Genomic DNA, 71,430 nt, shown 5'->3' with positions numbered 1-71,430 from the left:
AAAAGTTAAAAATAGAGCTACTCTATGACCCAGCAATTGCACCACTAGGTGTTTACCCAAAGGATAATTAACCCGAACAGTGATTCAAACGGGCACAAGCACCTCAATGTTTATAGCAACAATATCCACAACCAGGGAAAGAGCCCTGATGTCCATCAGCAGATGAGTGGATAAAGAAGATGTGGTATATACATCAAAGAAGAATGAAATCTTCTCATTTGCAAGCTAAGTGAAATAAATCAAAGAAAGACAAGTACCATATGATTCCACTCATATGTGGAATTTAAGAAACAAAACAGATGAACATAGGGGTAGGGAAGGAAAAATAAAATAAGATGAAAAGAGAGAGGGAGTCAAACCGTAAGAGACTCTTAACTACAGGAAACAAACTGAGGCTTATGGAGGGGAGGTGGGGAGGAAATGGGGTAACTGGGTAACAGGCATTAAAGATGGCACTTGATGGAATGAGCACTGAGTGTTCTATGCAACTGAAGCATCACTAAATTCTACGCCTGAAACTAATACTACACTTTTTGTGAACTAACTTGAATTTAAATTCAAAATTTTTTTAAAAAGAATGATCCTTTCATATTACTGTCCAAGCTCAGTCATTTTCATATGCATACATTCTACACTTTGAGCCCCAGGATGGATGACAAATGTGCCAAGTGCCCCCCAACACACACACACACACACACACACACACACACACACACACACACCCTACTTTGCCTCTTATGTCCTGTTAACTTGCTGGGATCTGGGACTTGGTCAACAGGTAAGGCTTCCATCTTCATGACTTGCACATGACCCTGGCCAGGCAAAGGCTTCCCTGGAAGCTCCCACCCTCTCTGTTCTTTTTTAAAGGCAGGCAGAGTAGCCAGCATTGCAGACAGGCTGAGACCAATCCAGAAACCCCTAGCTGGCACACAGAAGCTGGCATCCTCACTCTCCTATATGCAGCACTCCGGCACCGCCTTCAGCACCTCAGCCGCCTTCAGCACCCAGATGCTTGCCCAGCCAGGCAAGCCCCTCTCTCCCTTATGGAAAAGCTGACCACGCCCAGAACTATCAGATCAGCAAGAATCTGTAAAGACTTGCTGCAAGCCCTGCATTATAAAAGTGGGAAAAAAACAAGTCCCATGAGTGGACAAGATGTGCCCTGATCTCATGATCAGTGAAGAGCCAGAGCTAGAAATCCAGGCCACTGAGGCTAGTCCCCACATTCTTTCCTGACAGGAGTATTGCGAAAGGTGCTTTGTGCATCCATGATCCGACTGCTCTTGGAGTGCTCAGGGGTGGCGCCCCCAAAAGAATGACCCTCTCTTACTGTGGCAGAGAGCACATTTTTGTCAGTAGCGGAGGGAAAAAATTATTTTGATTGTAGACTCAAAATGTTTACTGAACCCTAAGACAGCTTTCACAAGCAATGGTTAGAAGAGGGGAAGGAGGGCAGCCTTGATGGCTCAGTGGTTTAGCGCCGCCTTCCACCCAGGGTGTGATCCTAGAGACCCGGGATCGCGTCCCAGGTCAGGCACCTGGCATGGAGCCTGCTTCTCCCTCTGCCTGTGTCTCTGCCTCTCTCTCTCTCTCTCTCTGTGTGTGTGTGTGTGTCTCTCATGAATAAATAAATAAAATCTTTGAAAAACAAAAGAGGGGAAGGAGGTCCTAGTGGAATCTCAGGGTGACATATTTTGACTCTGTTCAGGAAAATGGCCTAGGTGTTTGTATCACAAATCATTTTTCCATCCTGTGATGACTTAGATTTCTTGTACCTGTCAGTCCAAATAAGATAATGCATGCTACGGTAGCAAACTGTTATTGGTGGCTTAAAACAACAAAGGTTAGTGTCTCACTGTACTAAATAGCTATAGCATATTGGCTAGAGTGTTAGCCTCATATACTCGGGATTCTAGATTGAGAGCAGTTGCCCTAGGGAATATTGCTGCTTACTGTGATAAAGGAAAAAGAAAGTTCTCCTGAGTTTTTCATGGACAGTTACAAACTCTGGCTCAGAAATGACCCCTACCACTTTTTTTTTTCTCATTTATTAGCCAAAACTAGTTAATGGTTCCAACCAACAAAAAGTGACCAAGAAATGCAAGTCTGCCAAGTGTCCAGAAGGCAGAGAATGGAGAGTATTTGGTGAACAATACTATGACTATCACGTAGCCACATAGCTCCTCATAATGACAGAACTAGAGCTTATTGCCTTGACCAAGATTTTCCCATATCGTTGCTGGTGGGGATGGACCCCAGCTGGGGACAATGAATCAAAGGCAGAGACACAGGACCTCAGAGCAGATGAATTCCACCTGCATCCCTTACATTTTCTTACCTTCTCTGAAATATTCTTCTTCTCTTGCAAAGTCATGCTTTCAAATATCTACATGTCATCAGTGGCTCATTCTTTCTTTCTATTTCTCTGCACAACCTTCCCCCACAATTCAGCTTCTTTCCCAACCATCTGCTACTTTAGTGTGGCCAGTAGGAAGTTCTCCATTCAGTGACCATAGAACTACACAATAATCACCAGTAGCAGAGAGCTGTGATATAAAGTAGAAAACCCCACTCTCTCCCCGTTCCAAAATTCATTTCTCAGCCGCAAAAGTACAAAGATCGTGTCAAAGTTATTCGGACTCATGGACTCCGAGAATTCTATCTCTATAACCCAATCCATGAATTTTCACAACAGAAAATTTTCACTCCTAGTTCCCTGCCTGGAGGCTTGTTCAGTTTACACTAGTTTCTCTGAGTCATGAGCAAGGATGGCTTTACTGAGCCATCAAGAGGGCAAGCTAACCCCCAGATTCCTCTTCTTTCTCTGTCCCCTTCCTCCTCTCCCATGGCAACCCTGTCCCATGGCAGATGGTCCTGAAAGGTTTAGAGCTAGATGAACACAATTTTTGAAGAGGTTCTCTCTCATTGTTCTCCCTCTCTCTCACCAAACAGGCCAAGGAAGTGGTCCCAGGGAGAAATATGTCTAGGATGCCATGAAGTACTTGGCTCAAGACTCCAAACTTCAAAACCATAAATATTCACCTTTTTGAAGCCAAACCAGAGCCTGAGAAATGCTTGATTCATTTTCCCTGGTCCCCCTAAGATTCATTCCATGATAATCTAATCACCATTTCAAAGGGAATAGCTTTTGTTTAATCATTTTAATGAAACACATTGCATTTAAGCTACTGACATTTTAAAACTTCTCTGCCATAAATATCAGTCATTTTTAAAATATAAAGCTTTGGTCAGCTCCCTCCTCCTCTGTGAGCCCCAACTTAATCCTTACAAAGTATGAGTAATGTGACTTCTTTCCTCCCTACCTCCCTAAAATCTTGTATAAGTCCTGGCGAGGATCATCCATATGAAGATGTTTTGTATTTTTAAGAAAACACCACTCTTATAAACCAAGGATATGATTCATAAAATTAAATTAAAGTAAATGTTATTTTAGGAATACAAAAAGATAGGTATTTTTCATTACAGTCAGCAATTATAATATTTGTGGAGAATCTATATTGAGCTGAGAGGGAGAAAGGTGGAAGTAGGGGTGAGTAATATGGTTATGGGGTTGGGAGGACTGTCCCCCAAAAGGGACTGGCCTTTTGGATCAGCTGGTCTTCAATGAAATTCAGGGTAAAACTGATAGGGTAAGACACACCCTTTCCATCCCTCTGACTGTGGTCCCCAAGACTGATTTCCCAGACTCCAAGTACTTGAGCCACTTATTCAGCAGGACCCTCCTCACAATGCCTTCCTTAGCCAACCTCACACTTGTCCCGAGCCCCTCCAGTGGCCCATTGCTGCAACCTGTGACATTCTCTCTGTGCCTGAGCTTCCTCTCATCACCCCCCAGCCCCAAATACACAGATAAAACAAACATTGGGAAACCAGAGTAAGGCTAGATGGCTCTTGGCAAGAGGTTTATTGAGACTTAGGATTTACAGGCACTGAGAGAGGCTTTGTCCTGGGACTTAAGCCAGGTCTTGATGGATGGACAAGTGCAGGGATTTTTTTTAAATATTTATTTAAAGGGTATTTCAGGCTGTTAGGTGTTAGGGTCAGGGTATGTGTAGAGCACTGGGGGAATTTGGGAAGGAAGATTGAAGCCAGTATAGGAAGATGAAGGGTTTGAGCTCCATTCATATAGTAATAACATGAATATGTCATATAAACATGTAATTTGTATCACCCAAATTAGGACACTTTTGAGAGTAAAAGGAAGCACCATTAAAAATTATGCTGGGTCAACATATGTAAATTAACACTGTCCCAAAGCATCTGGTCACCCTAGCAGAAAAGGGCGATAGGTACCCTCCTGCTGTAACTTCACATGATCTGAGGCTGCCAATCTGGAGGGCCAATGGCCCACTCCATCGTGCTCCAGTAGAGTCACTGCATTGCGTAGCTCCGAAGGGCGCCATTCACACCAAAGTCAACCTTGGGCCACTATGTATCACTACTCTCTTTCAGACTGAGCCTTTCTCAGAAGCTTCTCTATGAGAGCCTCAGGCACAAGCATGTACCCCAGGAGCGAGTAGAAAGGTTCAAGGGACTACTGCATTCAACGTAATCACTGGACCTCACTTCAGGTACTACAAGCCTTCCTGCCTTTCTGGCAATCTAGCAGACTTCAGCCCCAAACTCCAACCAGGGAGGCACCTCCCAATGTCAGCATGTCCAGGAGGGAGGCTCCAGTGGACTGCCAGTGGCATGGCCATAGGACAGCTCACTAGAGTCAGCAGACCCACTGATGCCAGACAAATCTTAAAGAGGATATCAAGAAGGGAGAGCAGGTGGGAAGAAGTACCTTCCATTTGTGAAAGACTAAATAGAATTTGCTCACATCCTTGATGCCAAACCCTCTATCTATTCTTTCAAGGAATCCTAAACCCAACTCATTTCTAACTGGGCACAGCATCACCTACCACTTGAGTATGAAAGTGTGGGCACAAAGCATTGGGGATCTTTAATTCTTCTGATGGCACACAGATGCCCAACCCAGAACCAGAGATGTCAGCAAATGGTTTCTCTGGAGAACAAACTCTTTGATGACAGCTGTCACACAGACTGTACTAGAAGGTATAGCAAGCAGGACCCAACAGAGAGAATCTGTATTGTAGAGGTCATTATGCAGGTCTTGGCCAATCCCACAGGGATCTTTAGAACTGGGATATCCCAAATGGGCAAGAGGACCCAGGCTTTTATAGCCCATATTAATCTGTTATTGAGGCAGGCTGCTCTCAGAAAAGGGCATGAGTCCAGGGAATACAGCTCTCATCAGCCAAGGGCAGTTCCTACAAGGAAACAGCTTAGCGCATTTGGCTGCCAACATGCTCAGTAGTGGGGAAAGGAGCACACCAGTCCTGGGTGGGAGGATCTGGCAACCCACCAGGGAATCCACCACGCCCCAGCCTTTGTACTGTGCATCCATTCAGTCATACAATAGGTCCTAGAAAACTCCTCTGGGAATCTGATGAAACTCTTCTTCTCATGAAACTTGTAAGAGGGAGGCTAGTAAGGGCGAACTAGCACCCCTCCTCATTGCTGCAGCAGGTCTTGAGGCTGTAAATAATACTGTGATATTGTGATTTATAATAAAAAATATACATCTGATGCTCAACTCTATTTTTGGCACAGAGCTCCTAAAACCCTCAGAATTTCCTGTAATGAGAACTATAAAGGTGTCCTTTGCTTTGTTAATGAGCAGGCTTTTGGAAACCACCCAAGAATGGGTTGCTAGAGGAACCAACCATGTGATTAGAAGGTTAGAACTTTTAGTTCCAACCCAGAACCCTCCAAGAAAGGGAGAAGGGATGGAAATTGATTGAGGCATCACCAATGGCCAGTGACTTCATCAATTATGACTATGTAATGAAGCCTCCATAAAACCTCAGAAGGACAGGGTTCACAGAGCGTCTGGTTGTTGAACACGTTGAGATTTGGGGAGAATGGTGCCCTACAAGACATCATGAAGCCCCATGCCTTTTCCCCATACCCTGCCCTATGACTGTCTTCCATCTTGCTGTTCCTGAATGAAATCCTTTTATAATAAACCAGTAATCTCATAAGTAAAATGTTTATCTGACTTCTGTGAGGGGCTCTAGCAAGTTAATCAAATCTGAGGAGGGAGTGGTTGGAATCTCTGGTCTACAGCCAGTCAGTCAGAAGCATAGGTGACAAACCTGGACTTGAAATTGGTGTCTGAAGTGTTGGGTTGGGGAGGGTGGGTGGTGTGTGCAGTCTTGTAGGACTGAGCGCTTAACCTGTGAAATCTAATGCCAGAAGACATTGGTAGACAAAGTCAGAAGTGAGTTGAATTGTAGGACACCAAGGTAAGTGTTGGAGAACTGCGTGGAACATGCACACACACACACACACACACATTGAAATTAAGATCAGAATCTTAGATATTTATTACTCTTTCCTCAAACACTCATTCTAGGTTTCCTTCAACCTCAATCAATACCTCCACTGGTCTAGGTACCTTGACTCCAGGGTTGACTCAGACCCTCCTTCCTAAGGAGTTCAGTCCCTTGTCATCATGCCGTTTTCAGGCTGTGACACCAACAAAATTGGGTGAAGGTATACCAAGAGGTATCCAAGTGGATCACCTGATAGCCAAACATAGTTTTCTCTGCCCCCTTCAGGTAAAAGCAGCTCCACCTCCTCTTTTTTTTTAATATTCTATTTATTTATTCATAGAGAAGGGGGGTGGGGGGCAGAGACACAGGCAGAAGGAGAAGCAAGCTCCATGTAGGGACTCGATCCCGGAACTCCAGGATCAGGCCCTGGACAGAAGGCAGGCGCTAAACCACTGAGCCATCCAGGCTGCCCCTCACCTTCTCTTGATGGCCTGGGTTAATTGCGCCACCAAGATGGTGATGCCTCTCTCTCTTTGCTGTGGATCTCTCAACCAGCAAGTCTAAAGAGACAGAGGGTAGCCACAGCTTGACGTTTAACAAGACTCTTGCTATAAATCTTGGTTTTTCTTTTTTAGGAAACTGGGACTTCTGAACCCACAGAGCTCTCAGTTGCAGGAATGGGAAACACGAAGTCCCCCAAGTGGGTCATTGGAAATGATGGTAAGTAGGGTCATTCCTACTTCCACTACTTGATACCTGGATCTGTGACTTTTACCTATTGGGCATATTGCAGTATTTATTAGTTGATTTAGAGTATATATCTTCCCCAAAGACTCTAGTTCAATGTGTTAAGAGTCAGGGGCAGGTGGACCTGGGGCCCCTATTCTACTCCCTAGACTTGCTTCAGCTCTGGTTTGCCCTGGACTGGCTATGTATTCTCTGGCAAATTGCTTGATCTTGCTGCTAAAGTGGAGACTGACACACTTGCTACTGGGTAAAGAGCACCAAAGGCATGTGGGTGTGTGTTCAGCATAGTTCAAAGGAATGTCTGCACAGAGGCAGCTCTCACTTTCACAAGCTTTGCCCCACATGAGGAAAGCATTTAGCTTCTCTAAGCCTCCGTTCTTTTATCTATATAATGAGCATCGTAAGAGCACTTATCTCAGATGCTGATCAGGAGGATTAAATTAGAGAACACACACACACACACTCCACAGTCCCTGGCATGGAGCACAAATGCACCAGAAACAGCCATCATTGTTGACTGTTTGCCACACGGCAGTTGCAGTGCTGAACTCTGCAGGAAAATGAGTTTGTAGAATGTTTCTTCCAAGCAGTTTCAAGCAACTTTGGGAACGGCTGGGAGCAAACGTCAGCTGGTTCTCCTCTGTACAGCGAGAACAGAGGCCCTGGGATGGAGAGAGCACAATGCAGCAGAAGACGTGGGCTCTGGGATGCAGAGGCCTCTCATGCCCTGTGTGGCCTGAGGATTTCATTTCTATCTTTGGGCCTCGATTTTTCCATCTGAGAAAGGAGAGAGTGGAAGACATGTTCTCAGGACCTATTTAATTTTTCCTCTGTTTATGTGGTCTCAGAGGAAAGCTGGGAGTCTGGATTCCCAGGTAGCACATCCACCTAATCATTCTTGCTCCTTAGGGACCAGACAGGGAGCCAGGAGTTCTGTTTCCACAGAGGACGGGGGATTCATCTCCTGCCAGAGTCATTCCTGATCACAGACTTCCATCCAAGCAACCTGCAACAGTGGGAATTTTATCTGCCTTAGGTGAGTCCTGGCCAAGAGGTCGATGAGGGAGAACACAGAAGAAAGCTAGACAGCTCCTCCTCACGTCATAAGGCAGCTGAGCCAGATGGAACAGCTGCCAACCCCAGATGGTTGGACGGATGGGGTTAACATTTCACACAGAATCTCCCCAGAAAGCATAGAGCTGGTCTTGGGGGGGATGCCATGAAATGAAAATAACAGGTAGACCGACTGCCTGGCATCACTGAACACTGGCCCAGCTGTGACGCTGGCATCATTCCTTCATCCCCAGACCCTCTAGGACCCCCTCCCCCTCCCTGGCATTCCTCGTGGTTCCTTTTCCACAACACAGGCATTCCTGGAAAACCTTGCCCACAGCAACATGTCTCACTTTGCAACCATGAGTCAGTTGATAGGGAGGAATTATGAAAATTCCTTTATCTTACACTTTGAGTCCCTTCCCACAAACGCCTTCTGAAGTCTCTAAAAGTCATGACTGATAAACTTATCAAGAACCTACTTGGGGCACCTGAGTGGTTTGATGGGTTAATCACCTGACTCCTGGGTTTGGCTCAGGTCATGATCTCAGGGTTCTGGGATCCAGCCGCATGCCAGGGTCCATGCTCAGCGGGGAGTCTGCTTGAGATTCTCTCTCTCCTCTCTTGCTGCCCCTCTCCCCGCTCTCTCTCTCTCTCTCATAAATAAATAAATAAATAAATAAATAAATAAATAAATAAATAAATCTTAAAAAGGAAGGGGGCATCTGGATGGCTCAGTTGTTGAGTGTCTGCCTTGGGTTCAGGGTGTGATCCAGAGATCAAGTCCCACACCTGGCTCCTTGCAGTGAGCCTGCTTCTCCCTCTGCCTGTGTCTCTGTCTCTCTGTGTGTCTCTCATGAATAAACACATAAAATCTTAAAAAAAAAAAAAAACTTACTCTCCCTCCACACATACATGATGTGGTGGAGAAGCCTATACTCACAGCTGGGTGGCGAACACAGCCCAGCCTGGCTTTTAGGGTCTGAGGATTGGCCCCCTCTAGTGGATGGTCAGAGCAGACGCGGGAAACGGTGTATGATAGAAGTCTCTCTTTAAAACACTTTTCATGCATCAATCCATTTAACCCTCAGAATTTGTATTAGCCTCATCTCCAGAAGGGGAATCTGAGCTCCAGCTTCTTACTCCTCATCCTTTCCTACATCCCATGGTTGAGGAGCACAAGCTTTTATCTAGTAGACACAGTAGGCATTTCCCCTGGTCCCAGGACAGGAGTGCCCTGGGCCTTCACCTTGAGGAAGCTCCTAGAAGGAAGGGGCTGCATTATTTGAAGACCATAACCCTTGACCTATTGATGTGACATCCACAAGAGGTGTCCAGTCCCCTCTACGCAGAGCCCCTTTGCAGTTTCCACATCCATGTGGCATTCATAGATCTCTGATGAAGACTGTCCACTGGGGCAGAGGAACCCCTAGTCAAAAGCAGAAATGAGCACAGAATGCAGGGGCATCTGGACAAATGTCCCTACAATGCTCCGGAGCCAGTATTTGCAGTGGTGCTCTGGTACCTTGGAGCAATTTCCCGCGTCTGCACAACGGTCCACTAGAGGGAACCAAGCCTCAGCACCTGGAAAGCATGTGGGGCTGTCTTCACAGTTGGTCCATCACAGGGGCCTCCTAAACCGTGACTTGGTGTGCATGCCGGGGAAGAGGAGTTTAACTGGATCAGCTCATCTCACACGTGCAGCTCGCTGGAGCACTGGGTGTGAGGGACAGGGACCTCCAACTTCTGCATCCTACAGATGGCCCTACTTGCCCTGGCTGATGGATTGGGGCTCCCCCTACAGTCTCACCTGGGGAAAGACTTTGTCAGCTACACCCAGGTTGGAAAACCACAGTACTCCAAAATCTGTCTGCCACCCAGCTCCATGTCCTCTGATGCTAGGATCCAAGACCCGTATAACTGCAGGATTTCTGGAGTCCTTCATCCAGCCAAAGTTCTAACTGATATCGTCCCTGAGTTCTATGAGAGTCGTCAGCAGGGTTTAGGAACATACAGGTATCTTGCACCTCTGGTTGGGATCCTGCCTCAGCATTGAGCACCTGCCGGGATGCTGCCAGAAGGTGGAAACAGGAGTGGCTCCTCTCTCCTGTGACCATTTTCCCCTCTTCTTCTTTTCTGTAGCAGAGGCTTTCAGTGAAGAGGAAGTGGAACCCTGATGATGAGCCAACACCACACATCTCCTGTTCTTAGATTGGTCCTGACTACACCCTCCTTTCTATCACACCCCTGACACTGGGTGGAAAATGTGCTGCGTCCCAGCCCACTGCTTCCCTTTCTTGCATCCTGAAGCCATCCCAGGGCCCAGAGCCTACTCTGCAGATTTCAGATCTCATTTCATCATTCCATGACTGTGACTCGGCCAAGAGAAAGGCTTCCCCTTCTTCCCTCTAACTCTCCCCTTCTTATAAAATAATGGATTGCAACTCTATAAAAAATGGTCAGAGCAGCCAGAGGAGCGGAGAGGCTGAGATAAACCCAGACACCTTCACAGGCTTAGGAAGTGGGGGCCATGCTCTGATGAGTGGCCTTGTGACTTGGCTGGTCTCCACACAGGCTCAAGACAGGCAGGGCTGTTCTGGCACCAGGGTTCCAATGCCCAGCACCAGCTCATACCCATCCCTTCCTTTGGCTACTGGCCACTTCATCCTCCTGCCAGAGAAAGTGTCCCACTCAATCAACTGCAATAGTCTTCGGAATGTCCTCCTTACCTCGAGCCCTCCCACCCATCCATCCTCAGCCCTGAAGAAATGCTGATCTGCAAACTGAGACTCAGAGGATGACTAAAGGACAATAGACTTAATAATCAAGTGACACGGGGCACCTGGGTGGCTCAGTTGGTTAAGCGTCTGCCTTTGGCTCAGGTAATGATCTAGAGGTCCTGGGATGGAGCCCTGTATTGGGCTTCCTGCTCAGTGGGGAGTCTGTTTCTCCCTCTGCCCCTCCCCCAGCTCTCCTCTCTCTTGCTTCACTCTCTCTCTCTTTCAAATAAATAAATAAAATCTTTCAAAAAAAATCAAGTGACACTTTTCACTGAAAAAGAGGGGATAGCAGGATCTGCCTTAACGAAGGGATGAGGTGAGAGGAGAATGTTCTTCAGCATTGGCTCAGGATGGACAATGAGAAGAGGAGATGAGAAGCAGAATTTGGCTGGGATTTGGTCCAGGAGTAGGAGAAAGCTCTAGAAAGTTTAGGATGCAAGCTTGGAGTCCTGTTTTAGAGGATCTTGAAAGTCAAGATGGACAGTTTGGGCGCAATTCTGCAAGTGGGAGGAAAAGTGTTCCACCAGCAGGGAAGGGAAATGCTGTAATCAGAAGTGTATCTGATCAAGAGGAAGTGGCGGTGGCTGTGGGCAGGATAGAGTAGGGAAAGGAGGGCCCAATTCAGGCAAGAAGTACTGGGAGGGTGGGAGAGAGGAGGCAGTTTTAGGAAGGATTGGATACTTACTGAAGACATTTAGTAGGGAACGGACAGAGGGAAAGCTAGGGGCTCAGGTCCTAGAACCTGTTCCCCAATATCATAAAGTGCTCTTTAGGAGCATGCTCACCTAAGACCCAAATTTCTTCCATCACTATACCCTGGACCCCAACTACAGAAGTTTAGGGACATGCATTTTAAGAGACAGAGTCTGCCTTTCTGGGATGGCGCCCTAAGATTCCATTGTAGTACATGAGCTTTGCCAACTCTTATTTCCAGAATGGGACCTGCTTGTATGGACGCCTTCTCACCAAAGGTAAAGACCAACTAGTAGGACTCATGCCTGCCAGTCTCAGGGAGAGATGGTTGCTGTGGGTAACAGCACACTCAGAAGCCTGGGGCACTGGAAAAGTCCAGGCCTGAGAGGCAGGACACCTCGGTGCTGATTACGGAAGTAGCACTGACTCCCCCCCACTTAAGCATATCAGGTTCTCCTTCCAGGGCTCAGTTTCCCTCTCCATTAAATGGGAATGATATTGTGTCACAGGCAGGAAGTTAGGGAATCTGGCGGATGATTTTACAAGCTCTGAAAACCATGTCTCTTGGCAGAACATTATCACGTGCATTTGCTGGGGAAGAGATGGAAGAAAGAGTGTTTCAAATGTATTCTCAGGGCCTGGGTCACCCATTCCCAACTCAGCCATTGCCAGCCCAGACAGAGTTTTTATCAAAGCCCCCCAAAGACACCCAAAGTCCTGGGAGCATTTAGTAACTAGACAACTTCTTTCATCCTCACACCAGGTCCAGTAGTCCTGTGTGCCTTCTGCCACCAAGATTTCAACTTTGAATGCCAATCAAGAGGGACCTTGAAGCTGCAAATGTAGGAGCACACAGTGAGTTGAAATACAAATGACTAAGATGTCACCATGTGTACTGATACTCAGAAATCACTCTGGCCTTGGGCAGAAGGTAAGGCATGGTAAGGGTGGGGAGCTGTGAGCTGGGCTCCGTGTGCACAACTGCAAACAGAATTCACATGCATCCCCCCTTGTAAAGCCAGGCCTCTTCATTTGGAAATAGTCCTCAGCCCACTGTCCTCCTGCTCCTGTTCATGAACCTGTAAACTCAATGTATTGGGGATGTTGGGGCCTCTGATAGAGCAGAGCTCCTACCAGGTAGCAGGGACCAAACATGAATGCATGGCCCGTAATTGAACATTGAAACCTCGGCTTTTCCTATATATGGTGTCCCTGCACTTAACTGCCAGGTGAGCTTGTACAAATCATTTTCCTTCCACAAGACTCAACTTACCAAGACATTACTGAGCTTTTGCTCTAGATTGATGGCTTCCAAATTGGCTATAAATCAGAACGGCTGGGATTACTTCTAAAAACACAGATTTCCGGGCCTTACTCCAAGATCCTGAGTCAGGACACGGGCTTATGGAAAAGTGCTTCTTTCAGGCTTTTAATCAGTTTAACCTGCGGCACAGACTGGTCTGGGACAAGGCACTGGATGCTCTCTGAGGTTCCTCTGTCCTGTCACCTTTCAATCCTGCCTGCTGCGTGTTGAACTTGCACGGAAGTCTTTGTAATGAACTGCTTGACTCTCCCATATGTCACTGGTCATTGCTGCTCCTGACTCACCATGGGCCGGCTAGCTTTGTAATCTGCCAGAAGGTACTTCACCTTTTTCTTTTAACTCCCCTCCCCATTGTTTTTATGATGTGACCTCAGGATAAATCTGGGGTAAAGCTGTAAAACGGTAGCCAGGGCCTTAATTCCAGGATGCTCTTCCACCTGACCCTGTCCCTGACGTTCCTTGGGAGTCACGTAAGAAGATGGGGATGAGCTTCCAGTGTAGGAGACTCCTGTCTTTCCTACGCTCATCTGTCCCTGTCTGCTACTGCCCTACTGTCTGGACCGCAGTCTCCCCGTCCAACTTCTAGGGTACAAGCATGTGGCTGTGCATGCTTCTGCTAACTACAAAATAGGAGGACAGAGAGGAAGGACCTCCCTGGGAACAGGGCAGCTGCAGAACTTGGGAAATCCTGAGTTTCATTTTAGCTTTTCACACTAAGATTTCCCAAATCCAAATTAAAAACCAAACCCAAGGAGGAAAATTGCGAAGTCAAAGGGATTTACTGTTCGCAGTCTTTGATGTCTCAGTGGCTATGGTGACTCTCGGTGTCTGTGCTACCTGGGGATCCATCTCCCATTCCTTCTGTATCCAGAGCATTCTGTGCTTCTGGTTCATGTGAGGACCCAGGGCCCTCATTCTTCCCTGCAACTGGGAAACACGTTATTGCCTCATCAATAGCACAGGTCTTGCTGAGGGTCTGCTTCTGCCACCTGTCCTCATCAGAAAACATGAAAAGAGCAAAGGGAACACTCCTGTCTGGTAGTCCAGCCCGAGGCCCCTCCTCTGATCACTGCACCCACTTGTTATGAATATGCATAACAGCTAACTTATTGAATACCTACCATATGCTAACAAGTCACTATGCAATGCTCTTTTCCTGTGTCAACTTGCTTAACTCAAACTCATCTTACTGATGAGGAAACTGAGACACAGAGGTGGAAATAAGCATCCAACATCTGTCAGTCTGGCTGCAGAGTTCATTACCTTAACCACTATCCTGCTGGTCCTTGAGCAAAGCAGCAAAGAACTCTTTCCAGCCAATATCCAGGTCTCAGGCTGGAGTCAATTCAAGAAGATAATCATGGAAGAATAAAATAGAGGGGAGCATAGGTATCCCCTGGCCTAGAAATGGACCACATGTAATCAAGCTGGGGTCTTCCAGCCCAGGGAGGACTTGCAGTAAAGAAATCATGTCACTATTTCTCATAGAGCAGGGTGAGACCTCACTGTTTTTCCAACTGCCCTCTTGGGTTGACACTTGAAACTCTTTGCCATCCCTGATCTTGTGCATCCCCACATTTTATAGATGTGTCACAGTGGACCTACCATAATCTAGTTGGGTCACATAGCTACTTAGCAGGCAGGCCAGGATTATGCCTGCTTGACATCAACCCCTTGCATTTCTACAGACTCACTTGCCATCCTCATAATGGACTTTCACTCTCTCTGTTTCTATTTCTTGCTTCCAGATACACCTTTTGTATCAAACCACATCACTGGAGAATAAATACATCGGGACTTTTTCAGTGGAACAGTGACCTTGCGTGTTCAGTGTGGGCTAGTGCTGTGTGATGCAATCGGCAGGGACTGTCCCAGAAGCTTAAAAAAGCTGCCCTCTCAGAAGGACTCAAGTTCCGTCTTCTTCGAAAAGGAAATCCTGAGGTCAGGGATATATGTCCAGTTCTAGAACTTCTGTATCATTGAGAGGTGATACTGTGTTTACAACACATGGAGTACACAAAAGGTAGAAGTTTTCCTTTCTCGTATAAATAAATAAAATAATCGAACTAAACTAAGAAGACTATCAGGTAATTTACAAGGTAAGAACATAAGCCACTGAACATGCGCATAAACATACCAACTAATAATAAACATTTGAACAACCAGACACTGAAATGGTTCCTTTTCACTTCCTTCTTACCGAAATAATACTTTCCTACCATAAAACTCAATAAAGTTAAGTCAATTTTGCACATGCAGATACTCCACATATCCACCACCCAGATCAACATTTGTACAACTTTTCCAAACTCCAGTGTCTTCCCTGTGCCCTCCTGCCCCTGCCTGTTCATATCCACAGAAGGAAACCTCTAGGCTGAATCTTATCACTGTAGGTTAGTTTTGCCTATATCCACAATAATATTTTACTAACAAAATCTCATACATTTAAAAAAAATAAGGTATTAGTTTTCTATTACCGTCACTATACAGTAGCACAAAAGTAGCGGATTGCACAACATAAAATTATCTTATAGCACTAGAGGTCAGAGGTGGGCTGTGGGTCTCATCACACAAAACTCCAGATGTTGGCAGAGCTGTGCTGCTTTCCAGAAGCTCTAGAGAAGGATCAGTTTTTCTGATCATTTGCGTTATTGGCAGAATTCAGTTCCTTTGGGTCATTAGACTGAGATCCTTGTTTTCTTGATGGCTGTCAGGTAAGGGCTATTTCCAGCTTCTAGAAGCTGTTATAATCCTTCCTCCATCTTCGAAGCCAGCAACGTGGGCCAAGCTCCCCCCAATATGAATCTCTTCTTCCATTTTCCTATCACTGAAGCAGCAGGAAAGGGTGTCCACACTTTTTAAGGACTCGTGTGAGTAGACCAGGCCCAGGTGGAGAATGCAGGGTACTCTTTCACCTCCCAGGTCCATACTCTGATGCACATCTGCAAAGATTCTTTTGCTATGTAAGGTGACATATTCCCATGTTCCAAAGAATTGCAAGGGAGAGGAAGGCAGAGTCCCTTGTTCTGCTTACTTATAATACTTACTTACTTACAAATAATAAATGCTATCCAGGGTAAAACGTTCTAGAAAGTGATTTGACAATATGCAAATCTTTGGCATTTCATACCTTGTGATATATTAATTCCACAGCTATAGAAATAAATAAAGACATGGGTCAAGATTTTTACACTGACCTTTTCATCATAATGTTAATTAAAAATTTTTTAAAGATTTTATTCATTTATTCATGAAAGACAGAAGAGAGAGAGAGAGGCAGAGACACAGGCAGAGGGGGAAGCAGGCTCCATGCAGGAAGCCTGAAGTGGGACTCGATCCAGATTCCAGGATCACAACCTGAGTCAAAGGCAGACGCTCAACTGCTGAGCCACCCAGGTGTCCCTAAAATTATTTTAAGAGTGAAAACATATATAATATATATACCTAACTATAATGAAATGCTTTATTACATATACGTTGCACACACACACACACACACACACACACACACACACACACACATATGACCAGTATGAAGTCTTTAAAATTTTTTTTTGTATATTTTTTAATTGGAGTTCGATTTGCCAACATATAGTATAACACCCAGTGCTCATACCCATCAAGTGCCCCCCTCAGTGCCCATCACCCAGTCACCCCAGCCCCCAGCCCACCTCCCCTTCCACCACCCCCTCTTTTTTTCCCAGAGTTAGGAGTCTCTCCTGTTCTGTCACCCTCACTGGTATTTCCCACTCATTTTCTCTCCTTTCCCCTTTATATTCCCTTTCACTATTTTTTTATATTCCCCGAATGAATGAGACCATATAATATTTGTCTTTCTCCGATTGACTTACTTCACTACCCTCCAGTTCCATCCACGTTGAAGCAAATGGTGGGTATTTGTCATTTCTAATGGCTGAGTAATATTCCATTTGTATACATAAACCACATCTTTATCCATTTATTTTTTGATGGACACCGAGGCTCCTTCCACAGTTTGGCTATTGTGGACATTGCTGCTAGAAACATTGGGGTGCAGGTGTCCTGCCGTTTCACTGCATCTGTATCTTTGGGGTAAATCCCCAGCAGTGCAATTGCTGGGTCGTAGGGCAGCTCTATTTTTAACTCTTTGAGGAACCTCCACACGGTTTTCCAGAGTGGCTGTACCAGTTCACATTTCCACCAACAGTACAAGACGGTTCCCCCTTCTCCACATGCTCTCCAACATTTGTTGTTTCCTGTCTTGTTAATTTTCCCCATTCTCACTGGTATCTCATTGTGGTTTTGATTTGTATTTCCCTGATGGCAAAGGATGCAGAGCATTTCCTCATGTGCTTGTTGGCCATGTCTATGTCTTCTTTGGTGAAATTTCTGTTCATGTTTTTTGCCCATTTCATGATTGGATTGTTTGTTTCTTTGCTGTTGAGTTTAACAAGTTCTTTATAGATCTTGGATACTAGCCATTTGTCTGATGTGTCATTTGCAAATATCTTCTTCCATTCTGTATATTGTCTTTTAGTTTTGTTGACTGTTTCTTTTGCTGTGCAGAAGCTTCTTATCTTGATGAAGTCCCAATAGTTCAATTTTGCTTTTGTTTCTCTCGCCTTCATAGATGTATCTTGCAAGAAGTTGTTGTGGCCAAGTTCAAAAAGGGTGTTGCCTGTGTTCTCCTCTATGATTTTGATGGATTCTTGTCTCACATTTAGATCTTTCATCCATTTTGAGTTATCTTTGTGTATGGTGTAAGAGAATGGTCCAGTTTCATTCTTCTGCATGTGGCTGTCCAATTTTCCCAGCACCATTTATTGAAGAGACTGTCCTTTTTCCAATGGATAGTCTTTCCCGCTTTGTCAAATATTAGTTGACCATACAGTAGAGGGCCCATTTCTGGGTTCTCTATTCTGTTCCATTGATCTATGTGTCTGTTTTTATGCCAGTACCACACTGTCTTGATGACCACAGCTTTGTAGTACAACTTGAAATCTGGCATTGTGATGCCCCCAGCTCTGTTTTTCTTTTTTAATATTTCCCTGACTATTCAGGGTCTTTTCTGATTCCACACAAATCTTAAGATGATTTGTTCCATCTCTCTGAAGAAAGTCCATAGTATTTTGATAGGGATTGCATTCAATGTGTAAATTGCCCTGGGTAGCATAGACATTTTCACAGTATAAATTCTTCCAATCCATGAGCATGGAATATTTTTCCATCTCTTTGTGTCTTCCTCGATTTCTTTCAGAAGTGTTCTGTAGTTTTTAGGGTATAGATCCTTTACCTCTTTGGTTAGGTTTATTCCTAGGTATCTTATGCTTTTGGGTGCAACTGTAAATGGAATTGATTCCCTAATTTCTCTTTCTTCAGTTTCATTGTTAGTGTATAGAAATGCCACTGATTTCTGGACATTGATTTTGTATCCGGCCACACTACCGAATAGCTGTATGAGTTCTAGCAATCTTGGGGTGGAGTCTTTTGGGTTTTCTATGTAAAGTATCATGTCATCTGCAAAGTGGGAGAGTTTGACTTCTTCTTTGCCAATTTGAATGCCTTTTATTTCTTTTCATTCTGATTGCTGAGGCTAGGACTTCTAGTACTATGTTGAATAGCACTGGTGAGAGTGGACATCCCTGTTGTGTTCCTGATCTTAGGGGAAAGGCTCCCAGTGCTTCCCCATTGAGAATGATATTGGCTGTGGGCTTTTCATAGATGGCTTTTAAGATGTTGAGGAATGTTCCCTCTATCCCTATACTCTGAAGAGTTTTGATCAGGAATGGATGCTGTGTTTTGTCAAATGCTTTCTCCGCATCTATTGAGAGGATCCTATGGTTCTTGTTTTTTCTCTTGTTGATATGATCTATCACATTGATTGCTTTACGAATGTTGAACCAGCCTTGCATCCCAGGGATAAATCTCACTTGGTCATGGTGAATAATCTTCTTAATGTACTGTTGGATCCTATTGGCTAGTATCTTGTTGAGAATTTTTGCATCTGTGTTCATCAGGGATATTGGCCTATAATTCTCCTTTTTGGTAGGGTCTTTGTCTGGTTTTGGAATTAAGGTGATGCTGGCCTCATAAAATGAGTTTGGAAGTATTCCATCCCTTTCTATCTTTTGGAACAGCTTTAGTAGAATAGGTATTGTTTCTTCTTTAAACGTTTGATAGAATTCCCCTGGGAAGCCATCTGACTCTGGACTTTTGTGTCTACGAAGGTTTTTGATGACTGCTTCAATTTCCTCCCTGGTTACTGTCCTGTTTGGTTTTCTATTTCTTCCTGTTCCAGTTTTGGTAGTTTGTGGTTTTCCAGAAACGCGTCCATTTCTTCTAGACTGCCTAATTTATTGGCGTATAGCTGCTCAAAATATGTTTTTAAAATCATTTGTATTTCCTTGGTATTGGTTGTGATCTCTCTCCTTTTTCATTCGTAATTTTATTAATTTGAGTCTTTTCTCTTTTGTTTTTAATAAGTCTGGCTAATGGTTTATCTATCTTATTAATTCTTTCACAAAGAACCAACTCCTGGTTTTGTTGATCTGTTCTACAGTTCTTTTGGTCTCTATTTCATTGAGTTCTGGTCAAATCTTTGTTAACTCTCTTCTGCTTGGTGTAGGTTTTATTTGCTTTTCTTTCTCCAGTTCCTTTAGGTGCAAGGTTAGCTTGTGTATTTGAGTTTTTCCCAGTTTTTTGAGGGATGCTTGTATTGCAATGTATTTCACTCTTAGGACTGCTTTTGCTGGATCCCAAAGATTTTGAATGGTTGTATCTTCATTTTCATTAGTTTCCATGAATTTTTAAAATTCTTCTCTAATATCCTGGTTGACCCTTTCATCTTTTAGCAGGATACTCTTTAAGCTCCACGTGTTTGAGTTTCTTCCAAATTTCTTCTTGTGATTGAGTTCAACTTTCAAAATATTATGGTATTGGTTAAGACCTGATTTGTGGCGCAGTATGTGGTCTATTCTGGAGAAAGTTCCATGTGCGCTTGAGAATGTGTATTCAGTTGCATTTAGATGTAAAGTTCTGTAAATATCTGTGAAATCCATCTGGTCCAGTGTATCACTTAAAGCTCTTGTTTCTTTGGAGATTTTGTGCTTAGAATATCTGTCATTTGCAGAAAGTGCCATGTTGAAGTCTCCCAGGATTAGTGTATTATTATCTAAGTATGTCTTTACTTTGGTTATTAATTGATTGATATAATTGGCAGCTCCCACATTACGGGCATAAATATTCATGATTGTTAGGTCCTCTTGTTGGATAGACACTTTAAGTATGATATAGTGTCCCTCTTCATCTCTTACTACAGTCTTTGGGATAAACTTTAACTAATCTGATATGAGGATTGCTACCCTAGCTTTCTTTTGAGGACCATTTGAATGGTAAATGGTTCTCCAACCTTTCATTTTCAGGCTGTAGGTGTCGTTAGGTCTAAAATGAGTCTCTTGTAGACAGCAAATAGATGGGTCTTGCTTTTTTATCCAATCTGAAACCCTGTGTCTTTTGATGAGATCATTAAACCCATTCACGTTCAGAGTTACTATTGAAAGATATGAATTTAGTGTCATCATGATACCTATTCAGTCCCTGTTTTTGTGGATTATTTCTTTGGGCTTCCTCTTTCTTTTACAGAGTCCCTCTTAATATTTCTTGCAGAGCTAGTTTGGTGATCACATATTCTTTCAGTTTCTGCCTATCTTGGAAACTCTTTATTTCTCCTATTCTGAATGAGAGCCCTGATGGATAAAGTATTCTTGGCTGCATGTTCTTCTCATTTAGGATCCTGAATATATCCTGCCAGCCCTTTCTGGCCTGCCAGGTCTCTGTGGAGAGGTCTGCTGTTAATCTAATATTTTTTCCCATATAAGTTAGGGATCTCTTGTCTCTTGCTGCTTTAAGGATTTTCTCTTTATCTTTGGAATTTGCAAGTTTCACTATTAAATGTCGAGGTGTTGAGCAGTTTTTATTGATTTTAGGGGGTAATCTCTCTATCTCCTGGATCTGAATGCCGGTTCTCCTCCCCAAATTAGGGAAGTTCTCAGCTATGATTTGTTCAAATATGCTTTCTGGTTCTCTATCCCTTTCAGCACCCTCTGGAACCCCAATTACATGTAGATTTTTCCTTCTGAGGCTGTCATTTATTTCCCTTAACCTTTCCTCATGGTCTTTCGTTTTTTTTTCTTTTTTCCTCAGCTTCCTTCCTTGCCATCAATTTGTCTTCTATGTCACTCACTCTTTCTCCTACCTCATTAACCCTTGTTGTTAGGCCCTCCAGTTTGGATTGCATCTCATTTAATTCATTTTTAATTTTGACCTGATTAGATCTAAATTCTGCAGTCATGAAGTCTCTTGAATCCTTTATGCTTTTTTCCAGAGCCACTAGTAGCTTTATATTTGTGCTTCTGAATTGGCTTTCTGACATTGTAATCCAAATTCTGTAACTCTGTGGCAGAGAGTATTGTTTCTGATTCCTTCTTTTGTTGTGAGTTCTTCTTTCTAGATATTTTGCTCAGTGCAGAGTGGCTGTATGAGTGGGCTGCATCAAGAATATCAACCACAACCTAAGTAAATTTCTCCCTAAATGATTCTGCTGAGGTCAGAGACCAGAAATTGAAAACAAAGATCAGAATGAAATAAAGCAAAAAGACCATTAAAGTGAAAAACAAATTTTAAAACAAAGTAGTAAAAAATAAAAGGCCAGGAATCCTAAAGAAGAAGGGGGGGGGGAAGAAAAGAAAAAAAAGGAGGGGGGACTGAGAGATGGTGATTGTGAAGAAGTTGTAGTGGAGGGAGAATGTAGTCTACCTGAGGGGTTCTATAGGGAGATCCTCTTGTTTCTGAGTATATTAAGTTCTGTATATAAGAAGATGCTTAGTCCCAAATTTATATAAACCAGAAATACTTGTAGAGGGCTCCAACATTGACCACCAAAACATAAATGAGATAAAAGAAGGGGGCAGAATGGGAATGAGGAATCTCACAGAATGAACCAGCATGGTATACCACTTGGTTCTGGGTGCATGCTGGTCATGTTTTAGAAGGTATTAACTTCCGCCATTGTAGAACAAAATGAGGCAGAGAAAACAAAAAACACAAAACAAAAAAACATATCTTGTATATCTCCCAAAATAGTTGAGTATGTTGAAAGGAATCGAGAAGTGGAAAATATATCTAGGACCTGGGATTGGAGAAATATGAAAGTCAAAAAGGAAGAATCTTAAAAATGAAGAGGTGGTAAAATTCTGTAGTTAAGGTGGGAAAAGAGAAAAAAATGGAAATTTACAGTATGATATAAAAATGAGTTGTACTGTAAAAAGGAAGGAAAAAAAAAAGGAAGAGTACCCTCTGGTTCTATATACTGTAAATCCCTCGACTTCCCCTGGGCCTTTCCAGCGCTGCTCCATCAAGAACTTGCTCTTCCCCTGTCCTTCTAGCTGGTTTTCTGGGGGAGAAGCCTGCTGTGCTGATTTTCAGGTGTGTGCACCTGGGGGAGCTGCCCCACCCCCTGCCAGGTGCATGGCTCAGTGGGAACTGTTTGCCCCCTGAGGCCTCTGTCCCCTGGAGGCCCCGCCTCTCCCAGACACAGGGTGACACAAGGAGGAACAACAACACTGGTGGCGGCCAGCTGTCCAGCTCTGGAGTCAGCTCCCCCAGTAACTACCGCAGTCTCCCAGTCTGTAGTGGCCTGGATGCTCCCCGGGGGTGCATGGTGCTGATCTGCACAGCTTGGGGACACCCAGCAGCAGGAGAGTCCTCTCTGTGCTGTGCCCTCCCAGCCTCCGCCTCTCCCGGGGGGAGTGCAGGATCCTGGGCTGTGTCCCCCGGCGCCCTGGAATCCGGGGCCTGGGCTGCTGGAATCGTGCTCCCGGGGCCGGGGCTCCCCAAGGCAGCAGGGCGCAGCCCCCTCCATCCAGAGCCCCGCCTGACCCACCGGCTTCTCCTGAGGCCCTGCCAGGTGCGTGCTCCATCCTTTTACTGAGATCCGCCCACAGTCTGTGGCTCTCTCCCCCGGGTGCACCTCCTCTGTTAGTGACCCCGGGAGACAGGAGGCTCCACTGCCCCTCCTGGGATCCCACCCGAGTTCCCTGTTAAGCGCCTTTCCGTCCGGGAAAAATCCGGGGCGGATTTTTAAAGTTCCTGCTTCTCCGGGACTGAGCTTTCCTGTCCCGGGAGGCTTTTGCCCCCCTCCCCCCCCCCGGCCTTAGCCAGGCTTCTCTGGGGGGGGGCCCTTCCCAACTTGATTCTTTTTTATTTTTTCCCACCTTCCTACCCTGTTAGAAGCAAAAACTCTTCTCTCTGCAGCATTCCAGCTGTTTTCTCTTTAAATTTCAGGTTGAATTTGTAGCTTTTCAGGATGACTTGAAAGTTATCTAGGTAAGTTGGTGGGGACAGGTGACTTAGGGACCCTACTCCTCCGCCATCTTGCCCCCCCCAAAGTATTTAAAATTTAAGCAAGTGTAGGATATCTAGTGTCTTAGAAGAGTAGATGACCAATTTTAAGTGAAAAATAGTTGTGAATATCATATGTGCATTATGCCTGTATACGTGTGCATGGGTATATGGATATATAGGTGTGTGTAAACATACAAAAACACATGTACATACATTTACATATGTATATGCACACACAGTAAAATGTAGAGAGAAGAAAGGAATAAACAAAAGTATCAGTCCAATCTTAGTATTTTTAAAACACAAATGGGGGGCACCTGGGTGGCTCAATTGGTCAAGTGTCTGACTCTCTGTTTCAGTTTAGGTCATGATCTCAGGTGATGAGATCAAGCCTGGCATTGGGTTCCGTGCTCAGCTGGGAGTGTGCTTGAGATTGTCTCTCCTCTGCCTCTTCCCCACGTGGACATGCTCTCTCTCTCTCTCTCTCTCAAATAAATAAATAAGTCTTTAAAAAATACATGCACACAAATAGGGTAACCAACTGTGCCTCCTGAGACGACACTGAGGGATTTCCAAGAACACTGGATATGTAGTGCTAAAAACAAGAAATTGAAAACCAAACCAGGACAAGCTGGTCACCCTAAATGCAGATACATTCTGTTCTCTCTTTTAGGCACTTCTGTTTATTTTTTGTTTCCTACAAAGAGTGTGCAATTATTAAAAACCATTAAAAGCCTTTTGGTGTCTTACTCTGAGTTGAGGAGAATGTCAGAGTCTGGGCCTACGAAACATTCCAGAAGACGTTCTTATAAGTGTTACAAGTCCTAGCAAGGTTGGAGATGAGGGGGAAAAATGTGCTACCATCCACAAATGACAGACCTGACTTGCAAGGGCAGCTTCTGGAGGAAGTACCATACTCCCATGGATGGTGGCAGGACCAGGAAAAAGTCAGAGTTACATCAGAACCTTGTAATTCTGGATGGTGAGTGCAACCTCAGAGATGGGGATGGGAAAAACAATTAGATTAAAAATCACAAAGCTAAGCTTGAAAACCTGGGACCTCTAAATTGCAAGAAAAATTTCTTACTGGCGATCCCTAGTATGGAGGGAGGCCAGCACCCTATTCCAGGCAGACATCTGCTGGTGTGCTTCCAGGATGAGGCTAACACCACCACCGCCCACTGCCAAGCCCTGGTGTTGGCAGATGCCTTGAGAGGGATGGTTTACATTTGCAATTCTTTCGTGCGGTGGAATACATCAGTGTGTATCACAGGACCGGAGGTTCCTACAATTGACTTAATGTTCTGCATTCTTATCTTTAAAAAATAAAGACCAGTTGTTATGTTTGACATATAGATCATAAAACATTTGTGGTCCAGAACATGTGGATATAATATATATTATTAAGTCAGGTAGACTGTGGAGTCCACTTTAAAAAAAATACTAATATAAACAAAACGGTGACTATTTTGTATGTGTTGTGGAACATGTTATGGCACAATGCCTCCTTCATGGTGCTTAATAGTTACTAAATGTAGAAGTTCTTAGGCTTCATAAGTTTAATTGTGATCTTCATAAATAATGAAATAAAAATATTGCCCTAAGGACCAATTGACACCTGTATCCATTAAGGACTCTGTAATAATTTCCCACTTTATAGAGTTGATGTGGATAACTTGGTGTGGTATCATTAGTACAGTTCCCTGATATTTAGATAAAAGTCAGTGTTGGGGGAGGGACTAAAATAATACATCATATTAATTTGGAATGCTATAAGGTTCACTAAAAATGATGAAACTAGACTCACGAATCTGACTCAAATTAAATTTTCTTAAAAAATTTATTTTAAGAGTGGACTGTTTTTTGGGATGCCTTGGTGACTCAGTGGTTGAGTGTCTGCCTTTAGCTTAGATTGTGATCCCAGTGTCCTGGGATTGAATCCTGCATCAGGCTCCCTGCAGGGAGCCTGCTTCTCCCTCTGCCTATGTCTCTGCCCTCTCTTTGTGTCTCTCATGAATAAATAAATAAAATCTTCAAAAAAAAAGAGTGGTCTATTTTGAGTGTGAAGTAATAGAAATTGTTTGGTCGAGGAATATCACACAGAACAATCACTTCTTTATGAAGTTTCGCAGTTAATAAACGGATGTGGATACAATGGAGCATGTGGTGGTGACTAGATATAGCCCCTAAAATTTTCAGTTCTTGTTCTTGTGTCCCATGGTAGGATTAAAATTCCATGCCATCTCAAAAACAGGCAAGCTGGATGACCCACTTTGATCAGTAAAATGTAAGTAAAAGTGATATGTGTCACTCCAGGCAGAGGCCTTTAAGAGCTTCTATAAGAATCTTCACGTCTCTGACCTGCCACAGTGACCAGGGTATTCTTGGTGACAAAGACTTCAACAGCCGAGTGAGGAAAGACTAGAGCAGTACCACAGGCCTCCCCTCATTTACTTGTGAAGAGGGTACTGGAAACTGGGTAAGCAGCACCCCATGTGATGCTGTGCTGTGCTGGATCACACTGTTCCATGACCACCAGTGGAGGAGACAGAGTAGGGGTGAGGCAGTACCTAGAATCCATACTATCAAGCCCACCGAGAAACCTGGATCACAGCAAATGCCCCCGCCCCCCACATAACTGGTAGAGCAGGCCCAGAGACTTCTATCCACATCCCAGTGGCTCCCTGAGACCCAGGAGCTACTGAACACCTCATTATTTTTAAGACAATGTTCTAGTTCCCATAATAGCACAGTCTTGCCCTCATAGTAAGCTCAACAACCCTGCTTACCTCTCTTCCTCACACCCAGCCCTTATCCTAAACACCGTTCAGGAGTTTGTTTTTCTTTAATAAATTTATTTTTTATTGGTGTTCAATTTACCAACATACAGAATAACACCCAGTGCTCATCCCGTCAAGTGCCCCCCTCAGTGCCCGTCACCCATTCACCCCCACCCCCGGCCCTCCTCCCCTTCCACCACCCCTAGTTCGTTTCCCAGAGTTAGGAGTCTTTATGTTCTGTCTCCCTTTCTGATATTTCCCACACATTTCTTCTCCCTTCCCTTATATTCCCTTTCACTATTATTTATATTCCCCAAATGAATGAGAACCTATAATGTTTGTCCTTCTCCAACTGACTTACTTCACTCAGCATAATACCCTCCAGTTCCATCCACGTTGAAGCAAATGGTGGGTATTTGTCCTAAAATTCCAGTCAATTCCAAGGAGTTTATTGAGTCTCAGAAGATCCTCTGTGCCAAGCAAATCTTAGGCATCGAGTGGAAATGAAAATGTCAAGGGTGGGATGTGCTACATATACTCAAGCCCAAACAGAATCTGTTCATGCTGCTCTTGTTAAGACCTATCAAGTAATCCTCCCTGAAATCGTTGACATCCCAGATGAATTCATAGTTGCTGATCCCAGCAAAATGAACTAACAGACACAAAACATTGGAGATCCTGGGCCTCTGCTAAAATAAAACCCTGCCTGTCCCAGGGACCAAACAAAGAGGTTCAGTGCATAATGAGGCATGGTGACTGCATCTCTGAGTTCTGGTATTGGTTCTTTACTAAATTGTCCAAGTGACTCTTGGCAAATCATTTGCCCACCCTATGCCTCAGTTTGTACATCTGTAAATGAGACATTTGAGCTAGGTTAATGGTGCCCAAACTATGGCTATAAATCACTTAGAGCACTTCAAAAACAGAATTCTAGACCTCCTCTCCCAAGGTTCTGAGCCATTATATTGAAGTGGTTATTTTATTAACAATTGCCCAGAACATCCTGATATTACTGGCAGATTGGGGGACCAGGATATGAGATGGTCCCTGGGGTCTCTGGGCTCCTCACTGCAATTTTCTGCCTTGTCCTTGTCTTCTAACTTTGAATTGCATAACAGCTTTTGTTCAGACATGCTTACTCACAGGTCTTGGTGTGTCATATTGTAACCATACAACCCATGACAAATCATTTCACTTCTATAATTCTTTCTCTTACTGTAAAGGAGAAAAGTGGACTAAATTCCATGTGAATGGCTCTTCCAATGCCTTCTATAATTTTGTGACCACTGGAGACACTTCAGACAGAACTGAAAAATGGAGACAGCAATTCTGACTCCCAGGATGCTCTCCCATCTTATCACATCCCTTGAGAACTGCCTAAGAATTCAGATCTCTTTCCATAGCAAGGTACTCATTTCCTGCCTGCTATTTGCAGGTAGAGGTTTCTTTCTTTCTTTTTTTTTTTTTTTTTTTTTGCAGGTAGAGGTTTCTGATTCCAGGTTCCCCTTCACAGCCACTGAGCAGTAGGTGGGTTGTCAAAAAATGCTTTTTAAGAATATGCTCACTGTGAAAGCACCATGGAGAAACAGAAAGAAAAAAAGCAGAATGTCCATTTCCTTGAACAACACAGCCAAGTTGCTGGAGTTTGCATGGCCTAAAGTTTCGTTTTAACTTTTTTGTTGGAATTACTTGAATTCAATTTAAAAACAAAACAAGAAAGGGAAATTGCATAATCAAAGTGACTTACTGGTTAAGATCTCTGAAATCCCTGTAGAATTAAGACCTTGGTGACTTTTGGCATGTCAACACTGGGATCTGACCTCCATCTCCTCTAAGACCCACAACATTCTTTTCTTCTGGTTCATAATAGGACCCTAAAACCTCACTTCTATTTTATTTTCAAGACACTCCTTTCTTTCTTCATCTACAGCATACACATTCCCAGAAGCCTGTCCCTACCACATATCTTTGTTTGGAAGCAATTTTAGGGAGAACTTGTGCAAGAGACCAAGAACTACACTCTGAGTCCCTTCCTAGCTTGTTCTAGACATGACACCCATTTTATTTGATTGTTGCTAACAGCTAGCTTATTGAACTCTTATCATATGCCACTCACTCTGCAAAGTAAGTTTTTGGTGTCAGTTGATTTAATAGCAGCCGTAAACACCATTTCCACATAAGAAAAACAAAGAATAGGTGAGGAATTTAAACTATAAAGAAATTACATTACTTGTGTCTTCTCTGACACAGTTATTACCTAGCAATCCTAGCATACAAATCCAGATTTTAACTACCATGCTATTCTGCTTTTCCTAAGGCTGACAGTTGGAAATACTTCTCTGCTAGGTCCTGTCATCCTAGCCTCCCTGGTCTCTGATTGGACCCTTTGCAGATAATCATAGACAAATTAAGTTACAGAAGAGCTTAAATATTATTTAACCCAGGAATAGAAATTACGTTGCATATGAAGTGCCACTTCTAGTTTCTGTACCCATGGCAGACATCAATAATCAATCAGGGCTTTACATTCAATAGCTCAAATTAATGCCTCAGGGTTTGTTGGTTGGTTGGTTTTTCCAACAAAGCTTTCTGGTCTTCCACCAATAAATCTATCAAGCTAATATATGTTTGAAAACTATTTACCATTCTTAACTTGTCAAAACCCCATACTTTGTAGATAAGGACAATGAATCTCAGAATCAAGGTTTGTCCATAGTCACATTGGACAAGTCATTGGCTAGTTATTGGCTAAATTAGAATGAGACTCAGGACATGACACTTAATTCCTTTCATTTGATTAACACTTTTTGATCCATAAGAACTGATTTTCACTACTATTTCTGTCATCTGTGCATAGATGCACTTTCCATATTAAGGCAGCTCAGAGGAGAAATTAACGAGATCTTGAGTGTATTTTGTAAAAAGTGACTTTATTTCCAAGTAAAAAAATATATGCAAACTTGACCTGTTAGCCAACACAGGACCACAGAGATCAGTGCTACATGGTATACCTGGCAGGGGAACTGTCCCCAAAGTAATAGAAAAAGCTGCCATCCTCAAAGAACCAACAGAAAACTACAGACAAATCTCATGAACATAGATGCAAAAATCTATCACAAAGTATTAGCAAATAGAATTCAATAATGTGTGTAAAGCATTATACAACACAACCAACTGGGATTTATTCCAAACACATAACTGCTTCAATATTTGAAAATCAATTCATATAATCAATATCATCAACAGACTAAAGAAGAAAGAAATCTTATGATGATATCAATATAATGATACCAAGGCACCTGGGTGGCTCAGTGTTAAGCATCTACCTTTGGCTCAGGTTGTGATCCCAGGATCCTGGGATTGAGTCCCCACATCAGGCTCTCTGTGGAGTGTCTGCTTCTCCTTCTATGTCTCTGCCTCTCTCTGTATGTCTCTCATGAATAAATAAATAAAATCTTTTTAAAAAAGAAAAAATAATATGATGATGCCAATAGAAAGCATTCGATAAAATCCAACACTCATCCATGAAAAAACTTTTAGCGAACTATGAATAGAGAGGTACTTCCTCAACTTAATAAAGAACATCTATAAAATGCCTACAGCTGACATCATATTTACTGATGTTGAAACAATGAAATGATGTTCTTAATCATGAAAAAAATGCTTTTCCCCTGGTAAAGCAACATCATACTGGAAGTCCTAGCTAATGGACTAAGACAAGACAAGGAAATAAAAAGATATACAGATTGAGAAGAAACAAATAAAATTGTCTTTGCAGAAAACATAATTATCCATGTAGAAAAAAATCATACACACACACTCACACACAAATACACACAACCCTCCTACAACTAAAAAGCAATTATAGTAAGGTACCAGGCTACAAAGTTAATGTATAAAACTTGATTATTTCTCCATATACCAAAAATGAACAATAGCAATTTGAAATTAATAACTCAATACTATTTATATTAGCACAAAAAGAAAGTATTTAGGAATGAATCTAAGAAAAATATGCACAAAATCAACATGTGGAAGACCACAAAATTCTAATGAAAGATTAAAGAAGTAAATAAATGGAGAGATATCCCATGTTCATGTATAAAAAGAATCAATATTGAATCAGTCAAGGTAATTCATTAGAAAAGGAAGTCTTCAACAAATGGTTCTGGACATCTACATAAAAAAAAAAACGGAATCTAGATATTTTACACTTTTCATAAAAATTAACTCAAAATGGATCATAGGCCCAATGTAAAATTCAAATCTATGTAACTTTTAGAAGATAACAGAAAAAGATTGAGATGACTTTGGGTTTGGTGATGACTTCATAGATATAACATGAAAAACCTGACCCATGAAATTAATAATTCATAAGTTGGACTTTGTTACCATAAAAAAACTTCTGTTTTTCACACAATTAAGAGAGTGAGAAGACAGGCTACAGACTGGAAGAAAACCTTTGTGAAACACATATCCACAAAGGACTTGTGTCCAAAATATACAAAGAACTCTTAAAACTCAATAATTAAACTCAATCCTGATTTTAAAAATAGATGAAAGATTTCACCAAAGACACCTCACCAAAAGAAGATACGCAAATGGAAAATTGCATGCAAAAATATGTTTAACATGTCACTAGGGAATTGCAAATTAAAACACTAAGATACCATTATCCACCCAGTTGAATGGCTAAGGTTCAAAATACTCACAATAGCAAATGCTGGCAAAGATGTGAAACAACAGGAACTCTCATTCACGTCCACTTTGGAAGACCCTTTGGCAGCTTCTTATGAAGCTAGACATAATCTTACCATGTGATCTAGCAATCACACTCCACATGAGTTGAAAATTTATGTCCACAAAGAAGTCTGCACAAAAACATTTATAGCAGCTTTATTCATAATTACCCCAAACTCGAAGCAACAAAGGTATCAATAGATGAAAAGATAAACTGATGCATATATACAATGGAATATTATTCAGCAATAAAAAGAAATGAGCTGCCAAACTACGAAAAGACACAAAGGAATCTTAAATGCATATTTCTAAGTGAAAGCAGTCACTTTGAAAAGGCAACATACCATGTGATTCCAACTACATGACATTTTTAAAAAGCAAACATACAGAGACAGTAAAAAGATTGGTGGTAGCCAGAGATTTGAGGGGAGGAACACGGGGGATTTTGAGGGCAATGGCATTTCCACATGATACCGTAATGGCAGACACATGAATGAAGAAGAATATAAGAGGTCGGTGGTTTGCAAAGTTAGCTCCTTTCCTTCACTCCCACCCCTGCCCCCACTGTGTGTAAACAAAGAGAACTGAAAGCCTTTCTCAAACAGACCCATTCTACCTAAATCCTTATGAAATATCAGGCTTCTCTCTATGATTTTCACTTGGAAAGAGACTTTAGTGTCTAAAATATTTGTAAACCCCCACCCTCCAAGATCAGTATGTGTTGTCCAGTTCTCACACTCCATAAGAATCTGGGGCATTATAACTTGAATATTTTCCTAGATTCCACCATTCTGCCAGGGTTCCATCAGGCCACCTCTGGGGTGTTCTAAAAGAGCCCAATGAGTTTAAGGTGCCAGGGACCTGAGTCTGATAGAAGTACAGGTAAAGACTTAAGGCCCCATCCTAGGCCTCCTATGCCCCAGAGAGGGCCAGGCCTTTTATTGTCTTTATTCCATTCTGACCTCAGCTTCTGTTCTTCCTTTCCAAAAGATCATTTTCCATTTCAAAGAAATCATAGCCCTTAATAGTCCAGTGAGGTCACTTCCTACACTTTGTAAGGCACAACCACATTCTCTTCCACCTCTGTTCCACATAGTCTAAGCAACAATAGAAACTGTTCAGCTTCCTTTTTCCAGTGTTAGGAAATCACCCCAAGGATCTGGTGCCTACTCAGCACATTCCAAGTCTTATTTCAGGGCCCTGCCCATGCTCACTGCTCTCCATAAAAATCAGGCAGGGTGACCAGAGGAGCCAGAGGAGCAGAGAGGCTGAGACCAACACAGGAACTTCCAGCACTCACACCTAAGCTCCCGTGCTCACCTCCACTATGAAGTTCTCCACAGCGCTTCTATGCCTTCTGCTCACAGCTGCCAGCTTCAGCACCTTTGTCCTTGCTCAGCCAGGTAAGGGCCTCTCTTCCTAAGGCTTACCATTTCAACTATTATAGGTACTTATCGTCCCAGCCTGAGTTATCCCATGCTTGCTACATTAGCCTACATTACAAAGATGGAGAAAGTGAAACCAACAAGGGCAATAAGAAGAACGGTCATGGCACAGTTAGCCAGAGCCAGAACCAGATACCCAGGTCAATGAGTCCAGTTCCCATGGTCCTTCCTGACACGAGCTTGGGGAAGAGACACTAAATGAAACCAATACCTCAATGGTCCTCACACTGTTTGAGGATGTGGCATGGAAGGAAGGATCGTTTCTCATTGTGGATGTGAAGGACATTTCAGGCAGTAGTGGAGAGGGAAATAAAACTATTGCTTGGGCTTCAAATTTTGGATTACAGCCAGTTTGCCAGGGGCCATGTAAGGAGGAAAAGGACCCAGAGGCATGTCAGCATGTGACACAGGTGGGCTTTAGAGCCCGTGGGGACAGAAAGCTGGGGAGCAAGGTATTAGAACTTATCTATTTGGTGTCAGAGGTTTTGGGTTAGTAGAACCTCCTAATGACAAAACAAGATGAGTGTCTTTTCCCCATTCCCAGTTGACAGTGAGGAGCCCCATAGTTCCATAAAAGAAATAGACTTCCAGGCACCATTTTATCTGTGGAATGTGGACTAAGGCACTGAACTTGGGAGTATTCATTCTTAGGTAGAACTTGTGTTTGTTTTGTCTTTCCCTACCTTCATCTGCCCTTTCAAAATTATACTTATGATGCATTATAACTCTCATTCTTTGCAAAATGTTTTTTAGATTCAGTTTCCATCCCAATTACCTGCTGCTTCAGCATGGTCAAAAGGAAGATCCCCATGCAGAAGCTGGAGAGCTACATGAGGATCACCAACAGCCAGTGTCCCCAGGAAGCTGTGATGTAAGAGAACCATGCCCTGGCACCCTCTGACGAAAGTTCTACTGGAGTTCTATACAAGGGAAAGAAATCAGGATCCATGCCCAAATAAGTCAGATAAATATGCCATGTAATCTGAGGGGACCTTTACCCCACAGAGAAATTGAGCCCTCAGGAAGGAATCCATATTCCCCCCAGGCTCCCCTTCTAGGATCTTGGTCAGATCACCCAAGTTCCTTCGGTCAGGAGACTGAGGGTTTCCCCTGGGATAGCATAAGCAGTTTTCGTTTGAGGGCTCTTTCTTCCTCCAATCCTTCCCCTTCCTCGTAACTCCATCCAGCCTCCTCATCCAGAGAGCAAGAGGTCCTTAGGTGTAGGGGCCAACAGGCCACATGTCTGGAAAAAATCCTTAGATGCTCCATCTAACTGCCCTCTCTCCCCACAACAGCTTCAAGACCAAAGCATCCAGGGAGATCTGTGCTGACCCCAAGCAGAAGTGGGTCCAGGATTACATGAATCACCTGGACCAAAAGTCCCAAGCCCAGAAGCCTTGAACCTTCATGTATGGACTGAGAGACAGACCCTGAGGAAAATCTTATTTATTTTTCCCCAACCTTCCCCAAGTACAGAGTGATATTATTTTATTACAATGCCCAACAAGAGGCACTTTATACAATAATTTAAAGCACATTTCTTAAATAATATTTAATTTTACTTAAGTTATTAACATTTTTACTTTATGTGCTATAAATCCTAATGAATGTAAAGTACAAAATCCAGTGGCACATTTTCTTTTCTGTGAGCTCAGTCAAGTTTGTAGCAGGATATCATTTGTCTCCCTCCAATGTGTCTGTAGTATTGTGAGGTCCTTCCATGGATCATCAGAGTGAAAGACATCTGTATTCTTATGAAGTTGGTGCTCCTGTAAGTCAAATGTCTTCTGTGTAATGTGGTTGAAATTCATGTTATGCGATGACTATGGAATTTTCAAAGAAAAAAATATATGACTTTAAACTACTTGGTCTTATTTTTCATGGGGTAACATTTAGCTGGGAGGCAGAAAATGGCAACAATGACTGGCAACTTGGGGTCTAGGGGGCCATTTTCTAAGAAATATTTTAGACTCCACTGAGGTTCATAGTGTTCCAGCCTCTCAGCTCCAGTCTCTAACATCACCTGCCCATTTCTTTTCTTGTCACACCTCCCTTCTCCTGTTCTCTCTCTTGCCTCAAGCTTTTCTCCATAAAGCCAACTATTATCCACCTAATTAATCCTCAAACCCCGACTATTATCTTAAAAAGAGTAAAACTAGAGGAAACTAGATGTCTACAACCTAGAAGCCCTTCTAAGGCTTTTCCTTGAAGAATCTTCAACAGGACTGGTCTTGAAGGATGGTATGCAATGAGAAATGAAAAGGTTTTTCAGAACCAGTACAGGATGGGGAGCAAGAGCATGGAGTTTCCATACTTTCAAACATCTGGCTGGACTCTGGAAAAACAAGATGCACTAAAAGTTTCAAAAAAAGAAGAGAGAAAAGTGTCATGCAAGGTGTGCATGAGGAAGAGTAACCTGGTATCTGAGGCTAGGGTAGAGTGTGAGAGGGAGGGTCTGACGGCAGGCCACCATAATGGTGTAGGAGAGGCGAATGAACCAGGCTGGTAGTAGGGGTGATGTTAGATAGAATGGGCAAGATGGAGTGGAATGTCAAATGTTGGGGAGGGAAAGCATTTGACCCAGGATTTAGACTTTCTCTTACAATCTCACAAAGCAACTATTTAGAGAACTGGTGCCCTTGAGACACAGAATGAAGTTAACTCCAGCCCCAATCCCTCAAATTTGCAAGCTTCTGTATGAAGGTATGGGAACTTCTTTCCTTAATAGCCTCTTAAGGTCAAGATTCCTTTGTACTATGTAAGCACAGCTGGCTCCATTTTCAGGTATGAGGCCCACCATAGTAAGTCACAAAGACCAGACCCCTCATTGAGGGAAAGAGGACTATTTTCTTGATGGCCCAGCTCTGCAGGGTCTGTCATTCACTGATGGTCATGTGGAAAGATGCCACAATCTCAGTATACCTAGAAGCATGGCACTTGGGTTCTGGTCCCAGAACTGACCCTGACTCTGTGTCACTTAGGGCAAGTCAATGTCAATCTCTCTCTCTCTGGCATTAAGATGCCCCATACAAAAGTAGAGGTCATATTGTGCCACAGGGAGGAAGTGAGAGAACATGGCAGATGACCTCACAAGCCCCTTCCAGTTCTAGGAGCCACGTCTCTTGGAAACTTGGTCAAGCCTATTGGCTAGAGTAGAATGGTAAAGTAAATCCCATTCTAGATTAAAATCACTGAACCAGTCAGGAGCCCTGCCTATTGGCAAACTGCAAGTCAGATATATCACCTATCTGAAGACAAGCTTTCCACTAAAGTCCAGCGTAGCACATCCAAGCCCCAGGAGCAAAAAGACATCTGGGTGTCAGCTGAATAAAAGGAGTACTTTCTGCCATGAAGGCTCCATCCAGTTCCAAACTCTCTTCTACAGCCTCAAGGACAAGCTGACTAATGAGGTCTGGGACTAGAGTTTCATGAAATAGCTTAACCAAAATTCAAAATTTCAAAGGCAAAAAAATTCCACCTAAACTGACACCCAGGCCACAGTTAAGACATAATCCATTTATTTTTCCCAAGCTTTGCCCAGCTAGCTGCGCTCCAGGATTGTGTCATTATATTTAACTCACAATGAACTTTGTTAACACCATTAAACATAATTATCTTAAGTAATGTGTCATCTCATTTAAGTTACTGATGTTTTACATGGCCTAACTTGAATATTAGTGCTTTCAAAATCCACATCCTTATATTGAGTGATTAATATTTGTGAACCCATTTATTCCCTTGTCAACCAGGGGTGAAGACTTGGAAAGTCACTTGAAGATGACATGCATCCTCTTCAGCACACCTCCGATTTCACCCTGGGCTCACAATTTGCTGCAGGCTGTGATTCACTTCACTTTTTCAACATCTGCCTCCAATGTCCTCCTCAATTTTTGTTTCCTGCCCACAGGCTCCTCTTTGGGTGCCTTTTCAGGTCAAGAGTTGGTTCAGCCTACACATTTGCCCAAGGCTCAGAAGTGTGGGGGAAGGAACACTCTGGGTGACAACCTTCTGCCAACAAACGGTGGAGGCAGATGTTTCAAACACTTCTGCCACCCTTCTCTCCAGAGGTTGATTCTGGAGCCATTCCATAGTCTTCTCAGGTAATCCCAAGAGAATCAGACCCCATTGCCCATGATGCTGATCTGAATTATGCATACTTGTGTTGACTTCTCCTCCTTCTCCATCTTTGCTGCTTACGCAGTCCTGGTCCCTGGGATCACTTCCAAATGAACTATCTGTACACAGGTCCTCATCTCAGGCCCTGCTTTATTGAGTCATGGTTTCATACAATCAATATTTGTTCTCCTTCCCTTTGGCCTTGTTTGGACCTCAACAGACAAGTTCACTGCATCAGGGCCAGAGAATGAGCTGGGCATTTGGTTGGTGTGCTCACCAGGGCTGAGGCTAGGAGCGGAATCGGGGACTTGCTCAGTGTGTTCTTTGGGACAAAAGCAGGGGCAAGACCATGGACTCAACTAGCAGATTGGGCAGGACTGGGTCCAAGAGGGTGGCCCCCAAGTCAAGGTCAACAAGATTGGGACTAAGTTAGCCATATAACTAGGAGAATGTTGACAGAGAGAGGGATTTAGCAAAAAAGTAAGTGTATTGATGACCATGGAAGTCAAGGCACTTACTATTGGAGAAGTTTCCATAGACAAAATATAAGAATATCAGAAGACTAGAAAAAAACAAAACAAAAAAGTGTTGTATTGACCTGAAATTGGAGATATTGGTGCAAACTCAAGGATTTACAGGTAGATAATAGAGAGATGATGATGAGATAGATAGATAGATATGTAAATGATAGGTGATTGACAGAAATACACACATAGATCATAGGATATGTATATATTAAACATATGTTCAACCACCAAACCCTTTTCCAAATACTGCTAAATATTTTTCCAACCTATCATGTCAATTTATATCCACTCCCACCAGCAATGTATGAGGGCTAGATTTGTTCCACATTTGGCATTGCAACACTTCTCTCTGTCAATTCTTTTTAAGTTAGCCACTCTGCTTATAATTCCTCATAATCCACATGGTTGTGGTTTAAATTTCCATCTTACTTGTGACTAATGAGGTTGAGCATCTATTCAAATGTTTGCTGGATATCTTCTTTCATGAAGTTCCAGGCCATGTCTTTTGTCTATTTTTTAGATTGCTTAGATTTAAATTTTGTCCATTTGTAGATTGTCTTTTCATTATGAATTAGTAGAGGTGTGTTTTCTGTATCCTGAACAGGAATCCTTTGCCAGATGTGCAAATCTAAATATCTTCTCATAACTGTGGTTTTCCTTTCGACTCCCTGAAAGATGCCTTCCATGAAAACAGCTTCCTAAGTTTAAGATGGTCCGTTTATCAGTGTGTTCCTTTATACTTTGTCCTTCTGTTTTCTGTTTAAGAAAACTTTTTAAACCTTCTATTTCAGAGAAAGTTTTGGTCCCCTGTGAAATCTGTGTGGGCTGGAAGCCTTCACAGACCAGACACAATTTAATCCAGGCCTCAAATGATTCCTGTTGGAGCCAGATGGAAAGAAGAATGCTGCAGGTGGGTGGGAGATTATAAGTGAATACAGAGATAGGAGAGAAGGAGGTGTGAAGAAAGGAGTAAGGAAGCAGTCCTACACTGTTTTTGGGAGTGGTGGAGGGACTTCCCTTCTCCAGTGCCACAAGGGTGATATTCTCTTCGTTTCCAGGCTTACCTTCTCTGGAGAGAGCCAGCCTGGGGGGCAGAGAGTGACAGTTAGTGTTGGCTCACTCCCTTTTCATTAGCTTTGCCAACAACAGTCAGAGATCTGTTCTGTAGAGTGGAAAGGTTGTATTACCTCAATATTCCTTAGAGCTTTAACGAGTGAAATGAAATGGACAGGGAGAAGGCTAAGTACAGGGTGCCTCAGCTCTGCTTCTCTGGGCAGTTTTAGTTTTAAGCTTTAATAGATGACGGCTTTCCAATAAGTTATTTCAGAGAACAAACTTCGGTGGGTAAACAAGCATCTTAAAACCACAACATTGTGTAATGAAGCCAACTTTGGTATGTTCTGATCTAAGAAGGCAGGACGCTAAGACTGCCCAGAGCTATTGCAGGCAGCTTGCATGCCTGGATGCTAAGATGCTACAGCAACAAAATAATTTTAAAATTACAGAGTGTATAGTTCTGGGAGACTTATATTGTATAAAGATCAATGAGCTGGAAAAGAGCTAGCTGAACATCTGCTCTAAACATAATTGAGTAGCTGGCGGAGGATCTCCATAAGTTCCCACTCTGACCAGTGGGTCTGAGTGGATTTTCAGTTCTCCAGAGAATAGCATCCATTTGGAGCCAGCATCAAATAATCCCAGAAGGTCTCAGTATTTATTTCCCCAGTGCAGTCACCCTGGTTATATGGCAGCCAGCTCCTCTGGGGAAGGCTTAGTGGAGATTTATAGTATAGACCTATGAGTTTTCTGATTTAGCAAAAATATTGCCAAGGGCAAAGTTATGTGATAAAATTACTCATTGTTTATCTGAAACTCAAATAACCAACAATCCTGTATTTCACCTGGCAATCTGGCAGTGCAGGACCTTTCCTAGTTTTCCTAGTGTGGGGATTCTAGGTCTATGAACCAGCTTAAATGTGATAACTGGGCAAGAGGCCATGAACCTCTCCTACAAGGACTTATATTGGATTTCTGGCCATTAAACCTAGAATTTTCTGCCCAAAGTCAAGCAGCATCTTAGTAAGTTTTCATGTCTAAGGATCCCATAATTGCTACCACAGATCCCTGTTGGCCAAAACACTGATTGCCACTCCAGGCTGGGGCTCCTTGGCATATCTGTACCTGACTTGTCTCTACTGCTCAATAAGCAGCACTGTCTAGCCTCTGCCATCCTGGATCCCACTCCTCCCACCAAGATCCAAACTCCGATTAATTACAGCATGGCGGGATCCCTGGGTGGCGCAGCGGTTTAGCGCCTGCCTTTGGCCCAGGGCGCGATCCTCCAGACTCAGGATCGAATCCCACATCAGGCTCCCGGTGCATGGAGCCTGCTTCTCCCTCTGCCTATGTCTCTGCCTCTCTCTCTCTCTCTCTCTCTCTCTCTCTCTCTCTCTGTGTGTGACTATCATAAATAAATAAAATTTTAAAAAAAGACTTGCAGTTGTCTAAAAAATAAAAAATAAAAAAAAAATAATAATTACAGCATGGCTGCCCCAACATGGACCCCAGACCAGAGGCACAAGCATCACCTGGTTACCAGTTAAAAATGGGGGTTATTGGCACAATGCTGAGCACATTCCATGTATTATCTTATTCAACTCTGACATCAAAACGAGATAATAATTAACCATCAGTTTCCTCTTAGAGGTTCAGAGAGGTAAGCAATTTGCTCCAGATCATATAACTAGTAAATGATGGACTAGGACTACTCACTTTCCACAAGCCATTTCTGGTTGGCTCCAGATCCCAGGCTCCTAAACACACTCTTCTATGAGATCTCAGGTTCTAAAGCAGAAGAAAGGACAGACAGGAATCCTTATAGCCAGGTGGGTTTGGATGTCCCTTCACCCACTCAGTTTGGAGGAAAGTTCAGGGTGCACGTGTAGGAGTGGCTACTAGTGGGAATGACACCCAAGGTTCAATCAATCTAATTCATTGATATAGGTGTACTTGTTGAAAATTTGGGATTTATTGTGTTGGCACAAGTACCTGGAAGTGATGTTAATGCTCAGGTGGATTGGCTGATTGGAGTCGAAGCTTAAAAAGAAGCCTGCAGTTAATGAGGTTGTAATGCTGGGACTTCCCAGGAGTATTAGGAAGGAGTCCAAAGGCTCAGGGAAATGGACCTGTTGAAATGGATCTATATGCTCAAGCTGCTCAGCCATTCCCTAACTGCACTCCCAGGGAGGGCCCAGAGACACTTCCTTTGTCAGGGCTCTCTGGTGGCTTTACTATAGGCCAGAGATGGCCATGTGATATGCTTATAACTCCATGGTTCTCAAACTTGAGTGAACACCAGAACCACCTGCTGGCTTGTTAGAACACAATTGGCCACACAACTTCCTGTGATGATTCAAGTAATCATGATGCCAGCAGATGCTTTCATGGTGTTTCTTCTTTTTTCTTTTTTCATTTATTCGTGAGAGACAGAGAGAGAGAGAGAGAGAGGCAGAGACACAGGCAGAGGGAGAAGAAGGCTCCATGCAAGAAGCCTGACACAGGACTCAATCCTGGATCTCCAGGATCACACCCTGGGCTGGAGGCGGCGCTAAACCACTAAGCCACCAGGGCTGCCTTCATGTTGCTTCTAAAATAAATGAGCACCCCAATCCCAGAATCCTGTATGGACAGACCATTTCCAGGAGCGGATCCTGGTCCTGGATCCATACCTATGCCAGTCAGGGTCTTAGTAAGGAATAGATTACACTTAAATTTGAATGACCTGGGAACGGATTAATAAAGAGGCTATTTAGCAAGATGTGGGCTGAGTGTGGAGAAACAATAAGGGTGCTTTAGCACTCTGAGGCTAGCAACAGTGTGGGGACTCCCCCTAGACACAAGGTTGAAAGGAAGGGTTATACTTTCCCCACCTCACCCCAGGAGAGAAATGAAAGCCATTGGTTGAGGACTGCATCTGGGCTGAGGCCCAGGAGAGGCAGCAAAGAGAGCAGCTCCTCACTTTACTCTTCTCCCTCTCCTGCACCCCAAGGAGCTCCCTAGTGTGCAAGTCCAACCCAAAGTCAGAAAACCTACAGTCCCACTGATGTCATCACACAGGTTGGCTTCCCATGACAAAGAAGAAGATGGACAAGAATGGAATGTGTTTCTGGAGGGACAAGCTAGCCTTCTCATGTCGTTCTTAACAAGTGCTTGTGTCAAACTTACGCAAAACTCAAAACATGAGCTGGAGTGTACACTCTTCTGATATTCCCCGGAACAAATTGTGTAAGATTGGAATTATTCGTTCTCGGAATGTTTGAAGGGACTAGCTGTTAAAGCCCTTGTAGCGGGAGGGTGTTTTGTGGAAGGATTTTCAATGCTTGATTCCATTTTTCAAGTAGTTTTAGAATTACTCTTTTTTTTTTCATTTTTCTTTAGCAGTCTGGGTAAGTTATATTTTTTTAGGAACTCATCCATTTCATTGAAGTTAAATTTGTTGGCATAAGGGTCCAATTTCCTTCTGGCATCTACAGATTCCATGATGACACTCTCTTCCTTAACTCCTGCTGTGGCAGTCTGTGCCTTTTTGCTTTTTTCATGGTCAGTCTCAGGACAGCATTATAGGCTTGTCGAAGAACTGACTTTGAGCTTCATCAGTTCCTTCTAGTACATATGATTTTTATTTCACTAATCTTAGCTTTTTATTTCTGTGTTTTTAACCTCACTGGACTTGTTTTGCCAGAGTGGAAAGACCTGCTAACATAGAAAGCCGAGGGGATAGTATTCCAGGCAGGTGCAAAAAGTAAGCAAAGTCTGGGAGCCAGGAGGGAGCACAGGGAATGGATCAGAGCAAGCCAAGTGCCTTGTCAGGGGTCTCCTGCAGCCCAAGTCTGTTCCCCCTCCCACCAGGCCCCCGGGGACACCTACCCCAAGTTCCAACTCAACCACACGCTCCTGCAAGAGGGGAGCCAGACACAAAAGCAAAGAGCCTGCTTTGCTCTATTCTGCAACTCCCTTCCTGCAACCACTCTAGAAACTCCATAGTCCTTCCTGGACAAATCAGTGGACTTCCAACCATATCCTTCTGGGCCTGAGGGGCAGAAAGGGACACTAACGTGTGACAAGAGGAGCCCTTGTCATTGGCAGCTGACTTTGATTCGTCTTAGTTATGAGACTTCCACCTAAAACTGCTCGGAGAAAGTCTTCTGCACTAGAGACACAGTGAATGGCTGGGGTGATCCTACATAAAGATCAGCTTTGTCTCCCGGCACCACTACTCACTTTCCACAAGGCTTTGGGCCTCACATCTTCATCCGTGAGTGGCCATGATGATCATAGTATACACCTTGTCAGGGCGTGTAGAGCCCTCACATGGCACCCTCTCTCTGGTTTTGGAGCAAGCAAGGCCACGGAACAGCTCCTCAGATCACTCCTATGGTGAATGGTGGCACATGTGTGCTCCTGCTTCCTCTATGGCCTGGGCAGCTGGAAGGAAATAGTGCCTGCCCTTCTGCAGCCCACAGCTTCCTTCTTGAAATTCCTGGAAAACTCTGGTAGCCAACCTCCAGCTCAGCAGATTCAGGAGTGCTCTGCATCTCAACTTGACCATGACTCTGCCCAGGCAAACAGCTCTCTGGGAACTTCTATTCTCTCTGGTTCCTATAAAAGGCAGGCAGGGCCACCGGCATTGCAGAGAGGCTGAGACCAGGCCGGAAACATGAAGGTCTCTGCAGCGCTCCTGTGCCTGCTGCTCACAGCCGCCATCCTCACCACCCAGGTGCCCGCTCAGCCAGGTAAACCCCCCCTCTCCTTCTTTCCTGTCCTCCCTCCTTTATATTTTCCTGTCTTTATAGAAAGCCCTAAGCTGCAATGCCCCACTTCTGAGCCTATCGGAGCACTGGGAATCCTCGGAGCTTCCCTTGAACGTCTAATTTTAAAAACAGAAAGCCAAAGGCCACGTTGGGGACAGGCGGGGTCCCAGCCACCCACCTCCAGGCGTTGCAGAGCCAGGGTAAAACCGTAGCTGCTCACTCCAGACCCAGGGTCTTTTCTTTGACCCTGGCTGATCTTCCTAAACTCTGCACACTGAGGACCGTAGCCAGGACCTGTCACACTGGCCTGTCCTGAACAGCAATGATGCAGCCCCACCACGAGGCTGAGAGAATCCTGAACCACATGTTCCAGGTCTCCCCCATCTCAGGTCTCCAGACAGCAGCACTGGACCTAAGGTGGATGAGATGCACTTCTACCTCTTTCCTTCCTTCTCCTACAGCTGCTTCCTGCTCTATCCAAGCTGATAATAACCTAGTACCTCCTAAAAGGCTTTTCCTTTGTGACCTTATTTCTAGATGCACTCAGTGCCCTATTCACTTGCTGCTTCACATTTAACAATAAGAAGATCCCCTTGCAGAGGCTGGAGAGCTATCGAATCACCAGCAGCCACTGTCCCCGGAAAGCTGTCATGTAGGTGGAAAAACCCTGCTCACCCCTGACCTGACCCCACCCTACCCCATTCTCACATCCCCTGATCCAAACTCCCACCCCAGAGCACAGGCATTAGGCCAATTTGGGATCTTATACTAAGGGGTAAGTTTTTGCCAGACTGGGATTATATCATAAACAGGCCCAGAGAGAGCCAGTTCCCATCCCGGCTCCCTGAATGGGTGCTAGCTCACAGTTTCGAGGTTGCTCTGGCTGAGGCCTGGCCAGCCTCTCTGGGGCCTCCAAGAAGAGTGACTACCTCTAGAGTCCTGTTCTTTCCATACCCCTACTTTCTCCGGTCCCAGGGGGGGATCCCTCTCCTGCCACAGGTGGACCAAGCAGGTTTGAGAGGCTGGTGAGGCATCTCTTGGGTAAAACCCCCACCTCCACCTAACTGTGCAGCCCTCTTTCATCCACAGCTTCAGTACGAAACTGGCCAAGGCTATCTGTGCCGACCCAAAGGAGAAATGGGTCCAGGATTATGTGAAACACCTGGATCAAAGAACTCAAACGCCGAAGACTTGAACTCTTCCGGCCATGCTAAGACCCGAGCAAAGCATGAGAAAGGAACCCCTGTTTATTCTCCTTCCTCCTCTCCAGCTATACCCTGGACTAGTTTGACTATAGTTTCAAATGGGGTGCTTTCTGTGTTGTGATGCAAAAAGGTACTATGTCTTAAGTAATATTTAACGTTATTTGAACTGTTGCGGATTTGGGGGTTTATTTCGAATATTGGTGACCTTTTTTCTAAAGCAAGGCCTTGAGCCAGTTGCTTTCTACCATAAGCCCCAGTTCCGACCCTTGTAAGCTGCAGGCAGCAGGTCTGTCTCCTGCCTAACTCCCCAGCTGATGCTCGTGCCTACAAATCCTGGCAATGAAGGGCTACTGCCATCTGGGGAGGGGAGGTGAATGTGAGGTGCAGCTAAGTATGTTATTACAGAAAGGAGAATGCTATTCGTAAGATTGTTGACTTTTTGCAGAAAATACATCTTGTTTGAAATCTCTCGTGGTGGTGTTTTCTTACTCAGCCAGTAGGGGGCGCTCCGAGGGGCACAGGGCGCTGGAGGACCGCAGCAGTGGGGAGGACCTCACAGTGGCTGGTGGCTGACCTGGGCTTATCTGACTGTCGTAGAGGGCCTGACTCAGCCGCCCAGCTTCTCACTGGTCTCTGCCTCCCCGTTCCAAGCAGTCCTTGGAGGCATACAGACACTACTCGCACCTGACCTCCAGGGGAAACCAGATGACATGGTTCTCATCAGCATCCACCCTGGAGGATGCCGAGCACAGTCATAGCAAGGATTCTTCTAGAGGAGGCACAGGATGGAAAGGGAGAGGGCCGGGAGAGACTATCCCTGTATGGTCAGAGTTTGGGTTCTGGAACAGAAAAGGTAGTCGTTTAGGAAGGAAGGTGGAGGGAGGTGGTGGTGATAGAGGAAGTGGAATATCAATGTGCAGAGTTTGGAGTCAGTTCCGAAGGCAGGAGGGAGGGACCGTCGGAGGGTGGAGGGCGGCGGCATGCCAGGCAGAGTGGCTTCTGGCCGTGGGCAGGATGGAGCTGGCAAGGGAGAGCTGGGAGCAGTGAGCTGCCCTCCAAAGGCCCCAGCAAGAGGGAAGAGCAGGAAGCAGGGCAGTCGTCGGGGCAGAAGGGAGGAGGCAGTTTCAGAAGAATGGACCAGATCTGTGACCGGTGCAATGCTGGGGAAATGGGAGAAGCCTATCTTACTTAGCACAGGACATGAGAACTTCTCCCCTAAAGCCACTGAGCTGGCCTTCAAAAAGGTGCCAATCCTGAGACCCGGAAGCCACTTCCCTCCCTTGCTGTTCTCTCTGAGCGCCCAGGTACACAAGTCTGAGCTTGAGATTACCCCTTTCATGGGGATGGGACCTCCACTTCCCAGACGTTGGCTTTCCCCGAGACTGTCTCCCACCTCCAGGTGAGCTGTGCTGGCATCTCTGTAAGACCTAAGATCTACTCAGGCCTGGACATCCCCAGCCACCCCCCAGAGGAGGTCCTGCTAACCAATTCTGCAGGATCTGCCCTGAAGGACAGAGGGTTCCCCTACTGCGCCGTGTCAGGCAGTCACTTGGCAACTCGGGACACAGGAGAGAGTTCTGGCCTGGGAGGCAGGAGCCCTGGGCTCCAATACCCAATCTGACACTGACTTGCTCTGTATCCTGAGGCCTGTCTCTGTCCCTCTCCACCAGTCCACCTCATCTCTAAGATGGGACCAGCAACATTTTACGGGCAAATGACCTCACTAGATCCCCTCCATCTAGGGCAGCTGTGACCTTTGGGACTCCAACCCGGGGTTCCCGCTTCCTGCTTCACCATGCCTTCCCCTGCTGCCAAGGGAAGCAAAGAATCTACATCATGACCCTGATTCAATGTCCCCTGCCCGTCCCAAAGACAAAGTCAGTCAGCTGAGACGTGTATGCCATTTATTGGCTCTTGTTGTTCTTTTGGCAACAGTTCCAACTTGTCTTTCCCCAACCCCAACCCCCCAGCCCCCTACTCCAGCTTCTCAATGCCAATCAAGTTTGTACCCTGAAATCCTGTGGGATCCAAGAAGCCCAGGGAGGCAGGAATGGAAGTTTATAGCATTTAAATATATAAAGTGCAACAACATAGCTTATCAGGACTAAGCAGACCTTCCATGACCTGGCAAAGCTGGGTGGAAGGACGGGCATGGGCTGAGGGGGGGGGGCTTGGGGGGGGCAGTTGAAGCCACACCATCTTCAGAGTCCAGGGTGGAAAGAAATCCTCTTGCGTTCACATCAGCAGGCATGGTTTCATAGTTTTAAAATAATCCTTAATCCATTGGGCTGTCTGTAAGACGCATGTCTCTCTACCTTTCTTCATCTTGAGTCTGTGGACAAAGAACAAAGTAGGAGCTGAGTCATGTGATTTGTCCCCCTGGGTGCCACACACAAGTCCCATCTCCCCCACCTCGCTGCTGGATAGCCCCCTAACTGCTCACTCTGGGCCTGTAAAGTGACTTTGTTGCAGAAGACCTGCAGCTGGCACGCTGGAAGGAACACCCAAGCTTCAAGAAGAGCTTGGTGAATTGAGTTTCTCCCTTTTCTGGAGAGTGTGACTCATTGTATTAGGGTAGGGTAAAGCCTGCAGACACTCTGAGGATTAGCTAGTATGGAAATTCCCCCTAGAATATCTCTGAGGGGGCTTGACCCATCTTTTCATGTGTCTGTGTCCATCTGGAACCCTCCGTCATTGCTTTAGATTCATTGTCAGTGTGTGTGTGTGTGTGTGTGTGTGTGTGTGTGTGTGTGTGTATTTATTTTCTGAACTCCTCACCTCTTCAACTTGGCTTCTGTCCAACCAAACTATAAACCAATTCTAACTTTAATTATCCAGGTGACCTCAGACAAATCTGCCTACTTCCCTGAACTTCAGTGTTCATGATAATGAAAATGTGTGCCCCAGGAGGGTTAGCCAAGATAATATACGCGAATGCTTTATAGATACTGAGTCGTGATGGTAAGCCACCTCGGTCTAATTTTGTAATGCCCCCGTGATGCAGCCATCATCATCTTCACTCCACTCCACGGATAAGGATTGCAGAGGAGTACTCAGATAACCCAGGTGCAAAAGAATTACCTGCCCGAGGTCACCCAAGACTATAGGTTGGCACATCCGGAAGCAGGAACTAATTGTGAGCCCCCTTACTCTTCCCACTACACAGTAATTCCTAGATGTTTTAAGCAATTCCTTCTGGGCATGAAATATTAGGATATAATACTTGGCGCCTTGGGGTTCCAAGAAACACAGGTCACTGCAGGAGCATGGGGGGGCACCCTTCCCGCACCTGCTAAGCAGCGCTGCGCTCACCCCAGAGTCCATGCGGGGCTCTGCACCCGGATTTTGGGGCCTCTGCGCGGGTTTAGAAACCTGAACCTGGGGGAGCATCGCCATCTAGCGTCTGCCGTTGTAAGTCCAGGCGGGCTGGCTCCTGCGCTCTGGAGGAGGGGGCTCAGGAATTGACCAGGGTAGGGACACTCACATTAGACCCCTCCGGGAGCAGGTGGAGCTGGTGTGTTTGTAACACCGGATTCTCTGCGGGGCGATCCTCTTCTCTGAAAAGTTGAAGCAACAGTTGGAGGACGACACGTGCACTAGAAGAGAAACACAGAAATGGTTTGCATCTGTTTCTTAACCTGGACTTCGTTCCTCTCATCCAACTGGCTGAAAAAAGAAAAAAGAAAAAAGAAAAAAAAAAAAAAACCCTCTCTGGGACAGTCTCCGGGGCATGGAGACCGCATCCAGCCCAGTCACCTAGTTCTGTATGTGGGCGGAGGGTTGGAATTCTGGGGCTCAGCTCCCCACAAACCAGCCGTGTGGCCTTGATCAAGGTGAGCCCTCACCTGGGCCCCAGACCTCCCATCTGTCAAACAGGACCTTTTATTTCTAAAGGGGCTTCCAGTTCTGACATCCCACCACGAGTGCACGGTTTTGGTCCAATATTTGGGTTCAAGGGCTCTGGACCCCACACTCTGGGGGCCCAGTGAGTCTGGTGTGTGCAGGACAATGGTGGTCTGTGGCTTTGGGGCAGGATTAGGAACTAATCCTTGGAGTAATTGGAACTAATCAAGGAGTTCCAATTGATGGAATGACAGGGAAAGAGCCTCCAGAACTCAAAGGCTTTCCACCCTCTGTCTAGAATGCCCTCTACCGAGGCCCACAGCTCTGTCTGGGTTCCGGTGCCCTCCCTGCCGGTTTGCACACTCTCTCCTACAACCCACCCCCAAGTGATTCGAATGCCAATCCTGGTTCCTTCCTCCTAGTTTTGTTTTTTTCCTTCCTCTTAGTTTTACTGTTGACACAACATCTTTCACGTGCCTGGAATTAGGTCAGTCTTCTCTCGAAAGCCCTGAGGTCAGGCACTATCCACCCCATTTTATCGACAGAGAATGCACAGTTTGAGAGCTAAAGTGACTTGTCCAAGTCACTGGCCCAACACTTGCCCCACAGTGACTAGCCCAGTCCTGACTTCAGGCTCTACCTCTTATCTGTTACCAGGAGGAGACAGCACCCAGCCCCCTCCTCTGTACCTCAGGTCTCCCAGTTTGGCCTCAAGAGCTTCAGAGCTCCCTGGATGAGGCAGGGCCTCCATTTGCTGCAGCTAGCAGCTCAGCCACTGTGCTTGCCCAGACACCTTCTCCCCCATCCCCACCCCAGCCAAGTTGTCCATTCACCCTCCTTAGGAGGACTTCTTCCCAGAGGAGGCGAGACACAGGCATTGAGTTCAGGGAGAGCCCTGCCCGCAAGCCCAGAGTGCCTGCCTGGGTTTCTGCCCTCCCCACAGAGGAGCAAGGTGACTCCAGCCACACTCACTGCTCCTGCCGTCCACATCATGCAGCCACATTCCAGCCAGCAGCAGGCACGCCAGGGCCACGGTGATAAGCTTCATTCTGTGCAGTCTAGCTCAGACCTCCTTGCCGTGGTCTCGATGTGTCTGGTGAAGCGAAGAGCTTGTCCCTGGCCCATCTTGAAGTGCCCGGAGCTTTTATTAGAAGACTTGAGTGGGGTTTCCCAGACCCTGGTGCAGAGGTGGGGGAGTCACAGGGAGGAGAGATAATTACGCCAAATGACCACATGGAACACTCCTTCCCCCATCTTTCCTGGGTGGTGTGAGAGGGATGAGGAAACTTCCCCCGAGTGCAGTAGCAGATAAAAATCTTGAGAGAATGAGTAGGAGTTGTCCCGGTTGAGTGGGAAGAGGAGATAGGTGAGGGAAAGAAAGTTGCCTGTGGCTCCTCTGACCCCACCCATTTCCGTCCTAGGCTGGAGCTGCTGGCCCTGAACATGATGGAGAGGAGGACCAGGGCTGAGGCACACCTGTGCTCTATCCCAGGTCTGCAGATCAGCGGTTGCACAAACTCATGTAGCCCCAGTCACATAGACTGCAAGACGGAAATAGTGACGCATGTCCCAAAGAGACACCACGATGGAAGTTAAATGAGAGCCACTAGGTCAATTGCCCAGCCCAGATCATTGCTCTTGCTATTTTTTCAATCACTCTACTTCTCAACAGCTTGCTCTGCTCTGGATCCTCAGGGAGCCCCAGGAAAGACAGCTGCCATTACGAGGCAGTGCCCAATCTCGAGCCGCTGCCCTTCAATTCACAGGTTAACTAGTAAAAGCTGCACAGTGTAAGGTCAGCAGTGGATGTGCCATCTGGAGGGGACTGGGGAGGACCAGGAGCTGCCCAGGACCATCTGAGAGGTCTCCTGGGGGAATGCTCTTCAAGCAGAGCCTTCTGCAGAAGGGCTGAGGTGGGAAGGACATGCCACCAGAGTTAGGGGCTTGTATATGGGCAGGGAGGCATGGAAGGAGCATGCTCATTCAGAGATGCCAGAGGAGTAAAGAAAGTGAATTGGGTGGGGAAATGGTGGGAAAGAGGATGTGGCTGTACAGCTACGGAGCGGCCGTGTCATGAGGACATTGTGAGTAGTGCTTGGCATGGAGAACATCGTAGTAGGTGCTCCAGCAAAGGTAGCTGGGCCGAACCTGTGTATTAGAATCGTCAGGCATTATAAACCATAGAGGTTGACAAGACTGATCTACTTTGGTCATGCACTCTCCAGCTCAAAGGTCTGCATGGCTCCCCATTGTCAACTGGATGAAGCACAGGGTGCGCACCTGGACTTTCACGGCTCCTCGTGCTAGGTCTCCAAATTTGAATATTTGCAATTCCCTGAACATGCCACAAGCTTTCCTACCGTTAGGATTTTGTTCCCGCTGTGACCTCCACCTGCAAGGTCCTCCTTACTGTCTCCCTCTGTGGGCTTTCTATCCTTTTCAAATACCACCGTCCCCCTTTAGAGACTTCTGCTGTCCCCAGCAAATGAGCACTCAGACTCTTTCAAAGCCCCCTGTGACCTAGATGTCCCACCAGAAAATCTTATATCCCTGCTGCCTCCCCCAGCCCAGCCCAGTGTATTCTCCAAACTAACACCTGGGCAGGAGAGAGTCCCGGCATATCAGAGTTGAATGGGTCCTCAAAGACCATAAGCAGCGCAGGCTTTTAAAGCTTCCTGGGAGAGCGTTTGAAAAAATGCTAATGCCTTAGCCCCATTTCAGAATCAGAATCAAAACTTATGTGCCTATACATGTTGAGGGGGAAAAAAAAACTCCAGGAAATTCAGGCACCAGAAGAATCACGTATCCAGTACGGTCTCTACATGTTACAGATGGGAAAAGAGGAGTCTCGGGAGGAAGAAATGGACTTACTCAAGGTTGTACTGAGAATTTGTCACGGAGATGGGATGGACAGTAGACTCTGAGACCATCTGATCATCTGAGCTCTGTGCGTAGCCACCTCTGAGAACACACCTCCAGCAAGGACCACAGCTATCGGCTGCTCTGCTTGTGTTCCCATTGATCCCACCAGCTGCTGCCTGCCACCCAAAAAGTACCTGAAGTCCTAGAAATCACTGATCCACTGTTGCTGCTCTGTTAGTCTCTTTGTCCTTGCAGACTGATGCTTCTGTATTCCTTTACTGTCATTTTAGCAGGCTGGGGGGAGAAGGGAGGTAACAGTACTGACTGTAACCATGTAGCCCTAGGGGCGCCTGGGTGGCTCAGTGGTTGACTGTCTGTCTGCCTTTGGCTTAGGTCATAATCCTGAGGTCCTGGGGTCGAGTCCCGCGTCGGGCTCCCTGCATGGAGCCTACTTGTCCCTCTGCCTCTCTCTGCGTGTCTCTCATGAATAAATAAATAAAATCTTTTTTAAAAAAATGTAGCCCTAGGGCTTTCAGACTCACTTGGGACGTGGAGAGAAGCAACATGGCCACTCAGAAAATTCCTCATTCTTGCCTTCCTCCCAGGCATGCTGCCTGGCCCACTCATGAAGGGGTCAGGGTGCTGCCCCTCCAGAAACTTACTTTTCCTCCTCCTTCTCACTGTGTCCACCACAAGCCCAGGATGGGAAAAGAGGAACAGAAAGATTTAGTCATTCTCTCACCTTCCCCTCAGAACTGGGTGGATCCAACTGGAGGATATGATGACCTAGATGCCTGGAGCTCCACATGGGCATCGCCCATATTCCAACTTGACATCTTCTGCTGTAGGCCTGCATGAAGGCGAGTGCCAAGTAATAACTCGATAAAACATGCTGGCACTTGGGATGCCTGGGTGGCTCAGTAGTTGAGCATCTGCCTTCAGCTCAGGGCGTGGTCCCAGAGTCCTGGGATCCAGTCCTGCAGTGGGCTCCCCACAGGGAGCCTGCTTCTCCCTCTGCTTATGTCTCTGCCTCTCTCCCTGTGTCTCTCATAAATAAATAAATAAAATTTTAAAACAAAAAATAAACACCATTAAAAAAAACATGCTGGCACTTACCCAAGATGGGGCATGTTGGCATGGGATGGACTGATAGATGAGAAATACTCAGCACAAACACTGAACCTATTATTCATAGCCAGGTATAACCCTTTTCTTAGTTAGAGGTTTAAAAACCAAGAAGTGCCTGTAGGAGGGTTTTCTTATTAGTTAACTTCTACAAAGTAGTAAAAGATACTGACAGGATGGTTCCAGACTGGAAAGAGCTCTGCCGGTGTAGATCCATCTCAAGGTCATTTCCTCCGGTGGTGGGGGTGTGTGTGTGCAAGAGTGGACTTGCACAGACTGGAGCCTGCTTGCTCTCCAGTTATATTTCAGCCTGATCCTTACCGACCAGGACACAGAAACCCATGGAGAAGGAGTCCTTTGCTCAGTATCACGACTACAGAAATTCTGGCCAAGCTTAGTCCATCTTGGGGACCAAGTTTTCCCAGTTCCCTCACTTAGAGAGGAAGTATGTTACGTCTTCTAAGATAACCGGGTCAGATCGCAGCCCTACCTCTTGTTAGCTGTGTGACCTTGGGCAAGTAATTTAACGCTCCTGAATTTTAGTTCTATCATTATGAAATCCGCGGCCAGCTGGACTGGTGCAGGACTGTCCTCATTATTTTGAAGATAAGCTCCCAACACTTTAACCCAACTTTGTACTATTTGCAGGATTCCATGAGATTTCTCACCTGGTCTTAGAACAAGGGAGGAAGAAAGAAAGTGGGGGAGAGAAAGAAGGAGGAGGAAAGGAGACAGGGGAGAGGAAAAGAAAAGAAATTTGTATCATTCAAAATCATTGTGAGGCACCTGCTATACACTAGCTCCTGGGGATATGGTGGGCACAAGGTGGGCACCGGCCCTGCCCTCGTGGGGCTTACAGCGTCCCTCAGGGAGGCAGGTACTGAGAACCACCCTAAACTGTAAGTGCTCCAAAAGAGACAGAGCGTCCTGTGAGCTGCAGAGCACATGGAAGTACTTCCCCCGGGGCCTGACACATAGTGAAAGATGCTCACTGAAACTGCTCTCCTCTCCCCTTCGCCCCTCGATCCCGGAGCAGCTGACGCTTCATCACGTGACCTGGGGGCTGCCACCACCTCCCCACCCAGAGCTGGGACCACCCCACCTGGTCCCTTTCCCTTCTACCCAGTGCTGCCCAGGCACCCAGGCAAGCTTTCTGGGGTCGCCCACGTGAGCACAGGGCCCTCTCCGGCCCCCGGCCCTGCATGGGCCCTGGCTCCTCTCGTGAGCATGAGGCCAGCCCACAGCAAGGCCCCTCAGCACCCAAACACCTTGGAGTTCCAAGCCTTGTCTGGTATTTTCCTGCACTTCTCTCCCTCTGCCAAGACCCCATTGTCCTCTATTTCTAACATCCAACACTTTTGTTCTTTTCAGGGGGCTGCTCTTACTCATCAGTGACAACATGAAGGACACATCAGACTTCTCTCATAGCAGCAGGCAAACCTGGGTGCCCACACAATGCCACGGCAGGGACGGTCCCTGGCTTTTCAACGTGCATCCACAGCATTGAGCTACGGCGCTGACAGTAGCGAGCTCCGCTGTGCTGGGGTGAGGTACAGATGTCTTGGCTTGGCTTACAAAGTCCTGCATGATGTGGCTGACAGGACGCTGTCACTGTTCTGCACACGTGCCAGGACTCTATGCCCTTTTGCTTGGGCCATCTGTTCCATCCTGAGCAGGGTAACTGCCACGGCTGTCCCGGCCGAGCTCCCTGGGTGAACCAAGCTCGCTTCTCTTGCAGGCCACTCGCACTATTGTCACTGCCTGGTGACCCCCTTGCCCTGCCTTGTCTGGAAGCTCCCAGGGGGCAGGAGTCCCTCTGCTGTGGTCTGCATTTCATGCCCAAACACAGGGTGGGTGTCCAGTGACTGTTTGCTGAAGGAGGAAGGAAAGGTCTTATCACTATCATCGTCCCCGTGTCACAGATGAGAAATAGAAGCCCTGGACTTATAGGAGTCATGCTGGTAGTACGTGACAGAATGAGGGTGGGGAGCTCTGGCCCAAATCCTGTGCTTGTCTGTACTGCCCTGTACCGTCTCTCCTGCCTCACGCACATGGATGGACATCAGGCTGCTTGCAACGTCTAAGTGTGTTGATGGGCACCATTCTGGGTGCTGAGTCTGAGTTCCTTATGTGCTCATTCATTCATCTGTTCTTTCATTTACTCATTTGCTTGCCAGACATCTTCAGAGGGTCCACTGTCAGCTCCTGTGCAGGCAATCAGGTTTGAGAGCCCACCTGACTGCGAGAGCTGGAACTTAGAGAGGGAAACAGACACGAAAACCAGTAAGTGGCACAGACAAGGCAGGACTGCCATCATGTGCAGGCTGGAGGCTGTGCACGCCCCATCCGGTTGGGGCGCAGGGTGGCACCTCCACCGGGGGAAGGGAGGGTGAAGGGGTATTTTGCTGGGCGGGATGGGCTGGCTGGCTTGAGCTCTGGAGAGACGCCCAGCTTCCAGCTTCCCCAGCTCTACTAGGCATTCCTAGAATGATTGACTTCTACTTGTTGCTCAACCTTGAACCTCACGTCTAAATCGGGATAATAATAATAATACCTTTAACAGGCTTGTGTGAAAATAAACATGACATACTATTTAAGGAAAAATGAAGAGTTGCTTCACAGCATGTTGGTAGTCAGTGTATAGGCTGGTGTCTCTAGAGCTCAGGGCAAGCATCTGGGCTACCGGAGTGGCTGGAAGCGAGGCTGGGAGAACTATGGGACAGGTTTCTCAAGATCCTGTTTATGAGACTCTGGTCTTGGGACTCGACCCTACTGGCAGGAGACTGCCTTGTTTGTTTGTTTAAGATTTTTATTTATTTATTCATGAGAGACACGAAGAGACATAGACAGAGGGAGAAGCAGACTCCCTGCAGAGAGCCTGATGCGGGACTTGATCCCAGGACCCCGGGATCATGCCCTGAGCCAAAGGCAGACGCTCAACCACTGAGCCACCCAGGGCCCTGGCAGGAGACTGTCTTAAGCAATCTTTTGCTCGGTACAGGGGTGTGCAGCCAGATTTGTGATTTGGATTGAGAGCTTTTATTAGAGCTTGAAGGACAACTGTTTGAATGAGTCCAGAAGGGGTGACAGGTGAGGAGGTGGGGCTCAGTGTGAAAATCAGGATATGAGGTCTCTAAGCTCTCCTGCTTATTTTCTGTGGAACCTTGGGCAGGTTACTCCGTCTCTCTGGGCCTCAATTTATTCACCTAAAAAGTGAGAATGTTGGCCTAAATCAGGGATTCTTTCCCCGGAAATGGAATTTGTAATGAATTATTTGGGAAGCTTTCATCAAAAGACACATGCTAGAACCCCATCATGGGGGGTTGGGGAGAGTCTATTCTAAGTCCAGGGCAGTTGGAGGATCCCCAGATAACCCAATCCCACCACTTCACTCCATCCAAAGTCCCTGGGCTGGATGCCCACTGACTCCCTTTCTAGCTTGGCCTTTAATGACTCTCTGAGTCTCCAAGTTTGGGCAGACTCCTGCCCATGCCCTAAACATCCCCCACATCCATCCCCAGTGGAACTGGCCCTTGGATCAGACCTATTCCACTGAGGGGGACTGCTGGGAGGTCACCCTTCCCCTCCTGGTGAGAATCAAGGGCAGCAGAGCCTCACAGGGCTGATGCTAGCCTCTGAAAGCCACGTCAGTCCCTCCCCCCGACCCTAGGAGCCTTGGACCACATTTGAGATGCTTCATTTGGAACTTAGAAAGCACCCAGAAGTCAGAAGCTCAAAGAAACCTCCTAGGTTTCTAAGACATAGGTTTGGATTGAGAATGTGTCGTAGACTCAGTTTTGTGTTTCCTGAGCTGTTTGGCCCTGAATATGAAATATCTACCTTGCAGAGTCCCGGTAAGTATTCAAGGAGTTGGCAGGGATCCAGTGTGCACCACAGATAGTGGGCACCCAGCAGAACACCAGCCCTTTCGTCCTTTTCTCTGTGGGTCCCAACCCTCACAAAGCAGGAAGATCCCCTAGGAAGATTTGGGGTGGGTCATCTCACATGACAGATGAGGATCTGGGGTCCCAAAAGGCAAGGTGAGTTGCCACATGGGGACCCAGGGACAGAGCCCTGAAGACAGCCCCACCTCTTAACTCCCAGGTCAAGGTCTTCCTCTGTGATGTTCTGGCTTTGTGATCTTGTTCAAAGAGGTGTGCTGTGGCCAGAGAGAGAAAATGGGCATGATCAGGGCCCCTAAGATGCTGGAAAGCCCGCGGCCCACCTGGAGGCCAGGGCATGGTGCCAAATTTGCAGGGAGTGGTGGAAAAAAATGCCCCAGCATTTCCACCCTGCAGAGCAAAGATGCAGGGGCAGGAAGTGGCAGCAATTCAACCCTACTATATGCCCACCAAAATCAGCAAGGCCACTGGTGATTCAGGTGACACATCCACTAATTGCTGGGAAAGCCCCTTGGGGAGCCCTTCCTTTCTTATAATGGCAAGTGGACAGTCTGGGTCCCTCCACAGCCCACAGCCCAATTCCCAGTTCACCCTGTGCCCAAAGACCTACGAGCCCAGGTTGGCCTGGGCAAAAATGTCCTTTTGCCTATGTTCCTCCAGCTTGGCACCAGGGCTCAGCTCAGACCTGGCCATCCCCCAGAGATGCTTCCATCACCGGATCTGGCCCCATAAGCTCCCAAGTGCCCTGAACTGACTACAGATTGTTCACTGAGCTCAGACTCCACATCTCTCAAAATGGAAGCCTTAGATGTGCTAGCCAGCAGAGCTCCACATCAATCTTCTCCTGTCGTGGAAAGAGCACTGGACATGGGGTCCAGACCCCTGAATTTTATCCAGGTTTCCATTTACTAGCATCTGGTCAATTCTAATCATCTTCTTGAAGCTCTAAGTCATCATCTGTGAAACTGGGTTCATGGTGCTCTGTCTTAGGCAGTTAATGTGGACCTGTGTGCAAAGACCTCCAGCACAAAACCCCGCTCATCTATCGTGGTTTTTGAGAGTGCTCTGTATTTCCTCCCTTCCTGCCTGCTTTGTCTCAGGCACCTTCACAGCTGCTCTGAAGAGGTGATTCTAAACTGGCCAAGTCCTGTTTCTCAACCACCACAGGCTCGCCGAGCTTTATCATAGGTGGGTGAATTTCAGGAGCCAGGTTCACATGGGGAGCTTCCAAAGTCAGGGCTGCTGCCTGCCAGAGCCATCCAGGGTCCACAGTCTGTGTGTCCCATCACCTGCGCCCATGGCCACACTAGATCACATAATTTGCAGGATCCAGTGCAAAATAAGAGATCCTTATTTAAAAACTGAGCATGTCAAGATGGCCACCTCAGAGACTGCACGGGAAGTATGAACGAAAGCTGCCCTGCCCCTGTCAGCCCTCTGGGCATGCTTCTGTTTCATGTTGGATGAGCATCTGTTGATTTACTCTCTGGAAATTCCTCTAGCCCACTCTGGATCTCCTCTACTCTGGTTTGGAAGGTGACTTTCCAAAATCACATCTTTATGCTTTTATTGTTCCAAAGTTCTCAACATAAAGACATTTCCCAAACGAGCCAGAAGCATGCATTTCACTTCCCACCAGCATGCTCCAAGTGACACATGACCATCAAGTCATGCCTCCCAACTCCTTTGCAGCAGAGTCAAAGACCAGAGCTGCTGCCAGCCCAGCAGATCCAACATGGCAGGGGTTGTGGAGAAGAAGCCGATAGGAGAAATAGACAGTGTTCCTTCTGCTGATCGGAGGTCCTTGCTGTCTACCCTTTCCTGCTAGAGCTAGAAATCTCAACAAAGACTTCTCCTATCCTGATATGATGTGATTCAGTCAGATGGAGCATGTTGGGCACCCAGTGTATGTTAAGCGCTCATTATAGAAACCTGTCAGCATCTTCCTCCGTCACCTTCAGTGGATCGGTCCTTGGAGATCCAGGTGTGATAAAGCAAGTAGATGCCACTAAGCACCCCATGCCTTCTTGCCCACTTTCTTCTTGCACACAATCTCACCAGCATCTTGAAAAGGAAGAGGAAATGGGTAGCCCAGCTTTTGTTTCAGCTCTGTCACTCTTGATCTCTGCCTACATAAGTGTCTTTATTTAGAATTTATGGATCCTAATCTTGCCCCTGCGTAGCTGACCAGAGGTCATGAACCTCACGGGAGATAATGGTGGAGTAGAATGGGTGTTTGGCAATACAAATAGCTACCAACCCTCCATCTCTCTATCACTGTTGCTTCTTGCTACCAACCCTCCCATTCCTCTACCACTGTTGCTTCTTGCTTGCATCCCTCTCCAGCCAAACAGCTGAAATGTTTCACTCCACTGGCTCCAGTTCCTCCCCACTCACCTTTTCTCTGGACTCTGACCCAATGACATCACCAAAACTGCAGTGGGTAAAGACACCAGTACCTTCTAGATGCTAAATCCAATGCAATTTGGCTTTGCCTTGCCTGACCTCTTGGTACCCTTGACCCTGTTGACCCTTCTGGAAGCTTCCTCTTGCCCTGGCTTCTAAGGTAGATGGCCTTCCTGGTTTTCCTCCAAACTCTATGGCTGTTACTTCAGAGACTTGGTTAGAGGCTCCTTGCTCTCTGTTCATCCCGTAATCTTGGTGTCCCCTAGCCCTCCAAGGAATGACAGTAGTTAATAGCTATCTTTACTGTGTGCCAGGCACTACTCTAAGCACTCCATACATGTCAGGCTGTTTAATGTTCATCAACGCCATGGAAGTAAGGGGGCAATACCCCCATTTCACAGATAAGGAAATGGAAGTACAGAGAATCTGCCCAGGATTACTTACCTAATCATCAGGCAGGTGGGATACAAACACAGCAGTGTGGCTTCAGTTCTGAACCAGTGCTTTGTACTGTTCGCGGCAGAGACTCACTGCTGGGTGCTGCCCAAACAGCTTAGCTTATCCTGCGACATCCCTCCTAATCTGGCCATGACCGATACCACCTAGAGTCCCATATATACACTCTATGCCCCTCAACTGGATTCTGCACCCTGGTCTTTGCACATGCGCCTCTCTCTAAGGGAGTAGCCTTCGCCTGTTTCACCCCCTAGTCAGTGTCCACTCCTGTTCAAAAACGCCTGCTCTGAGAGGCCTTCTGTCTTCCTCCCAAGCCGTCCACTGCTCTGGATGTCTGGCACCATATGTTCCTCCCTGTACTTCCATGTACTGCTTTATAACTTGAGTCTTGTCATTCGGGTCCACAGTGCCATCATACGCATATGAACACGCACACACGCAAGCTCACTCCCTGGCTCGGAGTCCTCCCTGCAGCCCTAGCTTCCTCAAGCCGTTGTCCTGCTTCTGCGTGGCCTTCCGGGCATCTGAAAATCTTGCCTTTCCCAAAGTGCCTCAACCCAACCCTGAGACACTTGAGTTTTGCATTTTCTTCCATATTAGTCATTTCACAGGGTCCAACAGTTGCAGCCGGATCACTGAGACATGTCTCACGTACAGGGGACTGTCTCTAAGCAGGAAGCAGTGGCTACCAGTCACAACCATTGTCTTTATATGTTCACAGTGATTTGTGGCTTCCTTGGTCCGTTACACCATGTATGACTTTGAGCCTCACAATAAGCCTCACAACAATACGGAATCATTATTATAAACCTATTTTACAAATGAGGAAATAAAGGCGCATAGAGATTAATAACACACAGGTGCTCGCCTCAGCAAAGAGCAGGAGTCCTGGGAGGCCTGTGTCAAAGCAGCTTCATGCCAGCTGAACATGGGATTTCACAGCACACAAGAAGATGAGTTTTCTCCCAAGGGCTGCACACAGAGCATTCTTTGTGCCCCCACCCCCCGCCTCTGTGTATCCTGGGGCCAGCCCTGCTAACATCTGAACCGTGTCGTGAAGCAAGCAGGTAAGTTTAGCACAGCTTTGCGAACTTAGGTACATCATTAGAAAGGCAAGTTGAATTTAAGACTTATTAAATAAATGTGGTGTGTGTGTGTGTGTTTTTTTTTTTTTTTTTACTTTCAACCATACATAATTCCTTCTAACAGTATTATTGAGCTGAGGTACTTGGAAGATATGCTTTAATGGAGAGTTTATCGGGATTTGTAATTAGCAGAGCAATTGTGAGCACTTTATAGTAGTTGGAAGCAGATTAAGCCCACAAAAGAGAATCAACCACTCAAACACACAATCACAATATTCATTTACCCACCAGCAATTGCTATGTCAATTATAAATGCAGATACTCAAATAGCTACTGTAAATCTGACGCCTGATGCAGTATTTGACATACAGTCGCAACAAAAAGCACTCATTAACCAAGTCAACGAATCTTTAAAGGATGCCTACTATGTGCCAGATGTCCTATGTCCTGTGAACCAGGATACACAACCAGAATACACAAGGCACTTGCCCTTGTAGCACTAACACCCATCTGCAGAGACATTATTTTCAAGGCTCATTATATAAACAAGATAACTTCAAAAGAATAAATCACTTTAATAAAGGGCTTAAATAATTGTTAAAAAAAAAGAATAAATCACTAAAGAAACATAAGAGGGCACCTGGATGGCTCAGTGGTTGAGCATCTGCCTCAGCTCAGGTCGTGATTCCGGGGTCCTGGGATCAAGTCCTGCATTGGGCTCCCCGCAGGGAGCTTGCTTCTCCCTCTGCCTGTGTCTCTGCCCCTCTCTCTCTCTCTCTCTGTGTGTGTGTGTCTCTCATGAATAAATAAATAAAATCTTTAAAAAAAAAAAAAATAAGTGTAACAAAGGCACATGGCTAGAAAGGGATCAAGGGCTTGGCATTTGCGCTGAGACCCGAAGAAGAAAAGAAGATGGAGGAGTAGAAGGTTCTAGGCAGGGAGCATAGTGTGCCAAGGCCCAGTGCAGTGTCTTAGCTTACACTGGCCTCTGAATAAGACCAGAGACAAAGATTTAAGTGACAATAATTTATTTGGGAGGTGCAGGAAAGATGAGAAAGGGAGTGGGGTACAAAACAAAGATGAGGAAACACTAAATAAAGAATATCAGGTAGCTCCATTGTGGGTGACTAGAACTCAGCCTCCAGGCTGAGGTGGGAGACAGTGCAAAGCAAGCTCCTGGGTTATCCCACAGGGAGCCAGAGAACAGGGGCAATGTACTCCAGCTCCCATCAGCCACTGGTGAAGGCTGCTCTCAGACACTTCAGTCCAGCCTGGCTCATGGGCAGAGTGGGCTTCCATGGCTGAAGTCAGCTGATGGGCACTGGCATGGAATGCCTAGTTGAGGGATGTGGGCAGGGTACTGGTCCTTTGTGCTACATGCAGAGACCAGCCTGGAGTGTTCCAGAAAGAAAGTCAGTGAGGGTGGTATATGAAACCTGTGGGGTGGGGGTGGCAATGTAGGAAATGAAGTCAGAGGCAGGCAGGGAAACTGGTAGGCCATGAGGAGTCTGAATTATAATCAAAGTACATTGGGAAGGCAGCTGAGAAATGTATTCAAGGAGAAGAACTAACTTTAAAAAAAATAATAATGGGCAGCCGGGTGGCTCAGTGCTTTTAGCGCTGCCTTCAGCCCAGGGCGTGATCCTGGAGACCCGGGATCGAGTCCCACATCGGGCTCTCTGCATGGAGCCTGCTTCTCCCTCTGCCTGTGTCTCTGCCTCTCTCTCTCTCATGAATAAATAAATAAAATATTTTAAAAAATAATATTTTTCTTCGTTGTGTGGAAAACAGATTTTTTTGGAGAGCAAGAGAGAATGTGGGAGGACCAGTCAGGAGGCAATGGCAGAAGTCCAGGTAAGAGACGCTGGCAGCTTCCGAGGATAGGGGGTGGATGCTGAGTGGATGGGCCCAGGTGTGTGTAGCAGAGTGATGGAGAGCTTCCCATCTGGAGAGTCCAGAAGGAGGGAGCCTAGGCCAGGGCGTGTGACACAGGGGTACTACAGGGCGAGCAGGGTGGGCCAACCCACTCAGTAATTGGATGACTTGGGTCGCTCACTCCCCCACTCCGGCCTCTGTTTTCTCATCTGGAAAATAAAGAAGTAAAATGAACCAGTTTCTAAGGATGCTTTTAACTCTAATAGTCTATGATTTTAAGAAAACAATCAGAATAAACTTTTTAAAAGTTTCACATCTTTTTTTTCCCCCTGGGATGCAAATTCTTCAAATGGTTTCATTTTCTTCACATTTAGATCCTGATTAATGGATTTTATGAGCTCTGTGTGTTCCTCCTTGACCACGCCTCTCACCTAACCCCAAAAGTAACCATTATTCTGATTTTTAATTACACCATTCTCCTGATTTTCTTTATTGGTTTTACAACTTAAGTATCTTTAAACACTATATATATTTTTTTTCAGTTTTGCACTTTATATAAATGGAATCACACAGTGTGTTCTCTTATATGATTTGCTTCCCTTTTTCTCAACAAGACATTTTTGAGACTCATGCATATTATATATGTAGTAGTTCATTAATTTTCTCTGAAGTTTAGTTTTCTGCTTATGATAGCACAATTTGTGCATTCTACTGTTGATGGACTTTTGTCTATTTCCAGTTTTCACTCTTTTTAAAAAATTTTATTTTAATTCCAGTTATTTACAGTTAACATACAGTGTTAGTTTTGGGTGTACAATATAGTGATCCAACGTTTCCATACAATACTCAGGGCTCATTGTGATAACTGTACTCTTAATTCCCCATCACCTTTTCCCCCACCCCCTCACCCAGGCCTCCCCTCTGGTAACCATCATTGTGTTCTTTGTAGTCAAGGGTCGGTTTTTAACACTTCTTTTTAATAATGCCATAAACCCAGGTAAACCACCACACAAAACAAAAGCTAGCACCTTATCAAAAACCTCCTTTCTACTATGTCTTCCTTCTACTCTAAGTCCTCCAACCCACAGCAACCAACACCTGAATTTCCTTGCCTTCCCTTTTCTATAGTTTTAATCTTTATAGGTTTCTAAGATGCATCTATTTTTACTTAGGTTAATTGTACTTTACTACAAAGGTATCATACTACTAATAATTGTAGGGACTTACTTTTTGCCATGCCCTATTTTGCCAGATGCATTCCTATTGTGGAGTATCATGGCAGTTCCTTTATTTGAACCACTGTATGATATTGCATTGGTTAAGTGTAGTCCTATTTACTCACCCACCTCCTCTTGATGGGCATTTGAGTTTTTCCAGATTTTTGCCACTGTAAAGAGTGTAGCTCTGAACATTTTTGTATATGCAAGGCTTCTATGAAGTGTATATATAAAAAGAGAATCACTGATCTAGAAAATTTACTGTTACAAGATTGTCCCAATCATTTTCCAAAGTAGCTGCATGAAAATACTAGCAAAGTGGATTATGTAGATCCACTTTCTCTCCAACACCTGGTACTATCTGAATTCTCAATTTTTGCTAACCAATTATTTTTGAGATACCTTTCTGTCTGGATTGCATTTCCTTGACCAACAGTGAGGTTAAACATTTATTTATCAGCCATAAGTGTTTCCTCTTCTGTGAAATGTGTGTTCCTGTTTTTTGACATTTTTCTTCTGAGTGTTTTTCATATCGATACCATCAGCCTGCTTCCTGCCTATAGAATGGGGCTCAAAATCATTTTATTGTTCTGAAAAGTCAGTTTTATTTAGTCTAGACCAGCAGCACTTTTGGCAATATAATTCTCAAAAACTTTATTAGAGTGTCAATAGCCAACCCCACAGTTCACTCTGAGCCATGCCTTTCTTTTTCTCTCTAGCTGTCATGTCAACTTCTTCGACACTATCAGGCTTTATAAGATCTAGTTTCTTTTCCATAAGTCTTGCCCTTGTTTTGGTGTTGACCTCAAGGCTGAGTGTTCATAACTATTCCTTTGTTTTTATTGTTGCTCCCAAAGCAACATTGTGAGAATATTTGACAACAGAAGACATTGGAAATGAGAGGTAATTGCACCTTCCAACTCTAGAAGCCCCAGAATTTCTGGACTTTCTGTGTTTCCTTTTAGTTCTGCTTGCAAATATGCCAATTGTTCTCTGCCGTCTTCTCTTTCAGGAACCTTGTAAGATGTAGCTAGTAATGACTGACTCCCGCGAACAACATTCTGTCTCAAAACCTCATCCAAAGCCATAAATTCAGTCGGTACATTTCCTGCCTTCCAAATGATCACATGTGATACTTTACCAAATATTTTACTACCAACTCATGTAGGTTACCATTTTTCCAGTTCCCTATAAGAATTCCTTTGCTGCTCGCCAGTGAGTCCCAAAGCCAAAACCACACATTTTATTCTTTGATGAGTGTAGTAACCCACTTCTAGGTACTAGTTTCTGTAATGATCAGCTTTTGCTGCAGTAACAAACAACTCCAGAACATCGGTGGCTTATAACAAGAAACATTTATTTTTTGCTCTCAAGTCCACAGGTCAGCTGAATCTCTGCTCTGAGCTATAGAACAATCCTTGTTCTATGCCTTCTCACTCCCAGGCCCATGCTGAAGGAACAACTCTTGCTTAGGACAAGTCATTTTTCTGGTAGAATGTTCAGGAAGTGGATCAGCAAAAACTTGCAACGCTCTTAATGCTTCTGGTAGGATATGGCACATGTCATACCTCTTCACGTTCTACTGGCTCAGAGAAGTTACATGGCCAAGCCCAAACAAAGCCAGTGATGTAAGGAATATATTCCAAATCATCTTAAACAAGAGAGTCTCTCACAGACATAAAGGAGCTCTGGATACATTCTTGTACCAATCCTTCATTAGCATGTATATTGCAACATATTCTCCAATCTGTAGCTGACTTTCAAGTTGTCTTTTTTAGAAAGAAACACAGGGTGTCTGTGTGGCACAGGTAAGCCACCAACACTTGGCTTTGGCTCAGGTTGTGATCTCAGGGTCCTGAGATTGAGCCGAGTCGGGCTCTGTGCTGAGCATGAAGTCTGGCTAAAACTCTCTCGCTCTGCCACTCCCCCCCACCGCTCTCTCAAATGAATGTCTTTTAAAAAAAGAAAACAGCTCATAATATTCACACAGAAACATTTATTCATCTTTTCTTTTATAGTCAATGTTTTTGTGTCTTATTGAAGAAGTCTTTCCTTTCCCCAAAGTTTAAAAAATACTTTTATTAAGTTTTCTGTTAAGAATTTTTAAAACTTTTTTAACATTTAAGCATCTGGATTTTATCTTTGTCTATGACGTAATGTAAGGATACAACTTCATCTTTCTTCCACACGGATTGCCCTTTTTCCAGGCCTAATTTTGAACAGTCTCTCTTTTCCCCCTTGACATAATGAACAAAATAGATCACATACCATGGCTTCATACATATGTGGTTCTGTTTCTAGGCTCTCTCGTTTCATTTCTTTGGTCAACTGCATTGACTTGTAACTCATAGTAAGTCATGATACCTGGTAAAGTTAAGTCCCCTTCTGTCTTTTTGCTGGTTGTTAGCTTTTTATTTTTCAGCCAGAAGTATGCTGGATATTTTTACCCTTTTACTCTTCCATATATATACAACTCACCAAGTTCTAGGAAAAATTCTGTCAGGTACCAGGCTATGTTCTTACAGGTGCTAGCTCACAAGAACCCTCGGTGTTCTTTTCCCCAGGCTACAGAGGAGGAAATGGAGCTGCACAGAGATGCTGGCCCAAGGTTATGAAGCAGCAGCTCTGAATTCAAACCCAGGCCTGTCTGACTCCAGAGTCCTGCCAGTCCCCACATCACAGAGTTTGAGGTGGATGTTCTCAGCTAGTAGATGCTGAATCAAGCCTGTCCTCTGGTTCCCACAAGAAAGGGGAGGTTGCCAAGGCCTCAGCAAACACCTGGCATTTCCTCTTGTTTGTCTGCATGCTTCCAGCACTCGGCTCACCCAGGCAGCACAGGGGACCTAGCGCTAAGCCTGAGGCCACAAAGCCTGGTGCATCTGCAGGGTCACTGGCAGTGCATGCTGTCACTTTGCTGAGCACCCCTAGTGACCACAAGAGCCATGCAGGTAGGCTGCATCTGAATTGCCTCATTCTCCCTAACTAAAGGAAAGGGCAGGGGGTCAACCCCTGGAGACCATTCATATTTGAAGAAGACAGGCAGGCAGTCTCCACAATAGAGGAGTGAGTGTGTGTGTTGGAGGGTGGGAGGTGTGTGCATGTATGTGTGTGTGTGGTGTGTGTGGGAGGGGAGGTGTAAGTACGTACGTGTGGGTGTGTGTGTGGGTGGGGGGGGATGTGCTGGTATATGTATCAAAGCAAATTTGGCCAGTATCTGGATCGGCTATTTTATACCCATTCTGTCCTCAAGCCCTTGAAAGAGAAGGAGATAATCTGATGACTGTCTTAGATGCAATGAAACAAAGCCTGCTAAGTGATTTGCCAAGACATTCCTGTTCTCCGCCCCCTTAGTTAGCAAGCAGGGATAATTAAGGTAAGGTTATTTTGAGCGATGAGATTATAGCTGTAGAGCAGTGCTCTCAATTGAGATGCTTTCAATACCAGCCACAGCATGGGCATCACCTGAGAAGGTGTTAGAAATGCAGATTCTGGGCCCCCACCCCAGACCAACTGGAAATTATGCCACTCTAGGAGTGAGGCCCAACAATCTCTGTACTAACACTTCCCTAGGCTGGTGCTCCTAGAATCTGAGAAATGCTGGTAAGGAGAATCCACCACAGTATGCAACAGGGTATACTCTCAATGAATATTGAGAACTGTGGCTGAAGGTTACAGAGCTAGGTCCTGGAGAGTCAAGGATTTGGTCTCCGTCCCTACTGATTCTAGACAACTTTTTCCACCAAGTGAAGAGATCTACATATCTGGGAAGATTAGTGTAAGGTCAGACACAGGTGTTAAATAGAGATTAAATACTCAAGTTTAAGGCTTAGAAGAAAAACAGAACCATGGATACTTTATAGTTTGTCATTTAAGACAAAGTCAAGTGTACACGGCATTCTTATATATTCATTATGTCTGTATATACAGCTCCTTGCACATAGGAGCTGCTAAGTCTCTGTTATCCACAGATGGGTTAAATTTCTATTGCAGTTATCAGGCTGGCTTGAATTGGATTTATCTTTCATACTATAGATAGCTTCTAGAATTGAAATCATTTTATAACAGCATTAAAGTAACCACAAAAAACAAATCAATAATGGTCCTATCGCCCACAAAGAACTGGTCCTTTCTCACTTTGCATTCCTTAGCTCTTCAAAGACAAACCTTCTTATCCCAATCACTGCAAATATCCAATCCTGTACTATCCCTTTTCACTGGCTTTATCAGAAATATTTTCTGTGATGCCCCCCATCTCCATAATTACCATTGTGATGATTGAAAAATATTCCCCAACATGATTTAATTGCAGACATTTGTCTGGCTACCATTCTCACCCAAATAACAATATTGTGGCTACGTGTCTATAAGTCACATTTTCACCTTGTGATGTTTTTCTTTAGATTTACTTCTTTGAAGTGGAATTATAGGAACAGGAGGTATGAATCTGACTACTGGAACATATAGGAAAAATGTTTCCAAGAGAAATGTAACAGCTTACTCTGTTAGCAGCGATGCATAAATATATCTTTTTTACGAAAAGTCTGTTCTCAGCATTGGATGTATTATTCCAGTCTCCACACTCCCCTTGCTTTGCCAATTTAGTGAGAGTGCACTTGTATCCTATTACTGGTATAATTTTCCTTTTTGTAAATCTCAGTTCTCTTTTTCCCAAAGACAAAGCTGGTCAGATTAGCTTCGAAAAAAATTCATTCCGATTAGTGTATATGTGTGTGCATGCATATCCTGTGCTTACATGTATCTAGATGCATATATGTATCTGAGTATACGACTATCTCCGTGTGGGTACCTGCTTCCAGGTTTATGACTCAAAGAACACAAGTGTTGTGGGATGTCCATATCTGAGGGTGTTTTGCAGATACCATATTTCTAAGCATGCTTTCTTTTGGAATATGTTTATGTAGATCTGAGAATACATTGCGCTGTGGGGTTGTGGATGCAATATAATAAGCATCCATGGGGAAAAGATAATCCAAAGGTCCTCATGGGGTGGGGGGAGTTGGAAATCCCCGGGACAAATCTGTAGATTCCAAACTTTTCCAAACCAACAGAATTTCTCTCCTCCCTACACTTTCATCCATACAATGCTTGGAGGGAATCCCAAACAAACTGTAAAGGGGGGTGGGAGATACAGGCTTCCAATTATGGAATGAGTAAGTCATGGGGATTAAAGGCACAGCATAGGGAACATAGGCAATGGTGCCATAATAGTGCTGTATGATGACAGATGAGAGCCACAGATATGGTGGGCACAGCATAACATATAGAGATATGGGGTCACTGTTGTACACCTGAAATTAATGTAACATTGTATGTCAACTATACTCTGATTAAAAAAGGTAACCCCAAACTATGAAACAGAAAGGGGAGTAGAAGTGGAGGAGGGGCGGGCTGCCCTCCCTGGACCCTGAACGAGGCGTTCCTAGAGCACTTTCACACACCCTGGAGCTTCCCAGGTGAAAACCACGCATCTAGATGGCCCCCTGCGGGTCCCCATCCACCCTGCCATCCTAGAGGGTTAAGTCACTTTCCAAGCAGCAATAACAGAACCGGCTACATTTATCAAGAACTTTCTACATGCCAGGTTGTATGCTCAGCTCCCTGCTACATTATCTCATTTTATCTCCACGTATTCCCCAGGAGGAAGATCCTGACAGTGCTATATAAAAACATCATTCCAGGGGCATCTAGGTAGCTCAGTTGGTTAAGCATCTGACTCTTGATTTCAGCTCAGGTTATGATCTCGGGCTTATGAGATTGAGTGTGAAGCCTGATGTGGCAAGTCTGCTTGAAAGTCTCTCTCTCCTCCTCTCCCTCTGCCCCACCACTCTAGAATAAATTCTAGAATAAGTAAATAAACTTTAGAATAAATTCTAGAATAAGTAAGTAAATCTTAAAAAAAAAAAAAAGAAAGAAAGAAAAAAACACTATTCCACAGTCAAGGAATGTGAGGTCCAATACAAGACTATTGGAATTATAAAAACTGTGTCCAAGTTCATTCATCTTGTAAGTTATGGAGCCAAGAGGCAAACCAGAGAGTCTGGGTTAACAGTAAGAACTCTTAACCTGGGCAGCCCTGGTGGTGCAGTGGTTTAGTGCCGCCTGCAGCCTGGGGCGTGATCCTGGAGACCTGGGATCGAGTCCCATGTCAGGCTCCCTGCATGAAGCCTGCTTCTCCCTCTGCCTGTGTCTCTGCCTCTCTCTTTCTGTGTCTCTATGAATAAGTAAAATAAAAAATCTTTTTTAAAAAAAAGAACTCTTAACCTTTCTCTGTAAAGCCTCCCTTTTGGAGTTAAATGGCATATTTTAGTTTTTAAATTCCCAATTCCCCATCAATAGATCTTGTGACAACCATTTTTTGTTTTTTGTTTTTTTTTTTTATTGTTTTTCTTAGTTTTTAAGTGGAGGTATGGGAGTGGCCCCAAATATCCTCCATCTTTTACCTAAAACCCTCTGTGATTAGAACAAAAGGATGCAGCCCAGAGATACTGCCTAACCTAAGTGAGTATCCAGCCATTGACTTTGACAACACCCATGGCTCCTGGTGAAGATGGTTCCTGCACTTTTATCTCTTTGATGATGGGCAAGGTGGGGATGGAGGCCGGAGTAACACTTGATACATCTCAGTGTTTTACAATACCATCTTTTTTTTTTTTTTTACAACACAACCTTATTTATTTATTTTTAAAGTATTTATTTATTTATTTATTTATTTATTTATTTATTTATTTGAGACACACACACACACAGAGGCAGAGACACAGGCAGAAGGAGAAGCAGTCTCCATGCATTTATTTTTAGTTCACAGATGGCAAAACTAGGCTCAGAGAAAATTTGCTGGAGATCCCCTAACTCAGACATAGCAGATTTGAACCCAGCAGCCTCTGACCTGCCAACATACTGTTGTAGATTTGGTGGCTTTTGGGGACAGGAGACCCTTAACCTTCTTTGGAGCCTTCCCTGAAGCTACCAGAGTCCCTTCTTTGCCTGCTTCCATCATAACCCTTGTTTCCCAGCCCTGCCAATGTAGGTGGCCAAGTCTGTCTCTTCTACTAGCTGGGGATCCTTGATAGCAAAGTGCAGGTACACAGAGGGCTCTCGGTGAAGGTTTGCTAGGGAATGGGAAGCCTAGTCCAAGCCATTGACCTCCAAGTCATTGAGAAACCCTCTCCAGCACCTCTGGACTCCAGGCTCTGATGCCCTTAGTTCTGAGAACCCCTCAGGCCCCCTGATAATTCACACTTCCTCCCTCCCACACACAGACAGTGGCCCTCTTAACTCTCTGGGAAATTCCAGGGCTACTTTGGGCTCAAAGTGTGTGTATAGGAGCCAAATTTTCCCTGAAAGTTGAATGAGCAAAAGGGCATTCAAACTCTCTCAGCTTTAAGGACTCTTGACTGTCCTTCACTCTGCTTCAGGACCAAATATTACAGCGGCGGTGTTTTTCAGAGCCTGGGAATCTGGAGATGTGGGTCGAGTCCTACCTCTACCACTTGCTGGTTCTGTGATTTGGGGGCAGATTCCCTAACTTGCCCAAACTTCTAAGTGGAAACAATTACTAACTGATCACGACTGCACAGTGATGTTGTAAGCCTAAGATAGTGTGTGGAAAGTGCTTAGCATAGCACCTGGCTCAGAGCAGATACTCAGAGAGAGTGGGGGCTTGGAGTTCATGCCTGCCCTCTCTCAGAGGCTGTGAGCAGCAGGCAAAGGAGGACAAAGGTGGTCAGACTAGACAGAGGGGTACTCACTTTGGTGGGGAATGGGGACAGGAGGGAGACAAAGAGAAGCCCATTGCTGAGTCAATGGGGAGCTAAGAAGGACACAGTGACTCAGACAGGTGTTCCTACTCAGAGAATCTGCCCAAATATTAACCACAGGAAATAGATAAGAGTTTAGACAGAAAGGCTTTTCCATGGTGGAAATGTATGGGCAGTATGCTGGAGAGGGAGGAGGGGAGAGAAGTGCCAGGGTGGGCAGGTAGAGGAAGGAGATAAAATTCAGGCTGGAAAGCAGAGGAGAAGCCGTGGGTCACAGTTTCTCCCACTGTCCCACAGTGCAAGGGGAAGGAAGCTAAAAAGGCCCAGAAAGGAGACTGCTTCCACTCTGGCAAGATGTCCCTTTGTCGTAAGCCAAGGTCTCTTTACCCTAGGGTCTGAGGCCGCAGGGCCCTTGCTGAAGCCAAGGAAGAGAAGAAAGGGAGGCAGTTAAATGAGCCCCTACTCTGTGCCCAAGGCCAAACTATAACAAGCTTTATCTCTGGATGCGTCTTTTGCCTCAACACAACCCAACAACACTTTCCACGTCCGGAGCCCCTGGTGGGAGCCTCTACCAGTTGGACAGAGGCAGAGAGGGGATTCGAACCCACACCTACAGCATTCTCAGACCCATGCTTTTCCTTCGCAGGTAGCCCCATCGTTAGGCAGGGGGGTTGTCTGTCCCAAGGTCAATTCATCCTTTTGTCAACTATGAGATGTGTAACTCTGGACAAACCCCTCATCTCTCTGAACCTCATTTTCCCTGGTTAGAAACCAATGACGGTATCTACTGCTCTGGGTGGCATGATGATTAAGGGAGCTAGAGCCACATCTGACACAGAGTCAGTGCTCAGTTTATGTCAACTGTGGTATTTGTGTTCTTAGGAAAGGCAGCTCATCAGGAGAATGGAAAAAAGCA

General features: G+C 45.2%; 3 protein-coding genes across 3 annotated transcripts; 2 read left to right on the top strand and 1 right to left on the bottom strand.

The window, feature by feature from the left end:
• The first annotated feature begins 32,189 nt into the window (after positions 1 to 32,189).
• On the top strand, positions 32,190 to 33,708 carry CCL8 (C-C motif chemokine ligand 8). The gene is made up of 3 exons (NM_001005255.1): positions 32,190 to 32,265; positions 33,061 to 33,178; positions 33,603 to 33,708. The coding sequence occupies exons 1-3, from the start codon at positions 32,190 to 32,192 to the stop codon at positions 33,706 to 33,708; spliced, it is 300 nt and encodes a 99-aa protein (NP_001005255.1).
• Positions 33,709 to 42,666: 8,958 nt separating this feature from the next.
• On the top strand, positions 42,667 to 43,955 carry CCL13 (chemokine (C-C motif) ligand 13). The gene is made up of 3 exons (NM_001003966.1): positions 42,667 to 42,742; positions 43,298 to 43,412; positions 43,850 to 43,955. Exons 1-3 carry the CDS (start codon positions 42,667 to 42,669, stop codon positions 43,953 to 43,955), a joined length of 297 nt encoding a protein of 98 aa, NP_001003966.1.
• A 2,245-nt stretch (positions 43,956 to 46,200) lies between these two features.
• CCL1 (C-C motif chemokine ligand 1) lies at positions 46,201 to 48,856 on the bottom strand. The gene is given in 3 exon segments (NM_001005252.1): positions 46,201 to 46,297; positions 47,450 to 47,561; positions 48,781 to 48,856. Coding segments are annotated over 3 exon segments (285 nt in total).
• Positions 48,857 to 71,430: the final 22,574 nt, after the last annotated feature.

This window comes from Canis lupus, chromosome 9 (genome assembly GCF_011100685.1).
Source record: "Canis lupus familiaris isolate Mischka breed German Shepherd chromosome 9, alternate assembly UU_Cfam_GSD_1.0, whole genome shotgun sequence".
In the NCBI taxonomy this organism is placed as follows: Eukaryota; Metazoa; Chordata; class Mammalia; order Carnivora; family Canidae; genus Canis; species Canis lupus.
The sequence above is the reverse complement of the archived record's forward strand: the minus strand, read 5'-3'. Positions and strand labels throughout refer to the sequence as shown.

Bases quoted from the DNA above. Each gene is read 5' to 3' on its own strand.
- CCL13 (NM_001003966.1), top strand. From the start codon at position 42,667: ATGAAGGTCTCTGCAGCGCTCCTGTGCCTGCTGCTCACAGCCGCCATC. The intron at 42,743-43,297 runs GTAAACCCCCCC...CCTTATTTCTAG, and splicing joins CCAGGTGCCCGCTCAGCCAG to ATGCACTCAGTGCCCTATTC. The intron at 43,413-43,849 runs GTAGGTGGAAAA...TTTCATCCACAG, and splicing joins TGTCCCCGGAAAGCTGTCAT to CTTCAGTACGAAACTGGCCA.
- CCL8 (NM_001005255.1), top strand. From the start codon at position 32,190: ATGAAGTTCTCCACAGCGCTTCTATGCCTTCTGCTCACAGCTGCCAGC. The intron at 32,266-33,060 runs GTAAGGGCCTCT...AATGTTTTTTAG, and splicing joins CTTTGTCCTTGCTCAGCCAG to ATTCAGTTTCCATCCCAATT. The intron at 33,179-33,602 runs GTAAGAGAACCA...TCCCCACAACAG, and splicing joins TGTCCCCAGGAAGCTGTGAT to CTTCAAGACCAAAGCATCCA.